This window comes from Oryza glaberrima, chromosome 10 (genome assembly GCF_000147395.1).
Source record: "Oryza glaberrima chromosome 10, OglaRS2, whole genome shotgun sequence".
In the NCBI taxonomy this organism is placed as follows: domain Eukaryota; kingdom Viridiplantae; phylum Streptophyta; class Magnoliopsida; order Poales; family Poaceae; genus Oryza; species Oryza glaberrima.
Window position 1 is genome coordinate 26,393 of NC_068335.1, and position 70,920 is coordinate 97,312.

The 70,920-nt window shown below is 40.9% G+C and overlaps 6 protein-coding genes and 1 pseudogene across 7 annotated transcripts; 2 read left to right on the forward strand and 5 right to left on the reverse strand.

The window, feature by feature from the left end:
- Positions 1 to 1,912: 1,912 nt before the first annotated feature.
- LOC127753171 (protein TIC 62, chloroplastic) lies at positions 1,913 to 14,352 on the reverse strand. Its single transcript, XM_052278638.1, has 11 exons — positions 13,990 to 14,352; positions 13,782 to 13,854; positions 13,631 to 13,670; positions 13,366 to 13,548; positions 13,152 to 13,233; positions 12,899 to 12,971; positions 11,775 to 12,017; positions 11,115 to 11,206; positions 2,636 to 2,821; positions 2,311 to 2,508; positions 1,913 to 2,226 (listed from the first exon to the last, which is right to left on the reverse strand). The coding sequence occupies exons 1-11, from the start codon at positions 14,256 to 14,258 to the stop codon at positions 2,172 to 2,174; spliced, it is 1,494 nt and encodes a 497-aa protein (XP_052134598.1). The 5' UTR covers positions 14,259 to 14,352; the 3' UTR covers positions 1,913 to 2,171.
- Positions 14,353 to 22,918: 8,566 nt separating this feature from the next.
- Positions 22,919 to 28,996, forward strand: LOC127753290 (U-box domain-containing protein 33-like). 2 transcript variants are annotated; one of them, XM_052278771.1, is made up of 9 exons: positions 22,919 to 23,395; positions 23,543 to 23,661; positions 23,776 to 23,885; positions 25,938 to 26,376; positions 26,472 to 26,594; positions 26,766 to 27,067; positions 27,140 to 27,311; positions 27,690 to 28,361; positions 28,476 to 28,996. In XM_052278771.1, exons 1-9 carry the CDS (start codon positions 23,125 to 23,127, stop codon positions 28,629 to 28,631), a joined length of 2,364 nt encoding a protein of 787 aa, XP_052134731.1. In that variant the 5' UTR covers positions 22,919 to 23,124; the 3' UTR covers positions 28,632 to 28,996. The 2 variants fall into 2 exon arrangements, with proteins under 2 accessions (XP_052134731.1, XP_052134730.1); XM_052278770.1 differs by having other exon boundaries at positions 26,766 to 27,311.
- A 7,996-nt stretch (positions 28,997 to 36,992) lies between these two features.
- On the reverse strand, positions 36,993 to 38,275 carry LOC127786148 (probable pyridoxal 5'-phosphate synthase subunit PDX1.2). The gene has a single exon (XM_052313479.1). The coding sequence runs from the start codon at positions 38,182 to 38,184 to the stop codon at positions 37,243 to 37,245; it is 942 nt and encodes a 313-aa protein (XP_052169439.1). The 5' UTR covers positions 38,185 to 38,275; the 3' UTR covers positions 36,993 to 37,242.
- Positions 38,276 to 40,650: 2,375 nt separating this feature from the next.
- Positions 40,651 to 42,424, reverse strand: LOC127752578 (uncharacterized; annotated as a pseudogene).
- Positions 42,425 to 47,499: 5,075 nt separating this feature from the next.
- On the forward strand, positions 47,500 to 50,125 carry LOC127753337 (G-type lectin S-receptor-like serine/threonine-protein kinase At1g34300). Its single transcript, XM_052278817.1, has one exon. The coding sequence runs from the start codon at positions 47,605 to 47,607 to the stop codon at positions 50,038 to 50,040; it is 2,436 nt and encodes an 811-aa protein (XP_052134777.1). The 5' UTR covers positions 47,500 to 47,604; the 3' UTR covers positions 50,041 to 50,125.
- A 2,914-nt stretch (positions 50,126 to 53,039) lies between these two features.
- On the reverse strand, positions 53,040 to 56,086 carry LOC127785747 (serine carboxypeptidase-like 15). Its single transcript, XM_052313148.1, has 8 exons — positions 55,289 to 56,086; positions 55,111 to 55,212; positions 54,935 to 55,018; positions 54,680 to 54,835; positions 54,369 to 54,440; positions 54,013 to 54,245; positions 53,862 to 53,907; positions 53,040 to 53,550 (listed from the first exon to the last, which is right to left on the reverse strand). The coding sequence occupies exons 1-8, from the start codon at positions 55,952 to 55,954 to the stop codon at positions 53,467 to 53,469; spliced, it is 1,443 nt and encodes a 480-aa protein (XP_052169108.1). The 5' UTR covers positions 55,955 to 56,086; the 3' UTR covers positions 53,040 to 53,466.
- Positions 56,087 to 62,860: 6,774 nt separating this feature from the next.
- Positions 62,861 to 69,038, reverse strand: LOC127753181 (serine carboxypeptidase-like 2). Its single transcript, XM_052278647.1, has 3 exons — positions 68,689 to 69,038; positions 64,072 to 64,148; positions 62,861 to 63,979 (listed from the first exon to the last, which is right to left on the reverse strand). Exons 1-3 carry the CDS (start codon positions 69,017 to 69,019, stop codon positions 62,972 to 62,974), a joined length of 1,416 nt encoding a protein of 471 aa, XP_052134607.1. The 5' UTR covers positions 69,020 to 69,038; the 3' UTR covers positions 62,861 to 62,971.
- Positions 69,039 to 70,920: the final 1,882 nt, after the last annotated feature.

The following is a 70,920-nucleotide window of genomic DNA, read 5'->3' on the forward strand; positions in this document are numbered from 1 at the left end:
TCCTTGGACTATAAAAGGGAGGGACAAGCTACGGATGAAGGGTTGGATTCTTTAGATCAGTACATTTCACATTGTTGCCTGGAAAGGCCTCCCTTGTACTTAGCTAATCTTGGGAAGACAACGAAACCAACACAGGAGTAGGGTATTACACCTCCGGGTGGCCTGAACCTGTATAAATTCATGTATCTTTTGCTCAGCGGGGAGCTCGGGCCCCGTAGATCCGATCTTGCCTAGATACCTTCCTATGCCTTGCACCACAAACCCCTGGTCCAATCTTCACACCCGGGGAGGGGTCTCCACTCCCCGCTGTCCGAGGAATCGCTCCCGCGAAGAGCGTTGTAGCTAAACTATGACTGGAAATGTATATCTGAATTTGATGCATGGAAGAAGAAAGCCTTTTGGTTCCTGAAATTTGGTACTCCCTCTATCCTAATTTGATCAGCACGTAAGGTTCTTGAGATCTTCCCAAAATGATCATCCTCTAACAAACACATCTTTATTTATTTGTGCAAAGAGTAAATGAGCATCATTGAATACGCCGCATGCAACCAACCAAGATTAATTTCTATTGGTCAACTACATGCAATATTTAAAACTTGATGTAATCCATGGGATATGAAACAACGTAGTACAACATCTCCAACAGCCTCTCCCATTGACTCTCCAAGTTAAATTTTGGCTATTCTACCCAAAAAACATGCTCCAACAGCCTCTCCAACTCACTGGCCGCCAAACCCTCCTCCTCACTGTCTAAATTTGGCTGGCCAATGGTGGGCCCCACACTGACAGTCTCCTCCATACCCCCCCTCTCTCTCTCGCATCCGTCTCTTTCCCACCCCTCGAGCACAGGCAACCAGGCGAGGAGCACGGGGAGGAGCACTGCTATGGCAGGCGAGGACGGTGCCCGCCCCGCCGCTCGCCGCAGCCTGCCGTAGCGTCATCCTCTGCCCGCCCTGCCGCCGCAGCCGTCGGCCTCCGCTCGCTACAGCCCGCCGCCTCCGCTCACCGCAGCCGTTACCCCGCCTCCGCCCGCCCCGCCACTCGCTGCAACCTATCACCTCGCAGCCTGACGGCGGTGTCGAGGTGGGAGAAGGGAGACAAGGCGGCGTGAAGGGAGTGGTGGCGCTAGCAAGATAGGAAATGAGGCGGCAGTGGGGCCGGCTTCCCCTTTCGCCGTCGCCGTAGTCTTCGTCATCCCTCGCCGTCGCCGTCGACTCGCATGTGCACGGATTTGCCGCCGCCTGCTTATCCCCTTTCGTCGTCGTCGTCTACTTGCTGCACGAGCCCACCTCGCGCACACGGATTTCTCCCACCCCCTTCCCCCTTGCCGCCTCTGTTGCCTTTGCCTCGCGTGCGCACAGTTCCGCCTTCGCCATCGCTGAAGAGGCGCTCGGTGATACCTACGGGAGATAGAGGAAGGAGGGGAGAGCAAGAAGAAGCAGCGACTGACATGTGGGGACCCACTGTGATAGACTTAAAATAGAGTGGGTAGATGGAGAGGCTGTTGGAGCGAGTAAGTAGTTTGACTAGCCAAATCAGATGGAGAGTTGGCTATATGGTGTTTGGAGAGTCCGATTTGGAGAGGCTATTGGAGATGCTCTTATAACTGATGAGAATTAATTACATAATGATAAAGGTTTAGTTGTCCATGATCTTTGTGTTCTTTGCTTATGTGATGTTTAAAATGGGATGGATGGAGTATTTATGGTTAAGACCTACTCACTCTTGCCCAAATTGATCATCATATAATGAAAACCAAATTTTCTCAATTTGATCGTCATATAACTGTATGGACAAGGATTTCATCGGAGTACAATTAAATTAATACAGCATGAGAAAATATGTGTATGCTAAGGGTGTAATTGTGCATTGTGTTTTAAATTGATGCATGCATTGTGGGATAATGTGTGCATATTGTGCATGTCATATTGATTGATGCCGTTTAAATTATTCCTGGGCCTTGGTGCACAAACATTGTAAGACTTAGAGAGAATTAATTTGTTGACTTCCAATTCCAATACTACTCTTTGTTTTTTTTGAATTTGGACATGAAAAATACAAGTCGCTTTTCCTGGATGAAGGTAATTAACTAGTAGTGGATAACTGGATCTTGAGTGATGATTGGCCAAGGCAAAAAACGAATATAGCCTTATATGCTAACTATCTTGCTTCTATAGTTTGGGGGTAGATGGGGTTGGCGAGCTTGGAGGCTTGAGTTCCTCGTACCTTGAATAATGCATTCACAAAAAGATCGAATTAGTACAAGAATGGACAAGCATGTATATACATATATAGTCGTACAGTACGTACCTTGTGTATGGTGAAAGAGGCCTCTGCTGCTGATTCAGTTGATCGCCGGTGATGGGAGTGCCGTTGGCGCTGGAGTCCAACGCCGCCGATGAAGCTGCTGCTGCAGGAGGTGTATCAGGAGAAGCAGAAACAGAAGCCGATGAAGCTGCTGATGGCGGCGTCGGTGACGGCGAGCTGGGTGGCTTCAGCTCCTCATATCTTAGAACAAATCATTACATCCACGGTGCACCGTGCATTCAACAAATTAATTAACCAATTCATTAATAGACAACACCAAAAATGAAATGGCATCAATTAATCAATTAGTCTTAAGTATATATAGTACCTAGTGTACGGTGAAAGAGGCCTCTGCTGCTGCTTCGGTTGATCCACGCTGATGGGGGTGCCGGTGGCGCTGGAGTTCAACGTTGACGATGAACCTGCCGCAGCGGTATCTGTAGAAGTAGGAGCAGGAGCTGCTGCTGATGGTGGGCACGGCGATGGCGAGCTTGGAGGCTTCAGGTCCACAAATCTGTAGCCATGCCAGACCGGCCAAAATCATCAGCACAAAGCTATATATTGCCAACAGGTAATCTGAAGTTATGGCAAAATCAGTACAAAGCTAATGAGTTAGGATTTCGATATTGAAGCGATCGAACGTTTTCTCTGTGAACAGTGGAGAGAGAGTATAATATAATTAATATATCTATCTATCTATTAGCACCCCAATCTACCTATTATTATATACTTAAAAATCCATTAAACTTCCTAAAAACGCTCTCAAGCCGTCACATGGTACTCCTCCAAACACTCTCAAACTGTCATGTGGCAACTAAAGAATCTAACCATTGATTTTCATTTAAATCGGTGGACTCATTAGTATCAACCATTAGATCAATCTTAAAAAATAAATTCCTTAAACCCTGCCTCCTGTAGGTATCCTATCTTACTAAGTTATCCCCCACTAACTTCTTAAGTTTAACATGCAAAGATATCACATCATCATCCACTAATCCACTAATTAACAAGATGCCACATCATCATCCACTAACAATCATCACATTTAAACATCATGTAAACATGCTATATCTTTATAGTTTTTATAATTTAAGAGCTCTTCAAATACAAACATGTTAAATTATCATCCAACATAATTCACATAATGTTTCAAAGTATATCTTTATTATGTTTTATGATATCCTATATACTTATATATAGTTCATCCTTACTTGTTAGTACTTAAATGATTAATCTATGGTACAATTATCTTTCTCCTTTTTTCCTCTAATTAAGTCATATTACATCAATTGTTTTTAGTCTTTAGATGATTAATCTACGGTCCAAACTATCTTCCTACTTTTCTTCTTCTATAAAGTCATTCTACCTTACTTTTTACGTTTGAATCACCATTCTACATACTATTTAAATTTAAATTATCATAAACCACATTAATTTACTTAATCTAATATTATCCAGCTATTTTACACATTATTTTTTTTATTGTTATCATACTAAATTCCCGCAGCAAATGTATGAGTCTGTACGTACCGCCTCCTGACTACCTCCCGTACATGCCCAACTCTCTCCAAGCAAATCATGCATCGTTTTTTATGCTAGCTAGATAGCCACACAGTTGTGAATGATCTATATGCGTACATATGCACACCAAAAATCCATAAATGATCTTACAATTAGAGAAGAAAATTAAGAAACGGTAGGAATTATTAGGGAAAGAAGTGTGAAGAAACTACCAAACTTGTAAATTGTAATCAATGCTTAATTCAGTATTCATTGCAATCATGTGACTGTGTGAGACATTTATAATCACAAGCTACTATGACAAATTTATAGTAAATAATTTAATTTAGCATTTTACTCCCTCTGAAGTTTTGAAAAAGGTTAGGTAACTTTCATATCTTTTACTATCAATAACTCAAATAATATTTAATTTAGAGTTATTAGAACAATATATATATAAATTTATCTTACAGCGAACTATAATAAAAAGAGAAAAAATAATTTATTGTATATATTATATATTTTAGATATCATATCATTGTCCAAAATGTGGACTGGAAGGGGTAGATGTCTTGCTCGGTATATGTGCAAATGGTAGCATCGTGTGAACCAATTAGAGCATAGATTGTCTCTATTGATGAGTTATAGGTTAAACATATCCTTCCATAAAATTTATGGCATAAATGTTTGAGGCGCTTGCATGCATCCGTGCATCATCGACTTGGTGTGAACAGAGATCACATGTGCAATCAAAATCTATAAACTCAATGGATGCTTGGTCCTAGCTAAGGGCCTTTTGTTTAGATTTATAAGCCAATTTATTATGAGCCAAAAAGTTTAAACCTAAACAAACAAGCAATTATTTTGGTTTTTTTAAAGCCATAAGCCAAACTTATACTATTAAATCAAAAGCTTAGTTGGAGAAACTTTTTTTAGCTTATGTAAGACAGATGTATGACTCCACCGTTAAACTTAGATCTTTAAATCCACTAATTATAAATCATATATAAGCTAAAACTTTAACTTAAAACTTGAAACCAATAAGCCTAATCCTATATTTAGAGGCCATAAGAGGGTTGATGGTATGATTGATGATAGAAAATGTTAAGTAATCTAGCTAGGGCACTTAGCCTGTTTTTCCTTTGCTGGACTTCAAGTCAAAAAACGGCTAACATAATTTGTATGCACACTTTTAAACACCTTGATAAGATCCATTTGAATGGTTGTAGTCTAGCTTCACAATTAAATTAATAGTTTTTACATCCATATATTGACTAGGGTTAATTGGATCATACCGCTACAAATATGTTATTTTAGATAAATGTCACTACTATTCACGATATCGGCTACATGCCAGTGAAATTGGGGAAAATTGGAACGGTGCCACTCCATCATGTTTTCCGTCAGACCCCTAGACGTGGGGAGCACATATCACTTCCATCTTCCTCCATCCTCCCTCTTCTTTCTTCCCTATCTCTTCCTCCATGCACCCCCGCAACTACTACGAGGACAACGACGATGATGGCGGTCGCAGCTCCCGAGCCCTCCTGCATGGATGGGGTCGAGGATGGCAGCTCCCAAGCCTCCTGTCGCGGATGGCATCGAGGACCGCGGCGGTGGTTGTGGCGGCTCCCGAGGCCTCCCACCGCAGAGATAGTCGATGATGGTGGTTGCGATAGTGGTGGTCGACGATGGTGGTGGAGAGAGAGGAAGGGGGAAAGAGAAGAAAGGGGAGTGAGGTGAAGATGGAACTGACAGCTAGCTAGGTCCAATGTGCAGTTAGGGCTAACGGAAATTTTTGACGGAAAACATGATGGAGTGGCACTATTCCAATTTCCCCATGTTTCAGTGCCATGAGCCGATATTGTGAATAGTAATGGTATTTATCTAAAATGGCATATTTTTAGTGGCATGATCCAATTATATGTTCTTACATGTAAAATAATATGTGCTTACAATTATGTCATTAGTTTAAATATCTACCTCATTTACATCATTTACACGTGATCCAAACAACCTTAGAAATTTCTAAAAATCTTCGTATATATTATGAAATCAAATATACAACTTTACAAATATTCAAAACTAAATTAATCCACATATGTGCAATTCAAAACTAAATTAATCCACATATGTGCAAACAAACGAAACAAACCGAACAAATCCATCTATAAATGGCGGCACTCTTCATACATATACTCTCTCATAGCATTAGTTAATTGTGTTTAATAAGATGAATAGTCTAAAAAATCAATGGTGTTATATATTAAAAAACAGAGAAAATACTATATATACAAAAAAAAAGAAATAGTATTTAAAGTTTAGAAACTCTATTATTCCACTACAATAAATTCTCATAAATTCAGGACTGTACGATTTCAAGTATTTCTACTTTACAATTTATATGTTAGAAGGGTAATTAGAAGAAAATCATAACCACTATGAAAACAATCCCAAATAAATTATTGACAGAAACAGGTTTAGAGTAGAATCAAAGAATATTTCAAGAAAAAAAATCATCCGCATGCAAACATTCATAATAATAGTTCAAACAAAATTATATTAAAAGTCAGACAATGTTTCACCCTAAATATGTTTTGTAAAAAACATTTTTTTCAACTATTAATTGCAACTAGGAAGATAGCCCGTGCATTCGTGCGGACATGTATATTATTGATTGTGTTTGAAAAATTTATATAGGCGGAATATCAACCCATTGTAAGATGCCATATTTCAAAAGTATTATTTCTCTATGAATTTTCTTCATTGGTATTGCTTAGATAATTTTTCCAAACTATTTGTTAGCATTTAAAATATATAACATTTGATAAACGTGTCTAACAAACTAAGTGTAAATGCACTTAAAACTAAGGTGTTTTATCTTGTTTAATTAAATTCATAGGGGCTTTTTTTAAACCCTAAAGAACTATTATTGTTAATAATGTGTATTATTTGTAAGCTAGTCCTACTTAGTTGGTTCAGATTGACCCAAGTTGTTACATACATGCATATAAATTAACAAAGAGATGTCGTATACCTCCTTCCTTGTGATATTTGCGGTATATACTTTCTCTTTTTCAAAGAAAATACCTTGTTAACATGAATCCAAAAAATTAAATTTAATAGTAAGAAATATAACTTTTCAACAAACTATATACAACAACCTTAGCGTGGCTTATATATGCAATAGTATATCGAGAAACTAAGCATTTACAAATTGTTATAAAAATGGGACATGCAATAGTTGGTCCAATTTTAGTAAAAATTAAGCACAAATGCTTTTACGAACTTATTAAATTTTCTCCAAATAGTTCAATTTAGTCCTTATTGACATTTTTTGTTTCCTATTTTTTTTATACCAGTTCAAAATTTAGGCGTTATGGATCTTCATATCGTTGGTTTAATTGTGAATACAACAATAGTTAGATTAGAAATCAGATGAGTATCTTAAAAATTATGCATATTTTAATATTTTTTATTATTGCAAACTATAAAAGGACAGGGAGGAGACATGTAGTATTGTATTGTGTCCATGTGTGGGGGAGGCTGAAGCGGAGGGGTGGTTTTTTTCTCTAAATGATATTATGTGAAAACCGATGATCCAAATTTTTTCTCACAATTTCTAATATCTTTTTTCTAATTTTTAAGACATAACACAAGACAGATGATTTTTTCTTTACAATATCTATGATTTTATTTTTGTTTAAGACGGAACACGTGACATTTTAAGTGCGCTACAGAGCATGTACTTGTGATAATGTTATGTTCTTTTTGCTATTTGGTTACCATGCAAAAGGATAGGTGTCTATGTTCAAATGACGTGTTTTTATTTTATGCAGAAATAAGTGGTAATGTGGATCTTAAATTATTTACTTAACTATAAATAAAACAATAATTCACAAAATAAAAATAGGATATCACTTAAGAATTATAATCATTTTTCTTTCTAAATATTGATAGCTTTTATTAATTAGTTAAAAATTAGAACACGGAGGAATTGAATGAGAGAGGAGAGGAAGAGAGAGCCGAAGGGGAGAATGTACGCATGCAGATAATTATATTTTTTTCATGGGTAATAGTATCTTAGTTGCTATTACTTTATTAAATAAAAATAGAATAAAAGTTTACTCATCTATTCTTATGGTATATTCATATTCATAGTAGATATTCAAAATATGAACACTACAAATCTAATAATATTATTTTGACTTATTATAATGTTAGAATTTGGGAGTAATTTTTCATTATTACTCAGAGTTAGGTTAATTCAAATTTTATTACTATAGGTCTAATTTAATCATTATAAAGTTATGTAGGATGATAAAATCTAAATCACTATCTTTTTATAATTTTAAATTGTTTGAATGGCACACAGAATTCAGAAAATACACCCCCCGAAAGTGACATAATTCTTTTCAAAGTTAAATTACACTGGATATGAGTCTTTGAACCTAAAATAATCTAAAGACATAAGTGGATCAAATATTATATGTATGATTTAGATGATATAAAATATCAGTTGTATGGTTTAGATGTTATAGTTGCTTATTTCCAGCCATAACTTATGATTTCTAACTAATATACTTTGGGAACATTACTCATAGTTATCATTTTACTTTAATGATTATAGATCTAATTTGACTATTATGAAGTTGTTTACGATAATGGAATCTATATTGTTATTATTATTATATTTTATTTTTTTAATAATTGCTTGATGGCACTCAAAAATCAAAAAGTATAACCCAAAATGACATTCAAAGTTGAATTATAGTGAAGTTTGGTCTTCAAGTCTAAATTTATTCATAAATAATTTAAAGATGTAAGTAGATAAAAATTAGTTTTATGATTTATATGTTATAGTTGCTCAATTATTTAACACAAAATTTTTGGTCTATCTATGTATCGCTCGACAGATTTTTCTACTAAAATCATACAAATGCAACTAAGGTAGAAATATAATGTAATTATAGTGTAACTGATATGTAATTATAACGTAACTTTTACGTAAATGGTGTGTAACTTTATATATATATATATATATATATATATATATATATATATATATATATATATATATATATATATATATATATATATATGTATGTAAGTAGTATGCTAGTCTCACAAAAGAACAGCAGAAGCCACTCGCATAGTCATATAGCAGCTAGTAAATAGAGAATATGCATCTTCTATCTCTCAAACGATAGCCAACCAATCACGGGTAGTGAACGAATAAATATGTGCATACAACACAGGGAAAAGGAAAGAGGACACGCAAAGAAACTGTGCGGCTAATAACGAAGCACGGAAATCATCAATGAATCGGACGGTAAAAAATACCGAGTGATTTTTAGTCAAAAAAAAACTGTAAATAAATATTTAGCAAAATCGCAAAATTTTTGGTTTTCTAACTAATACTCCCTACATTTCAACTTATAAGATGTTTTGACTTTAGTCAAAGTCAAACTGCTTTAAATTTAATCAAGTTTATAGAAAAGAATAGTAATATTTTCGAACCAAGATAAATTTATTATAAAATATATTTAATTATTAATTTAAGAAAACTAATTTGGTAATGTAAATATTACTATATTTGTCTATAAACTTTGTCAAATTTAAAGCAGTTTAATTTTAACCAAAGTCAAAACATCTTATAACCTGAAACGGAGAGAGGAAGGCATAAAAATAAGAGAAGGATTAGATAAAAAAGGGACGTGACTATGACAAAATCATCGCTAGTTAGGCATAATATCCAGCGACCTCACTTTAGTTGCTACTACTAGACTCAATAGTGCATGCTTTTCTTTTTCTTCTTATAGAATTTTCTCTCAAATTACTTATCTAAGCCATAATTCGATTATACCGTTGTGTTATTGTAATTAAATCTTTACAATAAGATTTTACATGATTATATTCTGAAAAAAAATATCTATATTGTAAATTAATTTTAATATATATGTAGGTTACGTTTATCATATATATAAATTACTTTTAGATTTAACCTCTTTAATAACTTATATATTTTAAATCACATATTGTTTTCAAGATCTATTTGCATCATTGTACTCTATATAAAACATGTGAGAAAACAAGATGCACGTTGAATATATTCAAACAATTTATTAATTTAAAAGATATTCATTGAAATTGTAGAAATAACTTAGCTATCTAACAGGAGTAACTCTCTGTAGTAGGAGTAATTACATTTGTGACTGAGTTGAAATGAAACAGTAAGTAGAGTAAATTCACAAGTAAAGTGTAGAGAATATTTTTAAGTAAATGCATTTATGAAAGTAAATTTAATAAAGTCTAAAAATAAATTTAATAAATTCTAAAAGTAATTTACATCAATCATAAAAATAACTTAGCACAAAATGGAAATAAGTTGTTACAACATTAGAAGTAAATTTGCTGTAGAGAGAAAAATATGGTCTATGTAAAAATTAAATTTAAAGTCCATAAATTATTGAATTAACTTAAAACAATAATAAAAATAATCAATTTAGAGTATTATGAATGTATAAGAAGTAATTTAGTCAAATCTAAAAGTAATTTATATATATGATAAAAGTAACTTACGTATATAATAAAATTAATTTACAAACATAAATATTTTTTCATCGTAATGTAATCGTGTAAGATCTTTGATGTAAAGATTTAATTGCAACGAATACGATGGTATAATCTAATTGTTGATCGGATAAGTAATTTGTGAGAAAACTTTATAAGAAGAGAGAAAAAAGACATGCATGTCTAATAGCAAAAAAGCCATGCATGTATAGTAGTACTTCCCTCACACATGTGTCACTGGTTAAGCCTAACTTCTCAGTTTATATTTTGTGATAAAAAAGAGGAGGAACCAAGGATTTGAGGGAACATGGGGAGACGTACGTACAGGAATGTAGGTACCTACATGCCAGGTGGACCCGGGTTAGGAGATGTTTTTTTTCTCAAAGATAAATCTAATGGTTGTAATAATAGGTCCACCAGATTTAATAAAAATCAATGGTTAGATGTTTTTTTCAGAATTTTAAAGAATTTTTTAATTTTTAAAGTGCCACGTGGCGATTTAGGAGCGTTTGTAGAAATTTAATGGACTTATATAATAGAAGATAGATAATAGATAATAGATAATAGATAGATAGATAGATAGATAGATATTTTGTTTCAGTCCTGATTATGAGCATGCTCTTGGCAACCATCTCTAAAAGGGAAAAAGTTTCTACACTAGTTTTTTTATAGAAAAAATAGGATTAATTTAGGGAGTAGAATGTACTGTATATGTAGGTGCACGTTATACTTACGCCGTGTAGGGTGAGAGTGGTCGTTGGCTTTGCTGGATCGGTTTTGGAGGGGTCTCTCCCTGCTGAACTACCTCAGGTTCGGGCGGAGGTTGCTGCACATATGGGTATACATATGCCATCAATTTAACACATTATTTCATATGTATATAATAAAAATATTATAAGTCGGTTTAATTTTTTTAAGTTAAACTTACTTGAGTTAACTAAATTTTTTTTTTAAAAAATAGCAACATCAACTTAGGATTATTATTTTCATCAACTCCAAACTTTAACTTGCTTTTTTTTTGTTAGCACGTTTTTTAAACTGTTTAATGGTGTTTTTTTGCAAAAAAAATTATATATAAAAGTTGTTTAAAAAAATTAAATAAATCTATTTTTCAAGTTTATAATTATTTACTTACTTAATGATATACTAATAATCTTTCTCGTTTTGCGTGCATTGAAAAATCTCTCTCAAATCTAAGCGAAAAAATGCAGCCTTAGTTTCGTCGAAACTAACATTAAATTATATTCCGATAATATATGATTTTTTATCGAAAATGTTGCTATATTTTTCTAATAAAGTTGATTGAGCTTAAAATAAAAAATATTGACTGTGAAAAATATCAAATTATAATATGAAATGGAGAAATTAAATGCTAATAATAGGCATGGGTATACCCGCTTTGAAGGTATGTTGGCGAGCTGATCCTCCGTGGGCTGCAATGGCGCGGTGGTCTCTGCGATCGCTTCGACCACCTTGCAGTAGGCCGTTCTTCTGTTGCTGGCGATGCACGCGATGAGCTCCGCCACCTGAAGGTTGGAAACGAGTCCACCGACGTAGGTGTCCTCAACTGCCACCACCAGGTTGTGCGTCTCCTTGAAAGCGTCCGTTGGCCTCTCCATGCCACCAGGTCGGACGATCTGATGAGAAATTATATAGTAATTAATTAGATCTATGCTATTAAAATTTTACTGGTTTTGAAATATACCATTAATATTTACGTATTTATAACGATGCCACTAAGATACGTATTTTGTATTTATTGGACGAAATTACCCTCATCTTCTACCCCCTCTTCTCGTTGCTTCTTGCTCCGCCACTGCTGCTGCGGCCACTCGCCGCCGCGCCGCTGCTCGCTGCTGCTGTCATCACCGCCGCTCCTTGCTGCTGCCGCCGCTTGCCGCCGGGCCGCTCCGCCAAGTCCATCCTCCAGCTCGAACACGACTACCCCTGGGACGACGACCCCAAGTCCATCCGCCGCCGCGTCTTTCAGCAGTGTGTGAGGTGGGGAATTGGGAGCAGTTGAACGCCGGGGATGGTGACACTGTCATGGTGCGTGGCTGGTTTCAAGAGGCCGGCAAGATTGACGGTGAAGAGGCCGCTTGTCGTCGCGCCGCTGCCTGCTGCTGCCGTCGCCGCCACCGCTCGCCGCCGCCCGCCGCACCGCCGCTCCTGCCACCGCCACTTGCCGCCGGGCGGTCCACCGCTGCCGTCGAACAGGAAGAAGAAGGGAAAAGAAGTGGAGGAAGGAAGAAGGGCAATTTTGTTTAATCTTTTTTTAAATGTATCTAAGTGGTAAATAGTGGCATATATCAAATATGTATAAAATTATAATGGTATGGTTCAAAATACTTGAATACTAATAGTATATTTTAAAACCAACATATTTTTAATAGCATGGATCTAATTAACCCATTAATTAATTGCATATATATAGTGTATATATACCTGACAATACACCTAAACTCATTGGTAGAGGCTGAAGATGCAAACCATTTTTATTATCTTAAAGAAAGCGTACCGTGTAAGGAAGGCCGCTGCCGATGAGCGCTTCTTCAGCTCGCCTTTTCCAGCACAGAACCCCCCAAAACAAGCTGTAACCATGCGTGCATATGCATCATAAATTTCATTTCGTTTTTGTACGTCCTAAAGGGCTGGGCTGTCTACATATATATGCATACATATCGATCTCTTTTTTTCTTCCTCAAACTAAAACAGGGCCAATAATTATATCGAACAAGGAAATTAATTAATTACACATCGATCTAGCTTACTTGAGAAGAAAAGCAGGGAAGCCAATCCTGTTTGTGCCCAGGGATGTAACCAGGATGAAGTGCTCAACCTTTGCAGCAGTTGCTGGCGCACGTACGTCAATGATGTACGTAGTTAATGAGTTTCAATTATTAATTGTTTCTGCTTATAGAGTAATATTAATGATGAACAAATTAAAGCTAATTAAGCTAGCTAGAGTATATTATATATACATACCAGCCTGCACGAGGTTGTTGGTGGCCATGTAGTCGATACGGTAGGGGCCCGTTACATCCAGGATGTCCTTCTCGCTGGCGCCGATGGAGCACACCACAATCGCCGCGTTGCCAATGGCCGACACGATGTCTGACTGCGCCTGCTTCTCCAGGTCGCATTCTACGATCTCGAGCCTTTCTGCGGCTGGTCTAGAGATTATTGATCCAGTTCAGACACAAACAGTTAACCGGAAACTCGAATTAATTTATCTATGCCGACGACTCACGCGAAGTTGCATCGTCATCGACTTTCAGTTGCTCAACACTCTGAAATTGAAATGTCGATCGTATGTATGGTCAAGATGTATAAATGAAAAGTACTGTACTCCTACATTTACATAGGTGTAGCTGGTAGCAAGATTCATGGATTATTGTTACCTGCACAAGGGACGATGCTCTCTGTGCACTTCTAACGCCGGCGCGGACACGGAAGCCAAGCTTGATGAACTCCCTGCAAGCGCATACAAGCGTACGTGTCTCTGCTGTAATTAACATACTGGAGTATATTTTTCCAGGGACAGATCGATCGAGGGATGACTGGCTAGCCGGCCTGGAGGACGAACGGATCGAGGAGGAGGAGGTGTACCTTACAGCTCGGGATCCCACCTTTCCGGTGGCTCCCGCGATGAAGACGAGGTCATTCTCTTTCGTCGACTTGGGCTCCGGCGTGGCTGCGGCTGCGGCTGCGGCGTAAACACGAGCAGAAGGGGCATGCCGGAGGGAGGAGATGGAGCGAGCAGAGCAGCCGCCTCCTCTGCGCAGGTGCCGCGTTGATCGGTAGGGACATGCTGCCATGCAACATCCAGCGTAACTCGGCGGCGACAGTGAGATGGTGGCCTTCGCTGCTTGCTCCATGATTAGTAAGCCCTCAGCCCGCGACCTAGCTAGCTGCTAATGGTTCGTTCATGGATTCATCACTCTCCCTTTCCAACACAGCTCCAGCCTGCGGCTACGTTGGGTTAGCTGCCGATCATGATGTGCTATCCGACGTGGCGTAGTCGTGTCCACGCTCCGAGATAACGTAGGGCCCGCTCCTCATCTGCTGCTACTTCTCACAGACCACCTGCGCTGCAGCTCATGCTTGTGCATCTTTACATAAGAGCAGGTACACTAGAAACTATAAACCAGCTATAAACATATTTTAAAAAAATAAAGAAAGAGATAGAGTAGCAACAGGCTACAGATTTATAGCCAGCTGTAGTACGAACTCCAAAACATAATATGCGTATGATAGGTAGGACTAGGTATTAATAATACAGTAAGCAACTATATCTATCTACCTTCTATTATATACTAAAAGTCCATTAAACTTCTTACAAACGCTCTAACGCTGCCATGTGGCACTCCTATAAACGTTCTTAAGCCGTCACATGGCACTATCTAATCTCACCGTTGATTTTCACTTAAATTGGTGGACCCGTCCTAACCGTACCGTTGATTTTCGCTTAATTTGTGGACCCATTATTTTACACCATTAGATTAAATTTATTATTAAAAAATAATAACTTCCTCCGACCGTATATATGATACAAACATGACTGCTGTCCCCTACGTAGGTACGTACGTATGATTGGAAACAAAAATTTGAGTACGTACATTACTGTTTAAAACGAAGCTTTCCTTCTGCTGCCCGGAGGAAAAAAATTAACGGTCCATTTTATTTTTTATAATATAAAAATAAAATATATTACTTCACAAATATAAATATGTAGTAAAATTAAGATATATAATAAAAAAATATAAAATATCCAATCAACATTCTTTAAACCATCTTTTAATTTTGTAAAAGAAAATATACTCCCACCATCCCACAATATAAGGCGCGCACGTATTTTAAGACTAACACTTTGTATAATATAAAATAAATTTTATTTGTTAAAAATATATCATTAGATTGAAATTTAAATTTACTTTCATATGGTTATAATTTTGTTACTATTAACCTTATAGTATATGAAAAATTATAAGCTAAAACTTAGTTTTGATGACCATGCCAACTTTCACCATGATTTATATTATGGGATAGAGAGAGTATCTAATTTATGATCCTGTTGTATTTTTTAAATCTATTATATAAAAAAAATCCATTATACTTTCTACAAATGTTCTACTAAATAGAGAAATCGAAAAAATTTTCACCATTAGATCTATCAACCCATCCATAAATCCAATCCCACCCCTAACCCACCACCTCCTTGGCATCCTCTCCCCATCATCACCTACTTAACATACGTGCGTCCGTCCCTCCCTCTGTCTCCTATCTCCTATCATCGATTACTCTTTCCATCTTTTAGTTTCTACCCAGCAAAATTTAAGATTAAATAAAATCAAACATTATATAACTAACATATTATATTATAAGTTTAAGATTAAATAAAATCAAACATTAAATAACTAACAGCTTATAATCTATCTATCTATTATAAACTAAAAGTTTATTAAACCTTCTACAAACGCCACCAATCCGTCACGCGGTATTCCATAAACGCACCTACATCACTACATGACACACCAATGAATTAGAGAAAATCATAGATATTCTAAGAAAAATGTATTTATTTTTAGTTAAATTGACCGACCCAATATTTTAGACCATTAGATTATCATACTTTAAAAAATAAAAAAGTAATATATCCTTCCTAATCCCCAGCCGCGTAAGAGATAAAATATGTATGTTCGTAAAGTTCATATGGAAAACATACGATAGAAAATACGTATGCACTACAAACACTCCTAAATCGTCACTCGACACTTTAATAAATAAATTAGAGATATAAAGAAATTCCAAGAAAAAAAGAAAACATCCGACCTTAAATTTTTAATTAATACAGTGAACCTATTATTTTTCACCATTAGATCCATCTTTAAACAAAATCCAACAACCCATCCATAAATCCCATCCCACCCCTACCCCACCACCTCCTAGGCACCCTCTCTCCATCATCACCTATCATCACCTACGTAACATTGGTACGTCAGTCCCTCCATCTATCTCCTATCATTTGTTATATATACTTTCCATCTTTTAATTTTCTACCAGGCAAAGTTTAATATTAATTAAAATCAAACATTAGATAACTAACATATTATAATCCATGTATCTATTATATACTAAAAGTTTATTAAACTTTCTACAAACGCTACGTATCCATCACGTGGTACTCTGCAAACATTCCTACATCATAACATGACACTCTAATTAATTAGAGAAAATTATAGATATTTATTTTTACTTACGTTGATGGACCCAATATTTTAGACCATTAGATTATCATGCTTAAAAAAACTAAAAAAGTGATCTCTACTCCCTAATCTCCATCCACGTATGCAGAAAAAAAATGCATGCTTTCGTAAAGTTCACGGGGAAAATGTATGATAGAAAATAAGTATGTACGTAAAGTACACCACGTACGTACAGTTCACGGGGGAAAAACGTTATAGCCCAAAACCCAAAACAAACTTACCTAAAACCCAAAACAAACTTACCTACGTATAGTATGATAGGAAAAAATATACAGTACAAACAACATACGTAGTGGAAACCTGAAAATCATCATTGGATCAAAAATGAACGCATGAGATTTGTCCACATCACTACATATTTTCGCAAGTATGATTGCAAAAGAAATATGGAATTAGGATATTCCATGTAAGAGAAAGATAAAAATATATTACTTCCTTCTTTTTTAATAATGTTTGAACATTCATTTTATTAAAAATATTAAACAAAATGTATAAATATCTTATCATTATTGTATTCATGTTAGGTTGCGTATAACCTCTTACCCACTGTACATAAAATATTTATGGATGGACAGCCTCTCAAACTACATCAATCATATTAGGCTATATAGAATTTAATGGAGCTTCATGTCCCACCCAATTCATCCTCTAATAAATCATGATAATATATTTGCATTTAGAAAAAAACCTTACTTTTACTTTACCTTACTTTTACTTTCGGTGACATGTTTTCTAAAGAAAATTAGTCTGCCTTCTTTTCAAATGATGAAGAAGATTATAAATAGTTACTTATAAATATCACTTAAATAAGATGTAATATAAAGCTAATAGGTTATAAAATTATAAAAACAATTAATGCCAATGAAAACAATGGAAAAATTGTGGCATATGTTCTCCGGTTAATATTTCACTCTTATAAGTGTCTCAAACATAGTGTACGACGCATGCCCGCGCATTCGCGCGGGCTACTTTCCTAGTTGTATGAATTGGCTATTACATTGGCTATAGATGATTTGAAGCTAGCAGTTGGCTATACTATTAAACTTGCTCTAACCCGGTGGTGTTCTTTTGTAGCTAAAAGATACGGATTTTTTCCTCGATTTCCATTAGCGTGTTTTTCAAACGTTAATTTAAAATATCAAATAAATCTAATTTTTTAAATTTGTAATAATTAAAAATCAATTAATCACATGTTAATAATTTTATCATTTTGCGTACCCTAGCTTTATCTTCGTCGTAGTTAAATTCAAACGGAACAACGTGTACGTCTGCTGCCCAAACAATTAGTACGGGCTGGTTTCGCTGTAGCCTAGGGTTTAGGCACAACTCAATTAGGCCTTGTTTAGCCGGGGAAAAATTTTAGGTTTGGTTGTCAAATCAGATATATTGATACACATTTAAAGTATTAAATATAGTCTAATAACAAAACAAATTACATTAATTACATATTTCGCCAGGAAACTACGAGACAAATTTATTAAGCCTAATTAATCTGTCATTAGCAAATATTTACTGTAGCACCATATTATCAAATCATGGCACAATTAGGACTAAAAGATTTATCTCACAATTTACACGCAATCTGTGTAATTGGTTTTTTTCCTACATTTAATACTTCATGCATGTGTCCAAACATTCGATGTTAAAGCGTGAAAATTTTTGTTTTCGGAAATAAACATGGCCTTACCAAACTCCTCCCAAGGTCAAAGTTTTTGCTTGGAGACGCTCTGCCTAAAATTGCTGTAGTTGCAATCAACCTGAGACAGATTTCCATCTTTTCTTTGGTTGTTTCTTTAGCAGACTAACCTGGAGAATTTCTGAAGCAAATCTTTCTACTGAGTACTGACATTTTCTCTGATAATGTTTCCCTGGCTCACATCATTGCTTACATTTCCTCAAATGGTTCTAATAAAATTGATCTCCATAAATCTTTGATTATCTTGTGTGGCAGCTTTGGAAGGCCAAGAATGATCTGAAATTTCAGGGCATCTTAAAAGGAGCCGACCCAAGTGTGTTTTGCGGCAGAAGCTATGATAAATTCATATATACTCTTTTCTCTATAAATCATAATTTGCAGGTGGAGCCTCAGGAGGAGGTATATAAAAGAAGAATGGAGACTATTCCGGAGGGCAATAAATATTATATAGATGCAGCTTGGGAGAATCAATTCACAAAGATTGGTATTTTCTTCCACATGCCGACAACACACAAATGCTCTTTTTATTAAAGCCACAAGTGAGGTGGCTCAATCTTCTTTGCTGGCAGAATTGGCAGCATTGCAACTTGCTATGGAGATTGCCAAATTCTTCAACTTTGCAGGTACTAGTTTTTTAACTGATAATTCAGTAATAGCGGATACGATCAAGAAAAGAGACTTCAGCAATGAACCAGGCCATTGACCTTTATGGAGCCAAATTCAAAGAGACATTCCTGAAAATTTGCTTCAGGTGGCATGGAAATCTAGAACAAGTCTTCTGTCAAATCCTGTTATTAGCTGTCAAAATATTTCTCATATTGCTTACCCTACTAGACTCTCTCTTCTATCAATTGTAAAATAACTCATGTTCTATGTTTCTACTAATAATATTTCCTGGTTTTCAAATATATATATATATATATATATATATATATATATGTATGTATGTATGTATGTATGTATGTATGTATGTATGCCAAAATCTGGACTATCTATACCTAATTAAAAAATACTTAAGGCTTCCGCCTTTTTTTCCTTCCGTCGCCCCCCTCCTCCCACCCGGTGCCCCCATTTCTCCCCCTCCCCCAAATTCGTCCGCTCCCCCCTCCCTCCCTTGCCCCCCTCCTCCCACCCGGCGCCCCCATCTCTCCCCCTCCCCCAAATCCGTCCGCTCCCCCCTCCCTCCCTTGCCCCTCCTCCTTCCCGCCTCTCTCCCTCCCTCTTGGCGCCCCCATCTCTCCCTCTCCCCCGCAGCCCCTCTTTTCCTGGCGTTGCCCCTCCTCTCCCGCCTCCCTCCTTCCCTCCTGGCACACCCCCACATCTCTTCCTCGCTACACATGCTCCCCCTCCCCCTCGACATCTCTTCTCCCTAGCGTCCCTCCTCTCCCCTGCATTCCCTATCTCTTACGCATTTAAGAAAAACAGAACCTCCTCGTTCGGGAGCACGTTTTGAAGTACTCACTCGGTCGTGTTTACCACAAGAGATCACCGTTGTTGTTTCTCTCTATCAGGACCATGTTGTTGTCGACCTCATTCCCATTGTTCTGGTTTTCTTCGTTGCCAACCGCCACCATCTATGGATGAGTCATATTGTCAAACACACTCGACCACCTTACTCACCACCGTTTGATCACTAGAGCACCGTCGTCCATCTCCCCTTCTCTTTTGTTTATTGTGTTGGTTAGGGAAGACGATAGATAATATTAGTCAGTTTCTCCTGCTTGTTCAAGGAAAACATAATCCTCTCGTTTAGGAACGAGTTTTGACACACTCACCTGGTCGTGTTCACCACTAGAGCTCATCATTGTCATTTCTCAATCTATCACGGGACTACCTCGTTGCCCCCCTACATCCCTCTTGTTCCGGTTTTTTCATTGCCAACCTCCACCATTTATGAACGAGTCACATCGTGGGATACGTACTACCACTTTCCTTACTGTCGTTTGGTCGCCGGAGCACCGACGCTCACCTTCCCTCCTCTTTTGTTTCTCGCCTTGAGCTAGGGAAAACAATGAACAACGTCTGTTGGGCATTATTCCTTCTTAGTCTACCCAACCATGCTCCTGGACCACTCACATCATATTAAGACAAATGGAGTATGAATAGAACATGAAAAATTCTATTTTATATCAATGAAAGAAGCACCCGTTCAGAATTAATGAATCAGATTTTCATACGTGGGCTAAAATAAGTTTTTTTTCAATTTCTAACTAATTTAAGTTGTTTTTTCATTTATATTATTAGATTTAGCACTATTTGATCCACTAAAAATTATTGTAACATATAGTTTTCTCTATATTAAATTATTTATAGCTAAATTTGAAAATAGGATTAAGTTATATAATTTTCCTGATATTGAATTATCGTTCCTGGCAAAGTTATTTATAGTTTCATGTTGTTATTTATACGTTTATATTTCCTTCATCATTTATGCCCAACTAAGCTTTTAGGGGTACATAGGGGATTTTCTCCTAAGCTTGACCGGAGCCACCACCACAATGAATCTTGGAGAGTGTGGTAGAGGAGGACACTAGCGGACGCGAAGATCTCATAGAGGTGGAGATCTTGGTCGAGGCTGCAGAGGTATATATCCCCTAGGAGGTTGAGCTCGCAGTGATAACAGAGGGTAAGTAATGAGAGAGAGTAGGGCAAGGGAGAGCGGGAGGATGACGACATACAGGGCCACTATTTTATTAATCTTTTCACCGACTAGATTGTCATGTAGGTGCACATAAGTGAAAACTCTCCCAGCTTGGATATTAGGGAGGATAAAGTGGATAATTATAATAGTTGAGGAGTGTTTCCTATCCCGAATTTATAGTTGAGGGGTAAATTTTAGACAAACCTGATAGTTGAGAAGTGAATAATTTTAAGTATATGTACTTTTCTCTTTCCACCACCCAAGGAGATTGAATTGTCGCCATCAAACATTAATTCGATCAAGTTCTGTATGATCGGTGATGAGTTGATGGGTAACCTCTGGATTAGGATTCCAATTTTACATGCTTCTCTAAGGAAGGATTCTAATTTGGCATCTTCTCTAAGGAGATTATTCCTTGCCACTAAACTTCTCCCAAGTATTATCTATGGTTAATTTAATCGGTGCCACTACAAATTCCACAATTTAAAGATCTACCATTACTATTCACCTATTTGGAACATTACTATTCACTTATTTGGATCATACCATTACAATTCTCTCTTACATACATATATCATTTTCTACACCCTGGACACCATTGTATCCAAATGCAAGCTATTGTATTTCAAATTGCCCAAAATACCCATTCTACATCTCTTCTCTCCCACCTCGCTGACATTTGGGCCCCACACATCATCCCCTACCTCTTTCTTTCTCTCGTTATCTCTCTCGTGGTCTCTCCTTTTCCATATGCCTGAGGAAACATGGCATCGTGGAGGACTAGGTGGCTAGAGGGGGAGGGGTCTCACCGCCTTGAAGATACCAACATTGGGTTGTGTGCATCTGAACAGGTTGTCATGGGGGACCTTTTCTCGTTGGAGGTGGAGGACGGGCTTGGAGTGTGCAAAGTGGAACTAGGCTGGTGGAGGGCAGCGACAGTGGGTTTAGGTTTTAGGTTCAGTGTTGGACAATGATGACGCCATGGAAGCATAAGAGGGTGGAGGAGATGTTGTCCAAGAACCTGGTGGCGGAGCTATGCCTCTCCAAGCTCTACTCCATCGTGCCAAAGATTAGCAAAGTTTCCTTTTCCTTCTTCACTTGCAAGATTGCCTCTGATGAAAGTGATTGTGTTGCAAGTAGATGGAAAGATGAAGATAAGGGCTAGGGGCATTTGGGTAGGGGCGGGGGAAGAGGAAGATAAGGTTTACTTTTGGCAGAACTATGCCTCTTTAAGCTATACAGTATGCAAAAAGATACTAGTCCAAGAACATCCTAGCCGTATATAATGGCCAGTCCAAATTTTACAAAATACAAGTGGCACCGAGCTAGTTTGATGAACATTCGCGTTCTCGCAACGAGTACGCACGGCTTATAGCACAAACTGATGAAGATGAACAAACTAGCTAAAAACTAGACAAAAAGTAGATGCGAAATCGAAAGAGCGATTCAATTGGTTAATTGTGTTGAAGTCTATTGTTGCCTCGATTGAACCAGTCATGAATCTTATAAAGAGGTTGATCTTGTCTTCTATAAAACCCTTTCATGGATTATTCGTGATAGAAACCAATTAGAATTCGAAAAACTTAACCTAAATAAGAAAACCTGAGACTGGTTAAAATTGGATTTAGAGTTGGAGTCAGTCGGTTTGACCAGCCACATGCTGCTGATTAGACCAACCCTATGGCGACGGTTAGATCAGTCTCGTGTTGGCAATTCAGATCTTTTTTAAAATCGATCATAGTTTTCTATTTCGTGTGTAGATGTTAAATTTAGGGTCAAGAACTTTACTCCACCAGTAGATTGGTTGGGTTGGGGTTGGGTTTGCAACTTTGCATAGCGTCGCATAAAGAAAAAAAAGATCGATCAGGATTAAAAAGGGAAAATAGAGGAAGAAATGACTCATCTGAATCTGAGAGTCGTGTCAGAGTGGAGAGGAAAGAGCAGGAGTTGACCATGAACTAGTCAACGGCAAGCACTGTGGATGCTGTGGAATATCCATGTGTTTATGCCATTTGCATGCCTTGCCGGCGCGCAAGTCTTTGACATGCTGCAATTAATTGAGGAGGAAAGCTCCCATTAGCAATTGCAATCCCCACCGAGAAAATTGACCCAAATTGCCCAGCCAATCGATCCATCCATCCATGGAGATACTTAGCCCGTCGCCGCCGCCCAGCCCCGGCCCCGCCTCCGCCTCCGCCTCCGGCTCCGGCTCCGCCATGGATTCCTTCATCCACAGAGGTGCCGGTTGGCATTTCCCCCGCCGTGACAACGTCGACGCGCGGGTCCATGTCGCCGTCGGGAGGTCGCCGGAGAAGACGTTGGGCCTGCTGCGATGGGCCTTCCGCCGCTTCGCCTGCGCCCAAGTCGTCCTCGTGCACGTCCACCAACCTTCTCCGCTCATCCCTACCCTCTGTACGATTCTAGTGTTTCAATTCCTTCTTTCTTTCTTTCTTTCTTGGAGTATTTATTTATTTATGAGTTAATTTCTCGATTCTTCCTTCTCCGCCGCTCACGGCTCACCCATCACATCTTCTTCTTCTTCTTCTTCTTCTTCTTCAGTAGGCAAGATTCCTGCCGCTCAAGCCACCGAAGAGCTCGTGCTGTCGCATCGCAAATCCGAGAAGGACGAAATGAACAAGATCCTCCTCACCTACCTCACTTTCTGTCACAGGGCACAGGTAAGTGCTACTCACCTTCTTCTCCAACCTTTTTTTTTATCTAGGAGAAACATCACAGATTCAATTTTTATGGGTGTGCGACGCTAATTAATCGGGCTTTTGCTCTGGCCACAGGTTCAGGCAAGTCTTCTTGTCACGGAGAATGAACAAATCCATGATGGTATTATCACTTTGGTCAAAGATCATGGGATTACAAAGCTTGTCATGGGTTCTACACCTGATACGTATGTACTACTTCAATTTTCATCAATTGCGTGCTAACAAAACACCCTTCTTGATAGTGCCATCTCTATAAAACAATTCAAACTCTCTGTTCTACACAAGGAATTCTACTGTTAGTTCAAACATATCGCTGCTAAAATTCGTGTATCCTGTTCTTACAAACCTGCTTCAAACCAGCCGTTTTCAGTCCCCACATGCTGTCATGTTATGCATTCTTTATTAATGGTCACGGGCATATGGCTAACAGCAGGTCCTACTACCATGATTTGAAGTTTCATCTTTGGCCCCTAGCTGATGGTCCAATCAGTGGCGGCACCAAGAGTTTTGTGAAGCCAAGGCGGGTCTAACTGAAACTATTACACTCAAAACATGTTCATTTTCCATATATCACCATTAAAATTTTCTACCATTTTTTTTCTATAGAAATGTGACCCAAAATACTTGTAAATATGTTTATGGATGAAAGGATACTATGATGAGAACGTCCAAGCTTAATTCGATGATTCACTAATACGCTGAAATATAAATTTACTAGGTAAAAGCTTTTATCAATATCAATGGAACATGGAAGAAAATAACAAATACTATTCATATTCAGAGAAACGTACCCACTAATACACCTATATTGTGTCTACATGGACATGTTCAATACAAGTAAATGTCCGTGTGATTTGATAACGACAGTGAGTCTAGTACTTGTGGGGGCAGGCAGGCCATAGGCAGCTGAGGCCCAAGGCCCAATCGCCTCCTGCAGCATGGCTTGCCGTATTTAATTAATAACATGCAAATCTTTCCCAGGAATTAATCTGTTTCAGCCAAGGATTAGCGCTAGATAATATGGGTTCATCGCTGTGAAGCCTGGGCATCCGCCCCTGCTGCCCGGGAGGTGAATCCGCCTCTGGGTCCAATTACGTTGTTACTAATACCCGTTCTAACTTGCTGTTCTTGTGGTTGTCATGTGTATTCTTCATCAAAATTTCAATACTGAACAAAGCAGCTATCAGTATTGGAAAACTAGGTAGTCTAGTCCCCAAGTATCTACTTCAAGCTAGAAAAGTTCAGCCCAAGAACATAACAGAAATTGGAAATAATACTAATAACTCAAATTAATCTAATACTCTCTTTATCAACTTATGGAGCATGAAGGAAAACAAGAAACAAAAAAACTTGATCTCAGGTGCTCGATAGACTAGATATTTTTTGTGTGTATTCTACACCCTTCATTGCTCGTAACCATTCTTAGTAACAATTTCCAGCACTGGCATCTTCCAACAACACCTCGATGGTTTTGAAACTTTGATCTCCCAACTTGATGTTAACATTGTCTGCCCCACCTTGATGTAGCACCAAAATCTTGCAACCAACATCAACTGGACAATGCACCACATGCTCCTCACCTAGGATTGCAATTTCGGATCGAAATTTTGGTAATTCCGGACCCCCCCCCCCCCCCGCGGCAAGTGATTATATCGGCCGTTTTTTTTTGTTTTTCTCAAATTTCTGTGAATTTGGTCAAAATTTAATCAAATTCAGTTAAATTATGCTAAAATTTCAAAAAAAATCGGTCCAAAAAGTGCCAAAAATCCTGATTTTCAGGAATTTCCGTAGAACCAAAATGAGCGAAATTTCGGATGAAATCAAAATTGAAAACCCTGTCCTCAACCACCTTATGTCAAGTATTCCCGTGCTCACTCACCTAGATCCATCATTATTTGTTTAACCATGCCTCATGAATCCACATAATTTCAGTAAAAAGTGAGCAAACTTGAATACAATTAAACCCATTGTCAATTACATGTCACATCAACTTGTTGATATGAGTATCATCTAACGTAATCTTACAATTTTGTTCGGAATGTATGGTTATAATGATCCCAAGAAATAGATCATCTAACTGTAATGATATGTATGCAGATGGTTCCGTAGTGTTTGTGGGATCCTATGATATGTACTAAGATATTGACATCCCATAGTGACCACTATATTCCCTTTCTTTTGTTTTATTTCGGGGTGGGTGTCCCTGAAAATTTGAACTCTCTCTACCTGTAATGCAGTTGCTTCAAGTTGAAAGCGAGCTATGGCAAAGCATCTTTTATGGCAAGGAATGCCCCATCATTTTGTGAAATCTGGTTTGTTTGGAGAGGAAGACACATTTGGACCAGAGAAGCAGCTGCAGCCATTGGCAACAATATCTCAGTTTACAATGAAGATGATGTTATGATCAGGAAAAGAATCAGGTTCAGCTCTACTAGTAACAATGCTGAATCCATACTTGATGAAGGATACATTTCATACGAGGCACAAACACCTGCTGATCGTTATGAAATCACCATTTCAGATAATGGTCAACCGAATGATTATGAATCTCTTGTTGATGCCAACCATTTCTGCAATATTATTGTACCAAATTTGCAACATGCACAGTCTGCATTTAACTCAACATTCCAGCCTGGTTCTTCTGTAGACATGGAATCATTAGTGTTATATCCTCAGGTGCTCTCCTGCTACATTGACATGTTCATTGATAATTTTGTAATTAAAGGATGATCCTTTTTTTCAATTTAAATACTGATGGTATTATCTGTCAGGAAATCTTGGATAAAAATTTCAAGCAAGTCATTCTAGAAGCAGAGAGATCAAGGAAGGATGCTTTTGTTGAGCTTCTCAAGCGCAAAGATACAGAGTCAAGAGTAGCCGGTGTTATTGCCAGGGTATGCAAACCATTTATCCTATCTTGTATTTTAAACTGCACGGTTCCTCTGCAGTATAACATTATTGGGAAACCAAACGGAAGTTTTAGATTCTTTAACATTGATTTTGAATAATGTGGTGAAAATTACATATGCATTCCTTTGTTGATCTGGCTTGTGCTTCTTGAGCAGGCAAAAGCTTCTGAGTTCGCTCAAAAACAAGAAATGAAAATGCGGGAGGAACTTGAAGCTTTGTTGACAGCCACAAAAAAGCAGCATGAAGATCTTGCAGAAAATAAAGAAAAGGCTACAGAAGGGTTGGACTCTTCGATGAGAAAACTAGCCATCCTAGATGCACGTGCTAAAAGCATAGCTTTTCGGATGAATGAAGCTGTGGCAGAGCTGAAATTGATTCAATCTTCCATAGGAACACTCAATCAGGAAATTCCCAAAAGAGAGAAGCTAGAACTTGTACATACTGACCAGGTTGAAAGGTGTGCATATAACCACATTATGTTACCAAATTGCAGTTCAACTGTTTGTGCTGATGACTTGTACAACTTTAGAGAATTGACTTTGTCAGATATTAAAGCTGCAACATGCAAGTTCTCAGACAGCTTAAAAGTACAGCCACGAGGTCTTGGATGTGTTTATAAAGGAGAGATTATGAACAGAAGTGTAATGATTTATAAGTTGCACTCGTGTATCATTCAGAGTTCGATGCAGTTCCAGCAAGAGGTACTCTCTGTTACCCTGTTTATCATGCTGGTTGATATATTAGTGATACATAGCTCAATGAAACTGCTAAAAGTTATTTTGCAGCTCCACATATCACTTGAAACTCTATGGGGCTTGTTGAATTATGTAGGATTTGTTTTTTTTCTTCTATTTATCTAGATAGATTACTTGTTGTGTCATTTGTCATAATAAAAACCAAAAATTATCTCTTTGCACTATGACCAAGCAGGAGATGATGTGGGCCAATCGTTCCTAGTATATGCTTGCTTGTCTTGTTTATCACATAACTTATCGTGCTAAGTGTTTATAAAAACCTAGGAGCATATAGCAATAGCAGTTATTTAGCAGAAGGTAGTTATTTCACATTGTTTTTGGCAGGTCCACCTCATTAGCAAGGTGAGGCACCCTCACCTGGTGACTTTGATTGGGGCATGCCCGGATGCATTGTGTCTTGTCTATGAATACGTGCCAAACGGGAGCCTTCACGACCGCCTTTGGAGCAAGTGCGGCATTCCTCAGTTGCCATGGAAAATCCGTGCACGTATTGTTGCTGAAATCTCAAGTGCTCTATTCTTCTTGCATTCCTGTAAACCTCAGATGATTGTCCACGGTGACTTGAAGCTTGAAAACATCCTTTTAGATGCCAACCTGCACTGCAAGATAGCTGATTGTGGTATTTCTCAATTATTCATGGAAGATGCCAAGGACGCAGACCCGGAATACCGGAGAAGCAAACCATTGACACCCAAATCTGACATATACTCCTTTGGGATTGTGATACTCCAGTTACTAACTGGGAAGCAGGCTGCAGGCCTTCCCAGCGAAGTAAGGCGTGCAATGTCCAGTGGAAAGCTATGGTCATTGTTAGATCCAACAGCTGGAGAGTGGCCTCTGGAGGTGGCTCGAAGGTTAGCAGAGTTGGGGCTCAAGTGCAGTGAGGCAGCAAGTCCAGAGCTGCTGACTCCAGAAACTGTGCGAGATCTGGAACAGCTCCACCTGATGAGGGATAATAGACAAGTGCCCTCCTTCTTCCTGTGCCCGATCCTCAAGGCAAGAACGAAACCTAAGAACATCGATAGGGCAGAAGCCCATAAGTAACCCAAAATATCTACTAATAATAATGCGGTAGTAATGTGTTTTTTTTTTTCATTCTAATTTGTGCAGGAAGTGATGCATGATCCCCAGGTGGGGGCGGACGGGTTGACGTACGAAGGGCGCGCCATTTCCGAGTTGATGGACAATGGCCCTCCAATCACCCCCAACCACGCCCTTCGTTTTGCCATCCATGACTGGCTCTCTCAGAGATCAACTCCTTTCTGATTTTCCCCAAGGATCTGGATTTTGTATGTACACATTGTTTATTTCATAGTCAGTCTGTTTGTTAGTAGCACATGCATGATGTAACGAAATAATAATAGAGTAAATATTTCAAGTTTCATGTATCGAGCAAATGTCACTGTACATATAGAGTGAGTTAGGAGCTATGTTCAGGGCAGTCGGAGTATCTTGCTAGTTGCCCGTTTGGTCTAAGTAGCAGTTGTCATGGGGTTGACAAACTACCCCCTCCGTTTCTTTACTTATGTAAGATGCTTTGATTTTTTTATCAGTTAAAGTTCAATCAAATTTATAGAAAACATAGTTACATTTTTAACACAACAAATATATTCAATGTTAGATTAACAAGACATTTTGGTGTTGTTGATGTTACTAATTTTTTCTATAAATGTTGATTACTGTATGTTACTGAATGAAAACATATCTGACAAGTGCATGCACAACAATCTTTCCCAAATCAGGGATATATGAAAAGAAAAACAATAGAAACCACGCCCAACATAATGAAAGTCATATTTGGAGATCATACCTGAGGTCTGGTCTGGTAGGATCCTAAGAGTACTTTAATTATGAGTTTTATTATGGCAATGTTCGTTTTTGTCTAGACTGGCCATTGCCTAAAACGTCGCAGATAAATTAAATTGTATTTTCCTAAGATGATGTCCGGGTTAAACGAAAAGGAAATGTGTGCTCGCATGAGAGCTTTTCTGATAATCTTCCACGGTCAACATGGAGATGTGGACTGAGTACGTCTTGAAAATCTTTAACTGCTCTTATGCACTGGTTGATAATTTCTTTGTGGTCTCATCTCATTGACCTTTGTGCACACTACGTCACTAAAAACGTCATTGATCGTTACCTTGTGTCTTCTTGAGAAGATGAAACAAGGTAACGACGTTCAGTGACTTTCCAAGGGATCAGTGAACTGGAGGGTTAGAGCAAGTTTAATAGTATAGCCAATTACAGGCTCCAAATTATCTATAGTCAATTTAATGCTGATTTATACAATAGTTACCTATAAACGTATACTACACAAGTCATAGTTGGTCCCACCTGTCATTTACATATGCATCTTGAAGTCTGTGCCGTAACTGGCTACAAATTTGTAGCCCGCTACTCTTCTCTCCTGTTTTATATTCTCAAAATATGTTTATAGCTGTCTTATAGTCTGCTATTGTACTGCTCTTAAGGCAAGATAAGTTCTTGATCTCGGCCACAGTGCCAATTCAAAACAAGTGATCCACCAATGTTGTAAGACAGAGCCGATGTATAAAGCACAAAGACTTCATCAATGTTGTAAGCAAGAGCCGATGTATAAAGCACAAAGATAATATGCACACCTTATATAATGTGTGTGAATTTTTATTATAAATATTTATGTACAGGTGAATTTTCATTAAAATATTTTTTTCACTATATTCTAAACTAAAATTAAACTTATTTTGTGTCCTTTGAAAGCTAGTTTATTTTCTGATAATTACCTTTGCAATATATAAATTCTAAAACAAAATATTGTATCGAAATGAGATTCCTCTGAAAAATCTTAGAGTATTTTGACTCCCCAGAAGGATATTTTACAACCCCAAAACAAATCCAATAATATTAAAATTTGATTCTATTCTATTATTTATATATATATATATTCATTCTAAAAGTCCTTGTAAATTGTTTGATTTTTTCTATTTTGAATGGGTTTTAAATACATCAACATTTGTTCAATTTTCAATTTATTTCAAGTCCATTTTTTAATTCTTTTTGAAGATTTCTATTCTATGAATCATCCATGAAATGCTTTGATATTTGCAATACGTTCTAACTTTTCTCTCATGAAATATTGAAGTAATGGTCATTGTGTTTTTAGCTAATTATCACTAAACTGGATTGTCTTATAACAAATATACATTTCTAGATTGTTCCACATCAAAGAATTTACAATGTACGTTAGCAAGTTTTAAAAAGAAAGGATATGGTCTTTAATTCCTATATGGAATCGACTTGATATATTACTAAGGTTGTTTCATTGTTAAGATTTCTAGATGCAACCCATATGCTTATCGGTATGATGTTTAACAGACCACACCTTTATTTTCAATATGTTGTCTATAATGCTACATGAGTACATGTTATTATTAAGAAAATGATATATCACTTACATTTTTTCTCTAATTTATTAGTGACTTCATGGATCATATGTGTAATTTGGATGCTTGATCATCTTTCTCAAGAACATTTATTTATCTCCTAAAAAGATCATTTTAAAAGTATCAAGAACAATTTGTATAGGTACATAGCGCCAATATGCATGTTAAGAGAAATTAATTAGGTTGGTAGAAAGTCGTTAAATGCCTAATGTGATATAAGTAATAGATGGAGGTATGTTTCTGTTATTTTCCCATATAGATAATTTTAATTTTAATTATCAAGGAGATAAAACATAGAGAGAAAAGAATGACACACGTTGCACACGGGCAGGGAGGGAGGGAGGTTTGGGATGTTTTTTTTCTAAATAACTAATCTAACGACCTAAAATAATGTGTCAGATGCATCATATACCACAAAGGGGAGGAGAAGGAGGGAGGGAGGGAGGACTTGGGTGTTCTTTTTAAGAAAAAATAGATTGAAAATAACGTGTCCAATTTAAGTCAAAACCAATGGTTGGAATTTTTTTCCCGAAATTTTTAAGATTTTTCTCTAATTTAAGAGGAGAGGGAGGGGCGAGCAGGAGGCCGCCGCTACTCCTCACCAGACCTCCTCCTCGCCGCTATGGAGGTCCCAAGCTCAGGGGCCAGATCAGGCCCCCACGCCTCCTTGTCCGCCTCACGGGACAGGACTAGGGTTCATGAAATACGGTTAGATTCCAAAAAAAAAACCAATGTTCGGACGTTGCTCAAATGTTGTTGCTGTCTAGAAATTCGATAAGTTTCGTCCTAATTTAAATTTCAATAGATAAATAATAAAAAATCCTATAAATAGTATGATACTGGTAGGACCTATTGGGATATAACTTTTTTTTAAAAAAAATATGAATTCCACGCATTTTCATAGGACATGAGAGGAGAGGGAGGGGCGAGTAGGACGGAGGAGGAAGACGCGGCCGTCTCCGCCGTCACGCTGGGGAGGCACAGCCCCCAGTCCTCCATCGTGCCAGTGACCGCTGCTGCGCCGGTGAGACACGGCCCCGCTGTGCCATTGGCCGCCGCCGCCATGTCAAGGTCTCGAGGAGCTGCTGACCCGCTGCTGCGCTGGGGAGATATGCCTAACGCTAGCAGTGGCGTGCGTGGGCTGATGCAGCCGCTGGGCAGGCCCGCACCACTTACCCACTTAGGCCTAACCACTTAGGAGTAAGTGGGCTGATGCGGCAAGCCCACCACGTCCGGCGGCGCCACCACAACCCACATCGAGGCAGCATCAGAAAGAGGAGGGGAACGAACAAGTTCGTCGCTGTTGCGGCTTGAACCCTAGCCGCTACCGCCATGGATTTGATGACGCCTCCTCCACCGCCTCCTCCTCCGCCGCCTTCGCCGCCATCTCCACCTCCGCCGTCGTTCCTAGTGATCTTGCAGACTTCCTCCAGCACCGCCGCTTCCAATGCGCCCTCCAAGGGACCTTCGTGGTCATCGCCGGTCATGGGCTCATGGCGGCGCACTCATCGTTGCTCATCGCACCCACTCCGCCTGTTTTGTCAATTTCTGTGGGTGGTGCTAGACCAGCTTCTGCTTCAATCCTGTCGACCTCTACGCATGTGAGTTCTTGAATTTTTTTTCCCTGATGTGGATGCAGTGAAAGGGAGATGCAGATGCAGTGAATCTGAGTAGGATGAATCCAGAAAGCAAGGATGTAATTTTCAGATTCAAACCATATTTAATTTTGTAAGGATGTACGCATCACTTCACTAAAAAAAGAAGATTATTTAGCTCCTGCTTGTTTGTGATTAGTTGCTTTCGTGACATAACAATGTGCAGTTTTGATGGCTTGCCTTTACATACATGCTTGATGGTCACCTGGGATGTAAATATGTGATATGCCTGTTTGAGAAACATCATTGAATCTTGTACATTAATCTTATACCTTTCTGACTTTGTTTTGAGTTATATGAATAGACTGTTCTATTTGTTGTTCGATTCCTGTTCAGCATTATTATGTATAAACTCGTTACTTACACACTGCTTTTTTTTCACACATGAAAACAAGTTAAAAAATAATTTACATGTAACTGCTACTTCTTTTTTTTTTTTGACTGTGTAACTACTTCTTTTGGCGCTCACTTTGAACACACAAGATTAGCCTTGCATAACTAAGTTTCAGCACTAAAATAATTATCTGTTTTGTTCATGAGTTTCAGAGCCCCCTAGATTTTAAGCTATGTCAATTATATAATGCAGTCGCTTGGCTGTCAAATTCCTTTTTATGATAGAAGACAGTTTGGAGATGTGCATATGACTGTGCTTACATTTTGCTTAGACGGGAGCACATCTTTACTGACAGACAAATGGTGATGTATTCACACCTTTACTAACAGACACATGGTGGTGTATTTCTTTCTTTGCGTTAAGTGGATTATATTTTCATGGAATTAGATGTTACGCAATTCTGTCAGTATATGCAGGGGTTCCTGAGAAGTTCCTGGAGAAAGTCTGAACATTGAGGTTCTGTGCTGAATGCAGCCTCCAAATTGTCTGAATATTGATTTATTTTATATTCTTTGCCAGCGTAAGAAAATTATATTCTTTGCCATGAATTGCCCACATTTTTTTACCAAGTTTTGGTTATACCATTCTAAACTTCCTATGCAGAACTCAATTCTGTAGAAATTGCAGGTTGTTTTCTCTCTTTGGTGCCTGCAGATTCTTCTGATTCTTTATGGTTAGCAGGTTGCTTGCTAATATCCTAGGATCTTGTTTTTTTGCTGGCCATATTTTCAACTGAACTAGTGCAAGCAACATGCATCCTTTGTTCTTTCAAATATTCACGAAGTAGTGCTTCCTGATGAAAAACTCATATATAATCATGATTTGTCAATATCCAGAATCTGAAGATTTGCAAGCTTCAACACCATCAGGCATTGAAGTAGAGCAGCTGCAATGAACAGTCTTGTGTTATTGATACAATCGTTAGTTTGATCTTTATTAGGATATTCATAATGTCCTATTATTCCACTCATATTAATATTGTAAATTCAGTGAGCAATGCAACGGTTCTGTGACTTCTGTCATTCTGTTTGCCATCTTCAAAATCTTGGAGGAAATTTCGTTGTTTAGGATTGAGTGCTTAGTCTGAATTCTTCTCAAACATTTCTTGTAATTGATGCCACTGTGGTTTACTACTACTTACAAACACTAGCACACAAATAGTAAGCTGATTATCTGATCATGTATGTTCTTTTAATCTAGGCAAAGTAGAACCAGCGGGCAGGCGGACAAGGCCGCCAGAAGTTTGCGGGCTTACATGCGGGCTGCTCGGCACCACTAACTTGTTGCGGGCATAGCGGCCGCGGGGCGGGCACGCCGCAGCCGCGCCACTGCCAGCCTTAGATATGCCGGCGGGAGAGAGACTAGAGAAGAATGATAGTGTGAAGGAAACAAGGGAGTGCCGGACTTAAAAAACCTGGCGGTCCAAGCGCTCAGCACGGCTCGGCTCAGCTCCGATGAGGTGTCAGTTTTTTATAAAACCAACGCTTTTATCTCATGCACAGGTGTTGGTTTGTTAAAATATTCGGCACTTTTATTATTGGTGCTGGTTCCCATTAAAAACCATCACCTTTGAGGCACATTGATGAAAATGGCAACCCGTGGGCGTGTGGTCGGACGGGATAAACAGTATAGCATTTCTATAACTAGCTGGGTGGCCCGCGCAACTGCGCGGCTAGCACCTAAACACAATTATAAATTTTTCGGTATAATTTTGCTTAAAATTTATTAAATAGCTATCTTGTTGTCGTAAGACTTTAAAAGACCAAATCTTATCACCTCCGTATTTCTAACTATATATTAAAATTTATTAAATAGCTATCTTGTTATCATAAAACTTTGAAAGACCAAATCTTATCATCTCCGTATTTCCAACTATATAGTTCTTAAAAGTCAGACCAGCTGCTACCTCTTACTTCTGTCATATTCTTCTTTATTTGCTTGCTCGATCTACCACTATTTCTATTCATTCTCCTTGAAACCTTTAAAAATTGGATCTTATAGTTTCGTTTTTATAATTTCTAGAAGTCCCGTCAAACGCTGTCATTATGCTCTTCTACGGCCCGTCCACTGTCTTTTCTCTTTATTGTCATTGGAATTTTAAAAATCGAACATAATTACCGTTCGGGTTCATTTTTTTAAAAATCGAACATAATCGAACATAGAAGTCCCACCAAACCATCAGGGGCTTTGCTATTATACTCCTTTATGGCTCGTCCGCTGCCTCCCTTCTTTATTGTCATTGAGATTTTAAAATCGACCATGATTATCATTGTTTTTTTTTACTTTTTAGAAGTTACGAACCTTAAAAATTGGTAGTTTTTAGAGCTTATTGTCTTATTGGGTTTCATTTTTTATAGTTTTTAGAAGTCCCATCAAACGATGCAACTATACTCCTCTAAGGCCCATCTGCCGCCTACTCTTTATTGTCATTAGGATTCTAAAAATCGAACAAAACTATCGTTAGAATTTACTTTTTATTTTCTAGAAGTCCCGCCAACCGTTGGCAGCTCTGTATCTATACTCATATACACCCCGCCTGCTGCTTCTACTTTTTATTGTCATTCAAAATTTAAAAATCGAATATGGTTATCAATGGGGTTTATTTTTTTACTTTCTATAAGTCCCGGCAACCGCCTTGCCTATTTGCTTCACGGCCTGCCTGTTGTCCCTCCTTTTAATCGTCATTAGGATTCGATTTGGTGTTTTATTAACAGTTTTTATATGTCGTATTAACTGCCACCACTCTACTCCTTTGTAGGCCTGCTACTTAATTTATCTCGTCAAATATTTTAGATGGTCTTGTACATGCATAGATCATACTGGCGAAGATATTGTACCTTAAATTTTATTTGCCATGTCTTATAAAATACGAATATGCTCAGGCCAGGGCGACCGACGGGGGTGGAGCAGGGTCGAGCGCTCCCCCCCTCCCCGTGCGCACGTTCCCCTGGCCCCACCACGTGTCTCAAAAAAATATTTCACTTAGTGTACTCATAATATTTCACTATATATAGATCTAATATTACAGTGAATTAAAATATTATTTTGCAACAAATCACCCACATATTTTGGAAACCCTCTATTAAGGAAAGTCGTTTTATTTTTTTGTTCCACTAAAAATGTTTCACCTAGTGTACTCACAATGTTTCACTACGTATAAATCTAATGTTGCAGTAAACGAAACTTCTTTTCAACAAATCACCCACATATTTTGAAAATTCTCTATTAAGGGAATTCGTTTTTTTGTTCCACAAAAAATGTTCCACCAAGTGTACTCACAATGTTTCACTATGTATAGATCTAATGTTGCAGTGAACTGAAACATTCTTCCGCTATTTGCTAAAATATTATTTTTATATAAGGTGAAATAACGCCCGATTTAATAATAAGCTAAAAAAATTTCGTTGGAATATATCCATGTGTGGTCTTGTTTTGAATATTTAATTGCAACGAATTTAATGGTGTAATCGGATCATAATTTGGATAAATAATTTAAGAGAAAAAATAGTTTAAAGTGGTTTTGCACGCATGCATGGCTCTGACGTTATGCTGACGTTAGCGTCCGATTTTTTCACGCTTGGATGGGGCGCCCGATCGGTAGTCTCGTCCTATAAAATAATGTATATCTATGTTGATTTCTTCGTAGCACACTTGCTTTGCTTCTAGATCGATTGTGGGCTATCTCCGCCCAATGTCTCTGCTATCTTGGCATGTGCATACGGCATGACATGCATGCAGTGTTCTCCCTCTTTACTATCAATGGCCAATGGCCATGTATGTATGGCACGTATATTTTCCAGCCACATATGAAACGTGGATCACTATAGTTCAATTTGCACTCTAATTACCATCTAAACATAGATTAATGTAATTTGTCTGATTATTGTCCATAAGACCATAGCATCCATACTCAGACAACCTGTCCGACTCCTAATCAATCAACATGTCCGACTTCTATTCATTCAACATGTCCGACTCCCATATTTCCTATTAGATCAAAGTTGCTTTCTATTTAGACTCAATATTGTCATGAATAATCTACACCACTAAAATCTAGTACAACTACGATCTAACGGTGTAAATATTTATCCTTTTATCTGATTAATGTGGGAATTTCTAACCCCCACAGCGAACGTGGTGCATTCTTTCAAGGCTGTTTTAATAATACAATAGATAGATAGATAGATAGATGTGCATGGTCCTTTAGTGATGTTAGGGGCATATTAATTACAGCCGTTTACATTGTGGAGAGGAGGGAGTATATAGTACTGTATATACACTATGTTTGTTGTTTGTTTTCAATATATGACAACCATCGATCACAGATATGGCAGTAATTATGAGGAAGGAATTGGTGGCAGTGGTGGCAGGGGACGGAAAGGAAGGATGGCACTCTACGTTGCTAGCTAGTCGGAGCGGGCGGCGAAGCGCTCGACATGCATCTTGGGGTCGGAGAGGTTGATGCCAACCATGGCCTCGCCGAGCCCACTGCTGACCTCCGCCAGAATCTTGGGATCGCTGTAGTGGGTGACAGCCTGCACGATGGCACGGGCGCGCAGCGCGGGGTCGCCGCTCTTGAAGATGCCGGAGCCGACGAAGACGCCGTCGCAGCCGAGCTGCATCATGAGGGCAGCGTCGGCGGGGGTGGCCACCCCACCTGCCGCGAACTGCACGACGGGGAGACGCCCCAGCTGCTTGGTCTGCATGACCAGGTCGTAGGGCGCCGCGATGCGCTTGGCGTAGGAGAAGACCTCGTCGTCGTCCATGCTGCGGAGCGCGCGGATGTCGCCCATCACGGAGCGCACGTGGCGGACGGCCTCCACGACGTTGCCCGTGCCGGCCTCGCCCTTGGTGCGGATCATGGCGGCGCCCTCCCGGATGCGGCGGAGCGCCTCGCCGAGGTCGCGACAGCCGCACACGAAGGGGACGCGGAAGTTGTTCTTGTTGATGTGGTGGGCGTCGTCGGCGAGGGTGAGCACCTCGCTCTCGTCCACGTAGTCCACGCCGATGGCCTCCAGGATCTGGGCCTCCACCAAGTGCCCGATGCGGGCCTTGGCCATGACCGGGATGGTGACGGAGCGCTTGATGTCGCGGATGAGGCCAGGGTCGGACATGCGGGCGACGCCGCCCTGGGCGCGGATGTCGGCGGGGACGCGCTCCAGCGCCATCACAGCGCAGGCGCCGGCCTCCTCGGCGATGCGCGCCTGTTCGGGGGTGACCACGTCCATGATGACGCCGCCCCGCAGCATCTGGGCGAGGCCCACCTTGACGGAGAAGCTACCGGACTTGTGCGAGAGGCCATTGGCGCCGCCGTAGAGCGCCACGACATCGGTGCCGTCGGAGGCCATGGGCGTCAGTGTTTGTGTTTGTGTGGCAATAACAACTCAACGATAGATCGATCCAGCTCCGCCTCTTCTTAATTACTAGCTAGCTTCTTCCTCAGCAACTTATATATATATACCGATCCGATGGACAATACTAACAAGAAGCAAGCAGAGCCACACACACACACGAATGAAAGTGTGCGTGTGCGTGTGCGTGTGCGTGTGCGTGTTCGTGTGACTGGGACGACGGCTACGTTCCTCACGTTCCTACTACTAGCTAGTACGTCTACTTGTTAGATGGACATGTATGTGTGTCATCGATAGGGGAAAAAGCAGGAATATGGATGGGCTGCGCTTGGCTCAGCTGCCTCCACCAATGCTCGCTCCCTCCTTCCCTCCCTGCTGCATCATATCGCACGCATCCACAGCCACGCTAGCAGATTCCATCCCATGCACATCACAACAACAACCATCCCAATCTTAGCGTCGTCACTTCATATATCACAAAGCCAACTATCTTTGGGCCTTCCCTTCTACTTGCACAATCAAATCGGGCCCAATTCTTGCTACAGAGTATTACACAGGAATAAGTTCACTTTAGGTCCGCCATTTGAACGTTGAGTTTCTTAAAACGTATTACCAGATATAACGCGTCCATCAACTTACAATACCAAAAGATGCACGAAGATCTAAGCACTAGTGCACTACTATGCCCGGTTTCAACTAATGTGATGAGGTTGAATCGATTGAGTCAGCGTGAAACCCACGTGGACCTAACACGTCAGCTGCCTAGTGTTATGTTCTCAATTCATCCTCAAAAAATCAACACCACAAGGAGAAGCACCAATAACCGATCCAGAGAGTACTGCTCAAGTATTGAATACAATTAAGGGGAACAAGCAAGTAGATTAGGAAGAGAAGTAGAGAACGGGAAATCAAAGAACATAGTTGGATAGAGAAGAAATCAGCATGAAGGAGGAAGAGGTCGGAGTAGGGAGAAGTAGGCTGCAGCCTTCAATCTGTTTATCATCGATGCCTCTTCCTGGTAGCACTTGCATTAATTCCTTTATTTTTGCCAGGACGGCCGAAGGATGAGCCGCCAAATTTTATTAAGAAGAAAGAGGGTACTATAACTTTTACACGATCGACATTATACTGTCGAGAGGGACGCTAGCCGGGACCTGCGCCCCCGAAGAGAAAGGAAAAACCGCAGAGTACGACTGTTCCACTATGACGCCTCTTTTAAATTCTGCACTTGTTACAAATCTAACCTACTTAAAAAATCTGTAATTTTCTGTTCGTCGGATCTAGGTTTCGTCCGCCTCGTCCCGCCATCAAATCAATTCCGCCAGCGCACAACAATTTTGGTCCGGACTTGGTGTTGCGCGCCTCTCTTGCTAATCCCATGCCAACCCCGCGCCCCAGATCCGCCCCCCTCACCCCAGAAACAATGCCCACCCATAATGTACAGATCGTTGCTCAGCTCAAGTAGTGCATCGCTCATCCTCATTCACGTCGCATGCTCTCTTTCATCTATCGTGATCGACCTCCTCCGCCAGCCACTGCGACCTTAGTCGTGCGGTGCCGCTCCTCATCCCGTCATCTGCCCCTTGCCCTTGCATATAGGCCGCCTACTCCTTCCCCATCGTGCGGGCCTTCCCGCCTACGATTTCCTCGCTTCCCACCTCATAGAAAGCCCTCAACCATGCAGTTCTCCGCCGAAAGTGGCAAAAATGGGACCTCCTCATTCTGCTACCACATCCTTCTTCATATTCTCCGGAAAGTCAGAAAGTCATCCGTAACTGCCATGTACCTACCGCTTCAAGCTCTACGGTGCTACGGATGAGAGAAAGAAGAAGGGAGGAAGAAGAAGGGAGAGAAGAGAGACCGACATGTGGGCCTCACATGAGGTGGTTGCCATAGCTGCGCGGCATCACAAATATCCCCATCCCTATTTTCCTGAGGCATCATTCTTCTTCCCCGAGCAGCAGCAGAACGACGCAAATTTTTCTTCGTGAATGCAAGTGCATGGAGAAGAATCCTCGCAAAAGAAAAGTGTGTGGAAAAGAAGAACAGTAACTTTTGGGCGTTATTGGGCCGAAAGGAAATATGGGACCTATGGGCCGACTTGTGTAGTGTCCCTAGGGAATAAGTTCATTTGAGGTCCCTTAACTTGTCGACGAATCTGATTTTCGTCCTTCAACCGCAAAACCAGATATAACGGGTCCCTCAACTGTCAAAACCAGTGCAGATGAGGTCCTTGGTGGTTTGGACGGCGGTTTTGGCTGATGTGGCACCTATGTGACTAATTTGACTAGATCTTCGTCCCATGTGACATTGACGTAGCGCTTACATAATAATTCGATTTGAAAAATAATAGTCATGGACCCACACGTTAGTTACAAAAAGATAGTAATTTAAAATAATGGGGCCACATGTCATTCTTGCTCCCCTCCTCATCTTCCTCCGCTCTTCCAATCTCCCCTCTCTTCATTTTGTCTTGTTCCTGCTCTTCTTGATGATGGTTGTTATGCAGGAATTCAGAGACGAAGAATTAGTGCCCTGCAGCTGCTGATTATGATGATGATGATGAGCAATTGTGGATTTAGGGCTGGATATTTGTAGCAGCATGCTAGGAGATATGCATAGGCCGAAAGTGTTCTCAGGATAATTGTATCACCTTGATGTAATTGACTGAGTTCAATAAAAACTTCCATTATCTAAAAAGGAGACTCTGCTGCTGCTACTACCGTTGACGGTAAAAGAGTAGGCGGCTCGCAGATGCTGCCGATTGGTGGTTGAATCGGGTCGATGTCGTCGTCGCACTGCCGGAGGGGAGCACGGTCATAGCAATGCACGTTCATGTGCCTACCAAGCGCCTGCTAACCGGAACTCCCACCGGCAGAAGCTGCACATGTAGGAGCACGGCAGCCACACGCAGCCACCGAGGTGTTCCGCTGCGTCCTGTGAGAACACCTGCTCCTCCCACGACGGCTCGACCCCTCCGCCACTGGCATGAGCTACCGGCCAGCTGGATCTAACGCCGGCGTCACTGCCTGCGTCCCACAGATCCCAGCAGTGCTTGGCCATGCGCTCCATCGCGACAGCATCAATGGCCAGGCCTCCCCTCTCCCCTCCTATGGGTAAAAAGCCACCGATGGATGGAGAGGTCCTTGCTGTTGCTCTCTAGCGACAGAAGAAGAACATGAGGAGCATGTGAGTGGGGAGTGAGTGGCGCTGGATTTGGGGGCGAGGCTGCAAGCGGCGGCGAGATGTGGCGGTGGAGTTGGTACCTAGGATTGGAGTAACGGGGGAGAGGACGAAGCGGAGGAGGAGAGCTCATGCGCGATCTCAGCGCGGACGACAGCTAGGCACCGCCGTGCTTGTCGCCGGGAGGATGGAGGATGGAGGCAGAGGATTGGAAGAGAGGGGAAGAGGGTGAGGTGTAGGAGGTGGGTCTCACTATTTTTTATTCTGACATGTGCGTCCGTATATTTTGTTTTATTTCCAAATTTTTATTTTGTTCCTTTTATTTTTTTTATCAAATAGCCACGTAAGCGCCACGTCAATACCACGTGTGATGAAGACATGGTTAAAGACGCCACGTTAGTCAAAACTAGAGACAATAATGTCGAGGAATCTCGTTTGCACGGTTTTGTAAGTTGAGTGATGAGTTGTATCTGGTTTTTCGAATAAGGACAAAAACCAAACTAGGCGACGATTTAAGAGATCTAAAGTGAACTTCCTGTCGCTGGAGGCTGCCCTCTTCCTATTTTTCCAATCCTCTTCACATCGGGGAAAGTTCCGTGTGGTTAGACCTAACTGCTCGATGCTTCAAATGAGATCTGGGAGCGGCCGGTAGCCCTGGCGTCGGGCTGGGACCGGGAGGCTCAATGCCTCGTCAAGGCTTGAAAAATTAGAAAACAAAATTGCCAAAAATCAAAAGAAAAATCAATGCTTAATTAGAAAGTACCTAGAAAAAATGTCCATGTGTTGCAACGGGTAAAAACATTTTTAAGATTATACTCTTTGTTCTGAGGAAAAACTCATTTCCTTTTCAGTCCCAGTCTAACCTGTTACCTCCGTCTATTTGGCTTGCCTCTCTTTGGCTAGCCTACAAGTAAAGCCGTAAGCCTAGCTCACCTAATCGACAGTTGTCTTCAATCTCTGGAAGACAATCTCCTGTCCAAACGATCCTAGAACCGATCCTCCCCATCAATATGTGACTGTCGTCTTCAATCTCTGGAAGACAGATCCTCCCCATCAATATGCGACTGCCGTCTTCAATCTCTAGAAAGATATTTTCGTCACCATACAATGTTAGAACCGATCCTCCCCAGATTGAATTTTTCTCGATCTCCCAAAATTGATTGTGGACTTCTGATACACTCGTACTATTTTCATTTTTATCAAAATCGAAACGAATCCATAAAATTCAGGATAAAAATGAACTTTTAATGGAGATTAGACGGTGACTTTTAATTGGAGATTAGATCTGGTAAATTAAAGCGGAATTGAAAGAAACAATAGTGGGGAAAATAATGAGGGAGTAGCGAAGAATCTTTTTTCAGTTAATTGGAGGAGGGAATGTATGGGGAGGAACCTAAACCCTGAACCCAGATTAACGTGGCAGCGACGCTAGGGGTTAGATAAAAAACGAACGAAAAAAGAGCGGATGAAAATGAGGCAGAAAAAAAGCCGGATGGAAAAAAGAAACGAAGAAATAAAAAAAAAGGGACAGAAAAAAAAGAGGCGGACAAAAAACACGAAAAAAAGAATAGGAAAAAAAAGAAAACAGCGAAAAAACGAAGCGAAAAATCACGGGAAAAACTGAATCGGAAAAAAAAACAGACGGAAATTTTTTTATGGAAACCTTACGTATTTTTAGTTAGACTATAAAAAATACCCATGCGTTGCAACGGGTGAAGGTTATTTAAATCTTATTATTGTTATACGGTTTAGTTAATATGAAATTTACTGTGAGAATTCGCTTGAATATGTATTTTTCTATAAAATCATGAACTGCAATTAGGAGTCCAATCATCTCAAGTTAGTATATGAGTTTTTTTAAAGAGATTTCTTATACGACTCCTTATGTATTTCCCAAAGCGAACAATCTTGAAACCTGACTCAAATAGATATCCGTATTTCCAAAAGTGAACGAACTTAAAAACTGACTCTTACACGGATAACGTATCAAGGTACCGGTAAAAACATCTTCAATTTTTATAATAGTAGAGATATAGATTTGGCTTTCTTTTATTCTAACTTATCGTCCAACTACTAATTACTAACTACGTGCATATGTGTCTTGAAATCTTTGATTGCTCTGTTATATAACTGTGGGCTACAATTGTTAGGGCCCACTAATTCTATGGCTCTTTGTACCATTGCTACAAAACATCAAATAGATGTTAGCACAGTAGATACCGAAAGTGCTAAAACCGGCACCTATAAGCATTTTCCCACCTCTACGGTCCGAAAACATAAAAAACCGACACCTTTAAGTGATTATAGGTGTCGATTCTTAAAAAAAAACCATCTATACTAAAGGTGTCGGTTTTTTAAAGTAAAACGACACCATTAATTAATTATAGATGTCGGTTTTTTAAAGAAATGACACCTATATTAATTAAAGGGGCTGGTTTTCATAAAAACCGGCACCTTTAGAATTGAGCCGAGCCGAGCCAGAGGAGATATTTCTTTTCCTGATGGGGCCCACATATTTCTCCTAATGACATATTTGAGTGGATTAATAGGAAAGATTAAAATTGATTTCATCCGTAACAACGCTTTTGTGTGGTGGAAAAACTGAAAATAGTCATTATTAGCCTTTCTTTATTAATTATCTCGATCCATCGGCTTACCTTTTTCTTCTGTGTATCCTTACGCTGCCGTGGTCGATTGATTGGTTATACTTCGATGCATGCTACAAATTATATTTACCCGTGCGTTGTAAGAAAAACTCTTAATCATCTTTTTTTGGGCCATATACAAGAAATGATGTTTTTAGGGCCCATTTTGTTCGCGAAAAGAATATTTTTGTGTCACATTGGATGTTTGACCGGATATTAGAAGGGGTTTTTAGACACGATTGAAAAAACTAATTTCATAACTCGTCTGGAAACCGCGAGACAAATCTTTTTAGCCTAATTAATCCGTCATTAGCATATGTGGGTTACTGTAGCACTTATGGCTAATTATGGACTAATTAGGCTAAAAAAATTCGTCTCACGATTTCCCCTCTAACTATGCAATTAGTTTTTTAATCTATATTTAATGCTCCATGCATGTGTCCAAGATTCGTTGTGATATTTTTAGGAAACTAAGCCAGGCCTTATCTGTTGAGTTGGACTTCCTCTTCGTTTTTTTCACGCAATTCGATTTAGGCTCATTTGGTCTGCTCTCTATTTTTATCTATCTATTATATTATTAAAACAGCCTTGAAAGGAGGCACTAAGTTTGCTGTGCGGGCTAGAAATTTCCACGTTAATTGGAGAAAAAGAAAAGAAGAGTCCAAGTAAAAATATAATCTAAAAATAGCTGAAATTCGGAATTAAAAGTAAGCAATATTGAAAAAAGAGTCCAAATAGGAAAGTAATATGAGATTAATCAAAATTTGGAATAAAAATAAAATAAAATCTGAAATTAGCAAACCTTGAAAGGAGGCACCACGTTCGCTGTGGAGGCTAGAAATTCCAACATTTATTCGAGAAAAAGAAAAGAAGAGTCCAAGTAGAAATATAATCTAAAAGTAGCTGAGATTCGAAATTAAAAGTAAGCAATATTGAATAAAAAGTCTAAATAGGAAAGTAATACGAGATTAATCAAAATTAGCAATAAAAATAAAATAAAATCCGAAATTAGAAAAAAAAAGAGTCCAAGTAGGAATACAATTTAAAAATAACTGAAATTCGGAATTAAAAAAGAAATATTGAAAGAAGAGTACATAAAAGAATCCAATACGAGATTAATTAAAATTCGAAATAAAAATAAAAAAATCAAAATTAGAAAAAAGGAAAAGAAAAAAAGAGTTCAAGTAGGAGTACAATTTAAAATTAGCTGAAATTCGGAATTAAATATAAGCAATATTAAAATAAGAGTATGTATAAGAACCCAATAGTAGATTAATTAAAATTCGGAATAAAAAAATAAAATGAAATCCGAATCTAGGCAAATTAAAAAGAGAGTTAAAGTAGGAATACAATTTTAAAACAACTTAAATTAAAAATAAAAAATAAAAATATCAAAAGAACACAATATGTAAATAAACTAAATTCTGAAATGAGAAAAAGAAAAAAAATATTTCAACTAGGGATACAATTTATAACTAACTAAAATTAGTGATAAAAAATAAAGATTATTGAAAGAAAAGACCATCTGTAATTAAGTAGCAAGCCTATACAGGAGGAGAGTGGTGGCGGTTGATGGGACATCTAAAAACTATTAATAAAACACCAAATAGAAATTCCAAATGACGATTAAAAGGAAGGACGATGGACAGGTCATGAAGCAATCGGTCAAGGCGGTTGGCGGGACTTCTAGAAAGTAAAAAAAAATAAACCCCAATGATAATCATATTTTATTTTTAAAATCTCAATTAAAATATGAGGCAGCGGGCGGGTCGTATAGGAGTACAACGGCAGAGCCACCGATAGTTGGTGGGTCTTCTTGAAAGTAAAATATAAATTCCAACAATAGTTATGTTCGATTTTTATAATCCTAATGATAATAAAGAGTATGCGGCGAACGGGTCGTAGAAGAGTATAGTGGTAGCGTTTGATGGGATTTTTTAAAGGTTCGGGCTTCTAAAAATTGTAAAAAAAAAAGAAACCCAACGAGACAAAAAACTGTAAAAACTATAAGGTCCATTTTTAAAGGTTTGGGCTTCTAAAAAGTAAAAAAAAACTAATGATAATCATGTTTAATTTTAAAATCTCAATGATATTAAAGAAGGGCGGCAACGGGTGAATCGTAGGGGAGGACAATAACAAAGTCGCTGACGTTTTGGCGGAACTTATAGAAAGTAAAAAAATGAACGTAAATGACTATTAAAATAGCAATGACAATAAAGAGAAGATGCAGTGGACGGTCGTAGAGGAGTATAATGGCAGCGTTTGACGGAACTTCTAGAAATTATAAAAAAGAAGCCCAACATGACAATAAACTCTAAAAACTATAAGTTTTTATATCCAAATTTTAAAGGTTTCAAGGAGAATGAATAGAAACAGTGGCTGATCGAGCAAGTAAATAAATAATAATATAACAGAAGTAAGGGGTAGTAACTGGTGTGATTTTTAAAAACTATAAAATTAGAAACACAAGTATGCTAAGTTTTGGTCTTTCAAAATCTTAAGACAATAAGACAACCATTTAATAAATTTTAAGTAAAATCATATTAAAAATATATAATTTTATATATGTGCTAGCAGCGCAATTGCGCGGCCCACCCATCTAGTTTCTCTGAGCGTATGCTGTCTAATCTTCCTATCCCAAACATTCAGAATTGTTGGGATTTTATTTCACCGGTAAATTTGGGTAACCGTAAAATGTAAGCGTACATGTAGTATTAACAAAGGGGAAATGATTGAGATCACGCAAGCAGGCAGGAAACAGCGGTCAGGTTGGCTGCTTAGCAATGCTGACTGGTCCGATCAAAGTCAACGGTTTTGTGTCCAAGTCTAAATCTAGCTTCCTGCAGCATTGTCCTCATCGCCACCACCAGACCACGCACAGCACAGCACAGCACAGCACACATACTAGTACTATATGACAAATCCACGGAGAGCATCTCTCTCAATAATGTAACCACCAAACCGGAGTAGCGAGTGGCAATTATTTTGCAGTAAAAATGGAGAGTGACAGAGGTTTAAGTTAGTTATAGTAGCATGAATTTGGAAGCAAGTCAGACGGATGGACGAAAGCATGCAGATGCAGTTAATATATTACTATATCGCTGTTTACCTGTATTACAAATGTTTAGTAGTACTCCAGTAATTATACTCCCTCCGTTTCAAAATATTTAACACCGTTGACTTTTTAGTACGTGTTTGACTATTCGTTTTATTCAAAAAAATTTAAGTAATTATTTATTCTTTTCGTATCATTTGATTCATTGCTAAATATACTTTTATGCATACATATAGTTAAACATATGTTAAAAAGTTAACGGTGTCAAATATCTTGAAACGGAGGGAGTATTTGAGAAAGCGTTAATATTGATTGTGATTAGCCGCCGTGGGCAACAGGAAAGGCACATGGATTTGGCGCGCGATTGAAGAAGAAATTCCAGTCCACAGTCAAGGCAATGAATATTCAATTTACATGATGGGCAAATTGGCTACAGTGTTGTTGACTGGACTCGAGGTGAGGAGAGTCGTCGGTTCGATCCCAAATCCAAAAGCAAGAAATCCAATTCCCTTCCCCAATCCAGCAATCACAACCATGGCGGCCGCTGTCCTCCTCCTCCTCCTCCTACCGGCCCTCGCCGCCGCCCAGGCCCAGGCCCAGCAGATGCGGACCTTCTCCGCCAACGACACCAATTGGAGCCCCGCCGAGAGCAACCGCACCCTCGTCTCCAACAACGGGGACTTCGCCGCCGGATTCCGGCCCTCCCCCTCCTCCCCAGCCAAGTTCTGGTTCGCCGTCTGGGTGAGCGCCAACGCCAACGAGTCCAGGCCGGTCGTCATATGGTACGCCCTCAACAACGACCACTCCGCCGTGGAGGGCGACGCCAATTCCGTGCTCTCCATCGACGCGGCGGGGAAGCTGTCGTGGAGCGACAACGGCAACAGCACCACCCTTTGGTCCCGCAATTCCAACTCCACGAGTGCCCCTTTGTCTCTGAACGACTCGGGGAGCCTCGACCACGGCGCCTGGTCCAGCTTCGAGGAGCCGACGGACACGCTGATGGCGTCGCAGGCCATCCCCAGCAACGGCACCACCACCACCACCAGCATCACCCTGCAGTCCCAGAACGGCAGATTCCAGCTGGTCAACGCCCTCACCCTGCAGCACGGCTCCTCCGCCTACGCCAACATCACCGGCAACACCGCCCTGCGCAACCTCACCGCCGACGGCACGCTGCAACTCGCTGGTGGCAATCCCTCCCAGCTCATCGCCTCCGACCAGGGCTCCACTCGCCGCCTGCGCCGCCTCACCCTCGACGACGACGGCAACCTGCGCCTCTACAGCCTGCAGTCCAAGAAAGGGCAGTGGCGGGTGGTATGGCAGCTGGTGCAGGAGCTCTGCACCATCCGGGGCGCCTGCCAAGGGGAGGCCAACATCTGCGTCCCCCAAGGCGCCGACAACACCACCTGCGTCTGCCCGCCGGGGTACCGCCCGCAGGGCCTGGGCTGCGCCCCCAAGCTTAACTACAGCGGCAAGGGCAACGACGACAAGTTCGTGCGGATGGATTTCGTTTCCTTCTCCGGTGGCGCCGACACCGGAGTGTCCGTCCCCGGCAAGTACATGACCAGCCTGACGCCGCAGAACCTGGCGGACTGCCAGAGCAAGTGCCGGGCCAACGCCTCTTGCGTGGCCTTCGGCTACAAGTTGGGCGGGGACCGGACGTGCCTGCACTACACGCGGCTGGTGGACGGCTACTGGTCGCCGGCGACGGAGATGTCGACCTACCTGCGGGTGGTGGAGTCGAACAACGACCCGAACAACTTCACGGGGATGACGACGATGATCGACACGGTGTGCCCGGTGCGGCTGGCGCTGCCGGTGCCGCCGAAGCAGGGGCGGACGACGATCCGGAACATCGCCATCATCACGGCGCTGTTCGCGGTGGAGCTGCTGGCGGGGGTGCTGTCGTTCTGGGCGTTCCTGCGCAAGTACTCGCAGTACAGGGAGATGGCGCGGACGCTGGGGCTGGAGTACCTCCCCGCCGGCGGGCCGCGGCGGTTCTCGTACGCGGAGCTGAAGGCGGCGACCAAGGAGTTCTCGGACTTGGTGGGGCGCGGGGCGTACGGGAAGGTGTACCGCGGGGAGCTGCCGGACCGGCGGGCGGTGGCGGTGAAGCAGCTGCACGGGGTGGGCGGGGGAGAGGCGGAGTTCTGGGCGGAGGTGACCATCATCGCGCGGATGCACCACCTCAACCTGGTGCGGATGTGGGGGTTCTGCGCGGACAAGGAGCAGAGGATGCTGGTGTACGAGTACGTGCCAAACGGATCGCTGGACAAGTACCTGTTCGCTCCAGGCACCGGCACCCAAGGAGACGAAGAAGAGAGCAACAAGCGGCCTCTGCTTGACCTGCACACCCGCTACCGCATCGCTCTGGGCGTGGCGCGCGCCATCGCGTACCTTCACGAGGAGTGCCTCGAGTGGGTTCTGCACTGCGACATCAAGCCTGAGAACATCCTTCTGGAGGACGACTTCTGCCCCAAGGTGTCCGACTTCGGGCTGTCCAAGCTCACCAGCAAGAAGGAGAAGGTGACCATGTCCCGCATCCGTGGCACCCGCGGGTACATGGCCCCCGAGTGGGTCATCCACCGCGAGCCCATCACCGCCAAGGCCGACGTCTACAGCTTCGGCATGGTTCTGCTTGAGATCGTCTCCGGCCGCCGCAACTACGGCTTCCGCCAGGACTCCGTCGGCAGCGAGGACTGGTACTTCCCCAAGTGGGCCTTCGAGAAGGTCTACGTCGAGCGCCGCATCGACGACATCATCGACCCTCGCATCGTCCAGGCCGAGGCCTACGACGACGACCCCGCCAGCCTCGCCACCGTCGAGCGCATGGTCAAGACGGCCATGTGGTGCCTTCAGGACCGCGCCGACATGAGGCCCTCCATGGGCAAGGTCGCCAAGATGCTCGAGGGCACCGTCGAGATCACCGAGCCCGTCAAGCCCACCATCTTCTGCGTCCAGGACGACTGATCTCTCCTAGGAGTACTCCACTTCTTGCCACGAGAGACACACAAATTATCTTTCTTATTTATTATACTAGTACTAGTTCAGATCAGATCAGAGCAGAGCACTGCATATCCTGCGTTGTCTGATTTGCCTGCTGGGCTCACGACAGCAACTGAGCAAGGCAAATGTACATGATGAGTGGATTACGCTTCAAAATGATACGCACCATCAAATTCGTCGGCATCTCTCTCGTAGGCTCAGCGCAGATATCATGACATATATTTACTTTTTTTTTATTAGTAAATTTCATAAAACTACATATACTTTTGACTAAATTACCACAACACTACATATTTAAGGTCATATATCATATAACTACATATTTAGCAACAAATTTATTACAAAACTACATATTTTAGAATAAAATTATCACAAAACTATAAATTTTAGGATTTAAATCCTTTGCACTAATGTAATGTTTGAGTTATAAATATCCAAGTTTTGTGATTAAATTGACATTAAACCTATATGTTTGTGATAACTTTATTACTAAATCTGTAGTTTTGTGATATTTTACCTTAAATCTGTAGTTTTGTGATAAAATTAGTGTTAAATCTGTAGTTTTGTGATACATCTTGTTAAATCTGTAGTTTTGCGATAATTTAATCAAAGTATTTGTAATTTTGTAAAATTTACTCTTTTTTCTAGGATTTTGCCCCTTTGCTTTAAAATAGGAAAACCGGGTTTTGACCCGTCGTTCGCCAAACAGGTTTTACGTTTGCGTAGACGAAGCCGCAGTAATCGACGAGGAGCCGTTCAAACTTCAAAGTCCCTACGCTCCCCTCATTTAGCATGTTGATCATATTTTTATAAACTAGTATGTTGAGCTGCGCAGACTGTGTGGCTAGAATCATTATATTTTCTCTCATATAATAACATACATGTTTTCTCAATGTATTATTCAAATATATTAAAATGACAACATAATTTTAAATTTTGTATTAACTTTATGAAACTACTAATGTGTAATTTTCATATTGTATTTTATATACGTGTTAGTTATTAATTATTTTTAATATCAAATTTTAGTTATTTGTAAATTATATTCGACTCTAGACTCGTCTTTCAATATTTCTTTTTTGAATTCCAAATTTTCGTTATTTGTCAATTGTATTTCTATATAGACTCTAGGCTCTTCTTCCTATATTATTTATTTTTAATTCTGAATTTTTATTATTTCTAATTGTATTTCTATGTGAACTCTAAACTCATCTTTCAATATTCTTTAATTTTTAATTTCGAATTTCAGTTATTTCTAAATTGTATTCCTATATTGACTTTAGACTCTTCTTCCCATGTTTTCTTTTAATTTCGAATTTTGGTTATTTGCAAATTGTAGTTTTATATGAACTCTAAACTCTACGTTAATTTTATTATGTTTATTTGGAATTTGAGTTAGTTTTAAATTTCTATATGGACTCTATACTCTACTTCTAATATTCCTTATCTTTAATTCCGAATTTCTATTATTTCTTATTGGCTTTCTACATGGACTCTATACTCTACTTTTAATATTCCTCATTTTTAGTTCCGAATTTCTATTATTTCTTAATTGTATTTCTATATGGACTCTATACTCTACTTCTAATATTCCTTATTTTTAATTCCGAATTTCCATTATTTCTTAATTGTATTTCTATATGGACTCTAGTCTTCTCTTCCAATATTCCTTCGAATTTCAATTATTTCTAAATTGTATTTCTATATGAACTCTATTTTTCTTTTTCTCCGATTAATATGAGAATTTCTAGACCGTGAGAGCGAACGTGGAGGCTGCTTTTTCTATTCCTTTAATAAGTTAATAGATGTATTGATTGCAAATAAAGTTGCATGCTACTTCATCCGTTTCATATTATAAGACTTTCTAGGATTTCCCACATCATATATATGCTAATGAATCTAGACATATATGTGTGTCTAGATTCATTAGCATATATATGAATATAGGCAATGCTAGAAAGTCTTATAACATGCAACGGAGGGAGTAGTTATAAAGTTCGTACCTAAACTTGATTCTGAGCCACCTTAAAATTATTATTCATATTCCTTGCTGTCTTAGTCTATTTATTATTACATGGTCAATTATTAACATAACTTAGTATTGCTTGTTTAGACAATTTTACACTCCATGTTTGGTATATGGATGTGAATGTGTTGGTCAGTCGATGTGAGTGATTGTTGGAAGACGGGTGGAGACATGAGCATCACCTGCAACATAAGACTTTTGCAAATACCAAAAACTTAATAAAACAAAATAATTTCGACTGGGATGACATGGATAGAATATGTGTGGTTCTATGAAACAACAAGCCACCGATTGTAGTAAGTAAAGGACCGAGTCAAGAAGCTACGCAGGAAACAATCAGAGTATGATTCCATTGCTTGAGTGGGTATAGACCTGATGCATTAGGTAACCCGAGTGGGGCAGCACCTGTCATGGTAGTTCTGCAGTTGTTACTGTTTGTGATGGAAGATGTGTTGGATTGATCAAATGCCATGACAAAAATCTAAAAGGCACCTAAGTATATATATTGTGTAATCCTCCTAGTACCTCGAAATACCAGGAGTCCTTGCAGTGGGTGTCGCAATGCAAGGGTGACTGAAAAACAGGGCTGTGACAAGTCTCATGTGTTGTGTGCGTCACGGAGTGCGGGATTAAAAACGTACATCCCTTGCAATGTGAGTAAACAAATATATTCGAATAGTCATGCTCGCGATTAAGCGTCGGGACTTGTATTACTCTTGAATAGCCTTATAAATTTTAATCTTGCTTTGAATAGTGTTGGGAGGGATTGTGTGACCTTGCCCAATGTGCGGGAAGGTTGGAATGGTGAAGAATGCGGAAAACTGGATGCAAGGGTAAACCGGATGAAGTGAAGCTTTGGGAAGGTGGATGAACCCTCGTTGATAATCGAGGATTTCAACTTAACATTGTTTTCAGTTAAAACTGCTAAGTCAAAGGATTGTAAAATGAATTATGAAATCTAGCTTTATACAAATAAGTACGGATGATTCAGAGAATAATATCGTAAAACACATTGGATTTCCGGTGTACAAAACGGGGGGCCACACTGACGGCGTAATAAAATGTTACATGTCTATTTACATTGACGTGCAGGAGTATGCTCTTCGATCCATCATTTGCACTGTATTGAACCATGTTTTGTTCTCACTCTCCAGATCTTACACATGGGACAAATCTTCATGCACTTCGTGAAGAAACAGACATATATAATACACGCGCGAGTAGAGTCTCCGCCGCAACCCAAGAGAAAAGCATTCAACCGTGATGGGGAAAAAAATGTCGCCACAATTTTAGCAAAATCATAAATTTCTTGTGATGTAATATCTCCATCCTGGAATTTTCTCTTACACATATATGCACCATCGTCAAAGAGGATTGCCAGAAACCCACCTTGCAAGCATAGCAAGGCATTGCTTTGGCATGTATTCTGGAGCAGTATGTCCACCACCCTACACAAATTAACACCAAAATACTCTTTTTAGTTACTGAGGGCCTGTTCACTTTGATGTCATTTTCAACCATATCATTTTTTTTGGTAAAGTTATAAAAAAAATATCTACGTTTAGTTTGTTGTCAAATTTGGTCAATACATAAGAAATTCTGCTAAAATTTTAGCAATATTGCCATCTTACCAGAATTTTAGCATTGCCAAAACTTGATAATATTTATTTTGGCTACAATCTAAACAGACCCTAGATCATGCGTACCAAGATATTAATGTGTTGCATCCCTTGAAGGAAGCTAAAACGCTGGCACATACCTTGACAGTTGCGAATGTGAGGTTATTGGAGTATGACCTTGTATATCTGCACATAAGACAGACGGATAATATATCTGGTCAGAGACAGACACAGTACTCGCACACGTACTCAATTAATTTGATGGTATCGATGAATACTGTGTGTCCTCACCCTGCAACTTGTCCATCCACAAACCATGGTCTCCACTCATCCACGACAGAGAAATTCAGAGATCTAATCCAGGCTTGCGTGCCGATGAAAGGGATAATCATGTCATGATCACCACTGTAAATTAGGCTTCTGTAGCCTCTAGTTGTCAAATCCAGATGGTATCTTACTGAACTTTTGATGTCATAACTGTACAGAATGTCGTAGTTGCATCTTTGCCACGAAGGAACTGTTCCCTGCATTGCAGAATGAATACAGTGGATCATTGCATTGTGTTGTGTTATGCTGTGTGACAGAATGATCGAACCTGCATGCAAATTACTGTTCAATTGAATGATGATGAAGAGATGTGTATATACCTGGTGAATTCCAAGGGCCTCTCTTACTGTATCATTGTTGGCCCATATTCTGGACATTGTATATTCTGCCGTCTGCATGACATGAAGAAATACCAAATGGTAAGATTTGGTCGGCTAACCAATACTACCCACTAACATATACTCTCACAGTCCCATATTACAAGATATTTTGAGTGTATATTATGGGACGGAGGATATATTTTAATTAGATAGGATATATTAGTACAAGGCTGTTCAGATTTTTTTGGGACGGGAGGGGTAGCTAGTACTCGAAGAAGATTTGATAAAGAAAATAATTAGGGTCCACTGACTCTGCATTCTGAAGAAATCTCAGACAAGTGAAAGTCTTGGAGTTGGAGTATCTGCCGTACTCCTGAAGTGAATGGCTTATCGATGCGCGGATTATGCGGGCTTGCAAAAGTGCAGTAAGGCTCCAGAATGTGATTTCCGTATATGTCCTTGACACACTGCACAATTAATTCAAGAGACAGACCATTGATTATTAGTGGTCAGCATCACTGAAACTGAACAACAAAGCAGAGCAAGTAATCCTACTAAGTACATGCCTCATCTATGGCATCAAGAGTATTTGTGCACTGAACGCTTTGCTGCTGGGTGTTGTGCTTGACACTGCAGCTCTTCTTGTATGCCTAGAAATCATACATGATTATATACGTACGTAGTATATAGTAAGATGCTGGTAAAAATCCGTCGTGAAGTAGGATATATGGATGCCAATTACCTGATACAGTTGGTCAGATATGAGACCCATCCCATGGGCAAATGGAATTTTGGATGGAGCATCGAAGTTGTGATCAGTGACTGGATTGCCCAAAAGGTAGCCCTGAAGATGACGATGTGGCAGGGTATCAGTTTCAGTAAGTTGTACTCCTATTTGTATCTTTAAAAGTAGCTAGTACCTTGAGATTGAGAGATGGTTTGGGTGATGAAGTGGCGATTCCGAAGGTGACAGCCGGCACAATCATCCCAGAGTAGGAGTCGCCGGCGATGTATAGAGGATTGGAGAGGAAATCGGGGTGCACCTCCTGAAACCAGTTGTTGAGGAAGACGAGAATGTGGTGGACAGCAATGGTATCGCCGGTGCGGAATCCGGCGTCGGTGTCAGCGTAGGAAAAGCCAGTTCCGACAGGGGAGTCGAGGAAGATGACGTTGGTACGTTTGGTCCACGACTCCGGCTTGTACAAGAGCCTTGGCAGTTGTCCATGTCCATGGCCATGGACATCGAAGGTGAGGGGTCCGACCTCGTAGACGAGGCCGGAGAAGGCCGAGCAGCCTGGCCCGCCGGTGAGCCAGAGCAGGAGGGGATCGTCGGCCGGGCTGCTCTCCGAGCGGATGAAGTAGTAGAAGAGGCGCACGCCGGCGATGCGGTCCACCTCCACGTACCCGGTCTCCAGCTCGAAGGGGAGCGCCCCATCGAACCCCGGGAGATGCCTCACCACTCTCCTGCTGCTGCTGCTGCTGCTATTGCTTCTCTCTCTCGCAGACAGGCAGCTGCAGGTGACCAGGAGAAGAAGAAGCAGCAGCAGCCGCCGCCGTGTTACCGCCGCCTCCGTACATAGATGCATCGAGAAGTAGATAGCTTCACCTATTTCTTGTCCTTGTCCTTCATCCCTCACGTTTTTGTTTGTGAGATGATCGATCCCTTCATTTTGGAGAGCGAATATGATTGATTGCCTAGCTAGCTTACCTGTCTGTCCTCTTCGCTCAGCAGTACAATATCTAGTAATCTTCTATTCTTCTTTTTCCATGCTGCTCCTGCCTCCTTAATTACTTGTCTTCCACTTGCTAATTATTGTTGCATCGTTGACCCAAATCAGATTGATATGGCGGCTTGTTTGGTAACGTGATGAAAAGGGATTAGAAGTTTATAAGAGAGAATTAATGATGAGATTAAGATGGGAATTCGATTTTTAATAACAATACATTGTTTGGTAGAGGTGATGAAAATTGATAGGGAGTTTAGTTGGAGATTATATCATTAATAAAAACGGATGGCTGAGATTTGCTTAGACAAAATAGAGGAGGAATTCCCTCCCAATTACCTGCCCCTACCCAAGTATTGAAAAAGAGGGAGTTCCTTCCTCAATTCCTCATCCCCATCCCACCAAAATTCCCATGTCTCCCAACCAAACAAAACACTTAATAGTCTCATCCCTCAAAACTCCGAATCCCTTCTAAAAACTCCCTCCAACCAAACAGGCCGTGGGTAGATGGATGGGATGTGTACGATCACGAGGGCATTATTATTTTTTTCGGTTTTGCTATTTAACTTTTTATCAATTTTTTAAGGTACAAAATTAATAAAAATTCTGAATCTCAGAAATTTATTTGTCTTTTCCTCCCTTGCATGTTTCTAAAAGAAACGAGAAAAAGCGTATATATCCTTGACTTGGTGGAAGTGGGAACGTGACGTAGCATCGTTGGATGCCACTAATTAATTAAGCTCGCCCAGCACAGTAGACGCCGCAGCCCGCACTCTTATAATTAAAGGGCTGTTCAGACAGTCAAAATAAATCTTATTAAATTTGAATAAAACCAAAATTTTAGTAAGTTAGTAATATTACCAAAATTTTGACAGGATTTTTTTTATATATTTACCAAATTTAGCAACAAACTAAACGTAGATATTTTTTATAACTTTTCAGGAAAAATGGTCAAAGTAGCATATTGAAGACCGTATCGAAGTCTAAAAATATTTATTTAACTCTTTTTTAAAAAAATCATTTAAACAATATAGCGTATAATATATTGATTTATATTTTTCATATAGTAGATAATATATTTTTTTGAAACCGAGCAGATAATATTTTTCCTTGTCATATGCATATTGGTTAGTTCTCACTCCGTACTCATAAAGGAAGTCGTTTAGGACAATGTTTAAGTCAAACCTTGGGAATATAAATCATGAATAACTCTCAAGTTGTTGAGTTTGAAAATGTAAAAGTTATATAAATAGATTTGTCTTGAAAAATACTTTCATAAAAATATACATATATCACTTTTCAATAAATATTTTTATAAAAACAAGAAGTTAAAGTTGTGTTTTGAAGACCATGTTAAAAACGACTTAGGGTAATCAGTGAAAGCTAGTGGCTCTGCTTTTGCTGCAACCCAATAGCTCTGGGTATGGGGTTAGACCAGCTGGGCTTGTGCTCGGTTGGAGCAGGTTAAGGCATAGGTAGGTTAGTATTTAGGTCATGTTGTTAATGTTTGAAGTAAAAAAAGCACAAAATAAGTTCTCTCATGCTAGTTCAGATTGTTGTTATATTCTTCTTCTTCTGCTGCTTGAAATTGATGGTCTGCTGAGATTTGTATTTCTCTTTGTTCTTGTTTTGGGCCTTGTGCACAACATTGGCATTAGACTGCCCATCATTGCCCTTAGACGCGACGTCTTTTTCCTGAGTTTTCTCCTCAACATCAAGAGACGCTATAAATCCCTCAACGGAGTATTCCTGTCTCTTGTGTTTAAGTGCAGTACCAAAACTTCTCTAAGATGGAGGTAGTTTATCAATAATGCACCCGGCCACAATTTTATCGAGTAAGACACACTTAAGGAGTTCGAGTTCCTTAGCCATGGCATGTATTTCATGAGCCTGCTCAAGTACAAAACGTTTGTCAACCATCCTGTAGTCATGGAACTGCTCCATAACGTACAGATCATTGCTAGCATCAATAGCACCGAATTTGGCAGTGCATCCCACAACTCCTTAGCGTCAGTCATGTGCATATACACCTCGACTAGACGATCGCTAAGAACACTACGAATCCATCCCACAAAGAGAGTAGTGGTCTTCTCGAATTCTTTCTGCTTTTCAGCAATGAGAACTCCTTCAGGTTTGCCATTATTAATCTAGAAGCATTTCATAGCCATCAACCACAGAGTAACCCTGATCTTCCATCTCTTGAAGTGTACACCGATGAATTTATCCGGCCTTAGAGCATGGGAAAAACTAGTCATAGTAAAACCACAATGCCTATAATAAGGTTTTTGGATTGGTGAAAATATTAGCACATAATTATTTCATTTATTCCATAAATAAATCATGACATTGCAAATGACATAATCACATCATACGATCTACACATGTAAACTAGACAGTAAAGCATGAACAGATCGAATATGCGGAATATGTTGAATGCATACCGAGGGTTTTGGAAAACTGGCTGCTCAGCAGGAAGGACTCAGGGTACCGTGCATTGACGATGGCGCGCAACACGCCAGCGAAGAGGAAGATGAGCCGTTATGGACAAACAGGGAGCAGTCGCGCAAAGCATTTCCTAAAAACCTTATTACCGCCTTCTCCCAGTGCAAGACATCGAAGGCGAAGGTTCCGGAGACCTGCTCTCCCGATTGCCGGTGCACGTCAGCGAGCAGGATGGAGTAGACTATGAGCGATGGCGCAGTACAGAGGAGGAGGCAAACCCTAGATTGATTTCACGTATATTGCATGGAGGCAGCCGCTCAACTTATATAGAAATATTAGGACGCTTGATCAGGGCACCTACACAATCTCCACTCCGCGTAACCGAACCGGATAAGTCTCGTGTAACTTATCCGGACTCCACGTCGTTTCACGCATCGGATTATTCGGAGGGTTTCCAAAAAACGAATTCGAAATTTCTGCAGCAAAACAAAACTGCGAAAGGAGATCGTATCTGCGCAAGGGTGAGGAACCAATTTTGGGGACCATTCGACGCGTACGTTGTGCACGGGTGCCGCCATGCAAGGCCAGGCGAGCGAGCGCGTGTGTGTTCCCCCTGTTCTCTCCACCTCACATGCCTCAAGTGGCTAGGCGAGTATCCTCTCTTATAAGGAGGTCTTCCTCTTCTAGAATATGCAAGGTGGTACTAAAGTCCCCGTGCATGCCATTCCAGGTGAGCTTTTGTGATTTTCCAAAGAATTAATCTTCGAATGGGTTAAGACCCATCTATTAATTCCAATAATTCCCCACCGAATCTCAAAATCCTACTGAGATTTGCCTTTTTCCAATGTACTGTTTATATACGAGCTGTTGATGGAGACCGATTAAGGTTGAACATCCACCTAGAACTTCAAGCTACACTTACTCACAACTTGAACAATGGACTACGCCTTGAATTGCAAGTCTTGTGCAAGCAAGTTTCACACAGAGTCTTATCTGGTACTAGACCGTCAGTAGACTGCTCCTCGGGTAGAGTGTATAAGTCATACTCATTGGTCTCTTAGTAAGCTTCCTAGAAGATTCACCTAAAATATCAAGAGTACAACCAATAGTCAAGCTCACAAAGGTGTGTTCTTTTAAGAATGCTCTACAGGATAGCATCTTTGCTAATTAAAGCTAATAGAACTCATTAAGGCATATAGCCAACCTGCCTTGCAGCTCATGAGAGTACATGCATCTTCACTTAAAGAGGATTTAGATTGGTACTCTCCTCCAGTTAACTAATGGCTTGTTCTTCACAGGTTCTAATTCACGGGATCTCCGATCATATAGATTGGGTTACCGCCATAGTATAACTCAAATGGGTTTCAAACCCATCTCCTTCGATGCATTGTCTATCACATTTCGTGATAGTTACTTCGTAGATGGATCTGCCAGGTTTCTAGCTATTTCAGTGTAATTCAATGTTATAACCCCGGAGTTTCTCAAATTCCTGACAGACTACAATTGTCTTTTCACATGTTTAGACGATTTCATGTTATCCTTATAACTGTTCACTTTCACAATTACCGTTTGATTGTCATAGTTCATAAGAATAGCTGGCACGGTTTTTCAACCACAGACAGATCAATTAATACATCACTTTTTCAACCATAGGCAGATCCATCAATAGATCACGCAACCATTCTACCTCAACAGTAGCAGTATCTAGTGCTGTCAGCTCTGCTTCCATGGTTGACCTCGTCAAAATAGTCTGTTTGCAAGACCACCATGAAACAACAGCACTAGCTTTTTTGAAGACATATCCACTAGTGGTTTTGATCCCATCCACATTAGAGATCCAATTAGAATCACTGTATCCCTTAAGTATCGCAGGATACCCAGTATATTGAAACCCCAATTGTAAAATCCCTCCCTACAAGAAACATAGTATATTGAAGCCCCAATTGTAATAGCCCTTCCTCCAGAACCACGTAGTCAGTTCATCCGACAGATATACCACTCCACTTACACTTGCGTTCTCGCTTCGTGTAAAAGGGTTAACCTGAGAGTAACATGGTTGGAGGGAAGATGCCTTATAAATTGGTTTCAACCTTGCTAAATTCATGGACCACACAGGCCAAATCCTAATTGGACCAGGATGTCACATACACCCTCCCTCAAAGGACCCGACGTCCCCATGGCCCAACTTACCCATGTAGCTACACAGGTATATAGGCAAATGTCCAGGAACACACCCCCTCTTTAGCACATGTCTGTATGTCTAGTGCCGGCGCCATACGCCATGCCATGTGCCTCACACAGAGCCCACAGGTGCCATGCTTCATATGCCCACACATTGACCCGTACGTGTAACCGCGTGGGTCAGCTCTGATACCATTTGTAACAGTCCTCCCTACAGAACCGCATAGCCAGCCCATCCGACGGGCAAGCCCACTTACACATATGCCACGCCCAGAAATTCCCGAATAGAATTCCAAGTAGGATGTGCATTAAACCCCTGTCCAGGACCAGCCAGGGTACACAAACGACAAAGTTGATATACAGATCCACGTCTTACACACATATAAAAGTCTTACATAAATGCAACGGAAAATAAAAGCGAGCTTATTCTAGATCTTGATGCTAAAAGCGGGGCGACACCATTCCACAGGCATCCTTGATGGAACGGACAAAGCCTGCTCCTCCGAGTAGCCACCATCTGACGCATACTCCAACTATGGGATGGGAGACAGAGCAAGACTGACTACTACCCACTGTACTCAGGAAGTCATACCGAAAGAGAGAGTATGATGCAGGATATAACCAAGGAGAGCTAGAGGGGTTCATTTGCATAAAGCTAGCATTTAAAAGCAGAAGTTGAAAGCAGTAAAACTTTTGTAGTTAATTAAGCAATATTAATCATCACTGTCCAACGCTACACCACGTTGCGATAAGGCCCAACCAACCACCTAAATTAAACCAGTTCCATTAAGTCAAATTATTATAGACGAGTCTAATCATGGTGAATCTGTTTGATCGCCCATAACCGCGGGCACGATTATTTATGATCAGAGTAAAACTATTCGAATAGTCGTGTCCGCGGTTATGGCGATCAACCAGAATAGATCTCATCTAAGGGTCAAGGGGGAGCCGCCCCCCGCGGTTTTCAGGGCAGCGCCCTAAAAAGGTCACGGGATACATAGATCTTATCTACGATTCGCCATGTGAAAACCTTAACAGCGTAATCAAATTATGCTGAAACCAAGTCAATCTCATTGGCTCGTCTTTTCTTATTGGCGTGCGGTTCCAATGGACATCGGACTATCCGATGAACACAATCGCGCTCGGCCATGGTGAGTACCAGGTATTCTAGTGAAGTCACCAGCACATATACCGATTGATCTCATCAACCCATGTGCCTATCGGTCCATTTCATGTTCCGATCATCTAAAAACTCATCTACTACATAATAGATCTCATACTACGTCCGCATATCACTCCCTCCGTCCCAGAAAGAAGCGACACCTAGAAGGCCAAGGCAAAATTAGCACAAGTAGCTAAAGACCCAAATACCCTTATAAAGTACTACCATTAATTGACAGTTATGTAAAATCAAACCAAGATTCTCTGCAAAGTAGTACTAGTACTCTGGAGTAGTACTAGCATCCAGCAAGTGTGAACAAGTGTGAACGCAGTTGTCTTTATTTTTTTCTCACCCATCGATGCTAATTAATGAGCCGATTGAGCAGTCACTTCGTAATCAGCAGCGGTTGAATGCTTCTTGTTTTTGTGTAGAAGTCGCCTTTTTACGGGACAAACTCTTCTCGCTACAAATCATCTCTTTTCAGGACGGAGAGAGTAGGTAGGTAGGAATAAGATTGACAAGGTACCAAGTGACCGCCAGGTCGCCACCGCTGTTACAGCCTAAAGATTATGTTCGATCTGCTTGGAACGAGCTCCTCCTCTTTTTATATCCTTTCTTGGTTTGTTTGAGAAAAAAATGAGGCTTGAGCTTGCAACCTGGTCTGGACCGAATCGTCCCTATAAGGCCCATTCAAGTTTTCAACAGTAAATTGGGGAGAAAATGAAACATGGAAAGTGGGTGCATGTTCTAGGGATTAAGAAGACGCGCGTCCATCACAATGAGTTTGGTTCCGTATGGAAATAGAATGGAATCAGACGCGTGAAGAGCTACACGTGCGTGAGGGACAAATCCAAGAAATTTGCCGTGCAGGAAAAAAAGGAGGGCCTCGTCACTCTCGAAATGGAAACCGAGTGGGAAAAGAACGACAGACCACACAAATGCTCCGAATTTTGTAAGTAAGTGTGTGTAGTATAGGCTAAGAAAAGAGAAAGATAAGACATGATAAAAGATAAGTAGATAAATTATGAAGGGGGTAAGATTTCCCATAAACGGACATATATACGCACGGTGATGAATTAGTATAGTAAAGTAATTCAGAGCTCGCCGGCCGGAGAGGTCCATCTGTCGAGCATGTCGAGGCACTCCTTGGGGCGGTACTCCGGGGCGGTGTGGCCACCGCCCTTGACGGTGGCGAAGGTGAGGTTGTGGTCGTAGACGGTGGTGAAGCCGGCAACCTGGCGGTTGGAGTACCACGGCCTCCAGGCGGTCACCACGTTGTAGCCCAGCGTCCGGATCCACTGCTGCGTGCCAACGAACGTCATGTCCAGGTCGTGGTCGCCGTTGTACACCAGCGCCCTGTAGCCGCGCTGCGTGAGGTCGGCGTGGTAGGGGATGGCGCTGTCCACGTCGTGCCGGAAGAGCGGCAGCGCCGTGCAGCGGCTCCAGGAGGCGATGGAGCCCTCGTGGATGCCCAGCGTGGCGCGCACCTCCGGGTCGTCCGCCCACAGGTACGACAGCCGGTAGCCGTTGTCCCTGCACTCCACGGGGAGGCCCAGGCGCAGGCGCTGGTCCATCGTCGTCTCAGGCATCGCGCGCCCGCGCAGCGCGAATCCGCATATGGGCTCCAGGATGTGCACCGGGTTGATGGCGAAGGTTGCCATGCTGATGGCCTGCAGCGCGTTGGCGCAGTCGGCGTTGGTCGGGGTGGACACGTAGTCGCCACGGCAGCTGCTCCGCGCGGCCTCGTACATCTCGTCGGAGATGAGCCCCATGCCGTGCATGAAGGGCACCTTGCCCCCACTGTCGTACTTGACGTCCGTGGCAGCGTTGCCCACCAGGTAGCCCTTGAGGTTCAGCCGCGCCCGGGCGTCGTCGTCGTTGGCGATCTGGAGCGCCGTCACTGGGACGGTGTAGCCGGAGTAGGAGTCGCCGCCGATGTAGAGAGGGTTCGAGGCGAACTCTGGGTGATCGCCCAGCCATTTGGTGAGGAACACCACCAGCTGCTGTCCCGTCTGTGTGAGGGTGACGTTGTACCCTTGTTCCTCACGGGCGTAGGAGAACCCCGTCCCCACCGGCGCGTCCAGAAATATCACGTTGCTCACCTAACATCAAACATATATCACTCTTCATTATTCATGCAATTTATTTTTTTCAGGCAAAATATATTCCACATACTTGATTCATTAGCTAGTACCTTGGTCCAGGAATCTTGGAAGTAGAACAATTGAGGGAACCCTTCCGTGTACCCAGCTACGTCAAACTTGAGAGGGCCTGTATATATGCACGTGTACTCATTACCTTTGAAAATCATTTTCCTAACAAAAAAAATTATACTCCTATTAATTATATAACCGACAGGATCACGAGCTAATTTCAGCAACCATCTGTGGTAGGCATATATACGCACTGGCCTTTTTGTCTGGCTAGCTAATTGAAATCCTTTTCACTAATTCACTTGTAAAAGCAATTCTTTTTTTCACGAACCGGCACATGATTGTGCCAATTTCATTGAATATAGCAGAAAAAATATACAGGCTATAATAAGGAAAAAGTTAAACAAAAACACACCACCACCCCGTGCTAACAATTCCAAATACACTCCTGGAAAAAAGAACTAGGACGAAGCCAGCGCCGATATGCAGGACCGATTGCTGCTAGTCTACATGGGCTGGAAATGCGCCACCGAACACCTTCTCCAAAACAAAACATCATCAGCGGGCTCCCAGTCATCCTCATGGAGAAGGGTTGGAGAGGGAAAGGGCGAGACAAAAGAAGATCCGCTTGTTCCTCACACCTACCCGGTGATGACAACTGAGAAAACATTGAAAACCAAACTGAGAGAAGTCCGCGTCAACAGGAAGACGAGATCTTGAGGATGATGCCTCCAACGAGGTCATGATGCTGAAAATACCACTATCATCTCTCAAAAGGGCTTCATTTTCACCCGAATAATCTTACCAGGGGAGGAGGCGTTAGCTCGAAAATGCCCTAAAGGGGGGAACAACCCTAGACGTCGTGGTTGTTGGCCCAGAGAACTCCAAGCATGGCTTTTGCCTGTAGATCCCTCTCCAAATTTGTCACCAGCAACCTAGCACTCCACCACTCAAGCGGTCTCCGCCACGCTAGCAATCCTTTGCCGGCCAGCCACATTCAACGTTACCAGTTCTGCCAACCACCTCGTCATGGTGTCGGCCTCCTCCTCGGCCATGGCCTTGTGCACCACCGGCCTTCACCTCATGCTCCCATCACGCATCGCCGATCTCCTCGCGCGCCCCCTGCCACCTCCTCACAGCACCAACAACCGCCTTGCTTTGCTATCTTCCCGGCCATGGCCACACGTGTCGTGGGTCTGCGTGCTGCCAGCCTCCTCCTCACGAGTCGCTGGCCACCTCCTCACGCTTTGTCAGCCTCCTCGTTGTGTGCTTGCTGCACTGGCCACCTGCAGGCGCTACCACCCAGGCCTCGCCCTTGTAAGTCGTGCCTCCATCCTTGCGCAATCTAGTTTCTCCTCTCCTCCTTGCTGGTTCGTCGTGCATCCTCCCCATCACCGACTGCTGGGGCGGCAGATCAGAAGAGGACTAGAGCCGAGACCCAACGATGCCGGTTTGGCCGCTGATACCGTCGCTGACAGCCTTCCCTGCGATCTTGGCAGTGCCTCGGACTATCGCAACCGTGAGAAGAATAAGAGAGCTTGCCGCCGTTATCCTTGTGCCCCCTCTCCCGGCTTTGCCCACGATAGCTCAGGCAGCGGTGGCGAGGCGGAGGGGACGACAGCTAGGGATGGCGATAGTGCTGGTTGCCGCTTGTGCTATCCTAGCTGGGGCCGAGCGATCACGTATGAGCTCTGAGTGACCCTGCAAAAGCATTAATTTCATTTTATCTTCCCTAGATCTGCATTTTCCAAAGGATTCATTAATTGTTGGATTTAGTCTTAGACAGAGTACTTACTAGTGTTATCACACTAGTGCGTCATGCATTAAGGCCATTCCCAACCCAGAAATTATTAAGTAGTTCCCATACTTGCCATGTCATATAGACACTGTGTGTAGAAACTATATATTCAATGAATGGTGTCTTCAAATTAAATTATCATATAATCACCTCTCTTCTCTCTCTTTTTATCCACCTATCACCAAGACCGGCCGATCGGTCTAAGTCAGTATAGCAGGCCACTCAATGGAGAGGTGTTGTTCATGTTTCGAGAGTGGCCAAGTTCATAGTATGAAATTAATATTATACCATATACCTTCGTTCTAAAATATAGCAACATTTAAATCTAGACATAGTATAATATAAAACTAAAAATAGCTCAGCTAAGACAAGCCCATGTAATCAATTATTGTTATATATGTAATGCTTTTGGAGCAATTATATTAGTACTTAAGAACCATGCATAGTACATATGGGTGGTAATAGGTCTAAGGCACATAGGTTCTTTCATAACCTTACCTAAGCCCTTTAATATTTTAAAGTCAAAAGTGAATAAAATTTTATTCCACCCGTTTTAAACCAACCCTCGAATTTTATATTGTAAAATGCTATATCGCTTTACCGCTCGTAATTATATATGTATAGTCCATAAGCTGAAATGAACGTAGACAAATAGTTGTGATGTATTAGCAGCTAGCCCAGCTAGCTAATGGCTTCTGCTCTACTTTATTTTGAGCAATTGGAAAGTTAAATGAGGCTTAGTCAATTCAATTTAGGCTGTGTTTAGTTGGTGGAAAAAGTGGGAAGTTTGAAGAAAGTTGGTAATTTGAAAAAAATTAAAAGTTTATGTGTGTAGAAAAGTTTTTGATGTGATGGGAAGTTGGAAGTTGGAAGTTGGTGGAGGGGAACTAAACACGGCCTTAATTTCAGGATGTTCCCAATCTTGGGCACATTCAGGAAAACCAAATCCCTTCTTGAATGTCATTGACAAGCTACTCTAACTTCTGGTATATTTCCTTCACCTAAAAAATGTTTATAGCCAGAAATCGATTCTGTTTAGGACACAGAGACTCATATATAGGAATTAATTATTTTATTGGGCCAGGGTGGGTAGGGGGAATATATTAAGGCTGTGTTCTTCCCTCACCTTTCCTAACTCATCTCTATCGTGTTCCGCGCACGCTTTTCAAACTGCTAAACGATATGTTTTTTTTTTAAAAATGTTTCTATACAAAAGTTGCTTTAAAAACCATACCAATCCATTTTTCAAAAAAATAATTAATCATAAGAAAATACATCGCTCCGTTTTGCGTGCGCGGGAGGTGAGTTCCCAACCTCACCTCCTGAACACAGCCTAATTGGGAATGCTCCAACTTTTATAGAAGTGTATAGGAGTGTGAATACTAAGGTTGTGTTCAATGTTCCCTCGTTTTTCGTAAGTGCATTTTCTAAACGGTTAAACGATGTTTTTTTTAAAAAAATACTATAGGAAAATTTCTTTAAAAAACATATTAATTCACTTTTCAAGTTCTTTTAGCTAATACTTAATTAATCATGCACTAACAAATTACCTTGTTTCCGTGCATAAGAGATGAGTTCCGAAACTACTCGTTCGAGTGCAGCCTAAGGTGTACTTCCTCTGTTTCATATTATAAGTTACTTTAGTTTGTTCCATGTCAAATCTCTTCAAGTTTGACTAAGTGTATAGGAAAATAGGATAATATTACCAACACAAAATAATTATACTATAAAGTATTAAATATTGGATTTAATGAAACTTATTTGGTATTATAGATGTTGTCATATCTTTTTATTAAACTTGGTTAAACTTAAAGAGGGTTGACTTAGGATAAAAACAAAGTGAATTATAGTGTGAAAAGGAGGGAGTAGAATTTTTCTAAGAAGATAGGTCACTGGCAATACAGCAAGGGAATACCTACACGGCAAAATATCCACAATATTGTGAAAGACCTCTCAGAACGGATAGATATATACAGTGGAAGGAGTCTATTAACTTGGCAGGTTTCAACTTTAATTAATAGTGGAAGGAGCATTCAACAAATTTGAGGCCAAATAAAGACTTGACTCATCGTCAGTTTTTCTTCGGCAACCATCTATATACAATGTGCCATGCTTGTATGATGTGGACAGGGGAGATATTTCCAACGAAAGAAAAGCCGTTGTTGATAACGCCGCGAGCCCCAAGTTGTATTGAGAAGATCGATTAATTATATTATGTAGTATTATTCTAACTCAATTGCTTTGTCATTTCCGTAGACCAGCAATATTATATTGCAAGTTAATTTGAACTTTTGTAAACTACTATGTTGCATGGTGGCAGTACTGGCCGGCAGATATATATGTATATATAATTATGTAAAGGCCAAGTCTTACATATATACTTAATTAACCTTTTGCTGTTCGCAGATAAGCTTGTTAGATATATATAGTTGGATATATATATTAGTAGTTCTTTTATTACACTGAAGACATGCATGCCACCATAGGTACACACACCTGAGAAATTAACAGTCTCCTGAATAATACGTACGTATTTAGAGAGAGAAACGAAGACTAACGGCCAATACTTAGTCTCACTAAAATGAATATCCTAGCTAGTTGATATGTATGAAATATTCGTTGATAGTATATATTGGGATTGAATCCTAGTGCAAGGGTGGAATTAATTAATTATATGTACGGCGCTTCACCACCATGCATATACCGGGCGGGGTGCTTTAATCAATGATGCTTTGCATAGTTAATCGTACGTGTGACAAGCTAGCTAGCTAGAGTAGATTGATGAAAACTCCTATATCAGTGGTTAATTTATTGGGCGATCGAAAATGAATGAAGAAATAATTAAGATAGAGCTGGGTACCAATCTCGAAGAGGAGGCCGGAGAGGGCGGAGCAGCCGGGGCCGCCGGTGATCCAGAGGATGAGGGGGTCATCGGCGGGGCTGCGCTCCGACTGGATGAAGTAGTAGAAGAGCTCAACGGTATTGGTGTTGTCCACCTCCACATACCCCGTCTCCAGGTGGAACGGCAGCCTCCCTTGGAACCCCTTCACGTGTGTTATCACGTTCCTCGCCCGACTCGTCGTCGGCGCCGATGCCGCCCATGTTGCCGAAACCAGCAGCAGCAGCAGCAGCGTCGATGTGGCCCTGGTAGTCGCCATTGGTATCGACGATGAGCTAGCTAGCAAATGCATGAGCCAGGGCAGCAGGGGCCCCCTTTTCTTTCTTAAATAAAGGTCCTCCGTCCGTCCGTCCGTCCGTCCGTCTTTGTCTGGCTACCATGCTCTTGTCCATTTCTTAATTTAATTTATTTACTGTGCATGCCGCCCGGCCCTGTGGGACAATAATTAAATTAATTGATTTCTTCACGAATTTTATTAACGAGATCGATGGACTTGTTTACAAGCACTCCCCCCACACACAAAAAAAAATGCAGTCAAAAAAGCTTTACACTGGAGATGAAGAGAAGAGATCGAAAAAGGTAAAGGTAGCTAGTGACCCGGGGTGCATATATGCGGTCAGCGATTGCGTGAGCTACTCCGTCCGTTTCCTTTCCCTACTGCGCAAGAGTACCAGGCCAGCTCTCCAGCTGATCGATATCATATGAGAGGCTGCGACGCATTGCCGTCATCTAACTTCACCCTAGCTAAGCTGCACCACACGTACAAGTATCTACCTACCTACTGTAAGCTATTAGCTACTGTACAACTATATCTCCTCTCGATCGGGACACATACCCAGCATGCTTCTCAACTCTTTCCAAAATATAATAACTTTTAATATTAAAAATTTATCTTATAATATATATAACAGTTTCTTCGCTATTTAAATTTTTCATCTATTTTGTTTTCTCGAGCAATGAAAATCCTCTCTTATTTAATCTTATCTTCTTTCTTAATATCTGTACTTATACTTAATTAAAATATTTCATATTTTATTTTGGAACGAAGATTGTAAAAGTAAAACACGAGCACATTCAAATTCTCGCACGAGCTAGACATAGACAATTCAACAAGGAAGAAACACATATCGGTGAGTACCTACAACATGACAAAAGTCTAGCTAATAAAGTCATCTCGTAGCCGCTTGTTATTTCTGTGTCGGCTACTTCATCTCATTCGTCACGTTCTTTTGGCAGATAGCTAGCTAGCTATACTTTTGCTACTCACCTTAATTAATTGCTAGCTTATTAACTCTGTTAGGTGTGGAGACGGATCGATGCATCTGAATTCGATGCTGAATTTTTACATTTGTGTCCTTTTCAAAATCTTATTTTACAAATAGATCCCAAAAAACTTAACCTAACAATGGTCTTTTTTGGTTGCGCCGGAGGGGATAGCGCCGCCCTCCAACATGCACTACGATGAAAAAGCTTTTCGCTGGTGGCTATTTTATATTTTTGCTGTCGGCCAGTGCAGTCGCCAGTAAAAAAAACCCAGTGAAAATAGCGTATTTTCGCAAGCGGGAATTAGCCGCCAATGAAAATATATTTTCACTGGCGGCTATCTAAAGAGAACCGCCAGTGAAAATCACACCAGCAAATCCAAAATCCCCCACCCCAAATCTCAAATCCCCTACCCAAAAATCCCCCACCCCAAATCCAAAATCCTTGGACGCCCTAATCCATTCACAAATCACAAATTCATCACAAATCTCATAATCAATTGAACAAATTCATTCACAAACATTCCAAACCATTCACAAATCACAAATTAAACTCACATTCATTCACAAATCACAAAAAGTAAAAAAAATTGTCGTTGTCGCTGCACTCCACAACGGCCACCGCACCTATCGCTGCTAGCTGCCGCCGCCGCTGGGGTCATTGCTGCACTCCACCGCAGCCGCCGGACCCCGCCGCATGGAGCTCGATGTCGCCGCCACATGGAGTGGGGAGGAGCTCGTCGCAACAGCGGGGAGGAGCCCGTCACGGCTCTCCCGTGGCCGGATCGGCCGCCCGCGGCCCAGTAGTGATTATGTCGTCGTCGCAGCGGCCTCCCTACCCTATCAGGCTCCCCCGTCATCGTGGCAGCGGATCCGGCCACCCCCGTCGTGGTAGCGGTGGCTCCAGCCTCCCCCGTCATCGTGGCTACAG

What these genes read in the sequence shown, in the direction of transcription:
- LOC127753171 (XM_052278638.1), bottom strand. Translation starts at nt 14,258, where the DNA reads ATGGAGCAAGCAGCGAAGGCCACCATCTCACTGTCGCCGCCGAGTTAC. An exon ending in GAGCATCGTCCCTTGTGCAG is followed by an intron (nt 13,671 to 13,781) that starts GTAACAATAATC and finishes TTTCAATTTCAG; the next exon opens with AGTGTTGAGCAACTGAAAGT. An exon ending in CAACAACCTCGTGCAGGCTG is followed by an intron (nt 13,234 to 13,365) that starts GTATGTATATAT and finishes TACGTGCGCCAG; the next exon opens with CAACTGCTGCAAAGGTTGAG.
- LOC127753290 (XM_052278770.1), top strand. Translation starts at nt 23,125, where the DNA reads ATGGAGATACTTAGCCCGTCGCCGCCGCCCAGCCCCGGCCCCGCCTCC. An exon ending in ATGGGTTCTACACCTGATAC is followed by an intron (nt 23,886 to 25,937) that starts GTATGTACTACT and finishes CCTGTAATGCAG; the next exon opens with TTGCTTCAAGTTGAAAGCGA. An exon ending in CGATGCAGTTCCAGCAAGAG is followed by an intron (nt 27,312 to 27,689) that starts GTACTCTCTGTT and finishes TGTTTTTGGCAG; the next exon opens with GTCCACCTCATTAGCAAGGT.
- LOC127786148 (XM_052313479.1), bottom strand. Translation starts at nt 38,184, where the DNA reads ATGGCCTCCGACGGCACCGATGTCGTGGCGCTCTACGGCGGCGCCAAT.
- LOC127753337 (XM_052278817.1), top strand. Translation starts at nt 47,605, where the DNA reads ATGGCGGCCGCTGTCCTCCTCCTCCTCCTCCTACCGGCCCTCGCCGCC.
- LOC127785747 (XM_052313148.1), bottom strand. Translation starts at nt 55,954, where the DNA reads ATGCATCTATGTACGGAGGCGGCGGTAACACGGCGGCGGCTGCTGCTG. An exon ending in TATCTGACCAACTGTATCAG is followed by an intron (nt 55,019 to 55,110) that starts GTAATTGGCATC and finishes TATGATTTCTAG; the next exon opens with GCATACAAGAAGAGCTGCAG. An exon ending in CTCTTGATGCCATAGATGAG is followed by an intron (nt 54,836 to 54,934) that starts GCATGTACTTAG and finishes TTAATTGTGCAG; the next exon opens with TGTGTCAAGGACATATACGG.
- LOC127753181 (XM_052278647.1), bottom strand. Translation starts at nt 69,019, where the DNA reads ATGCATTTGCTAGCTAGCTCATCGTCGATACCAATGGCGACTACCAGG. An exon ending in CGGCCTCCTCTTCGAGATTG is followed by an intron (nt 64,149 to 68,688) that starts GTACCCAGCTCT and finishes GCATATATACAG; the next exon opens with GCCCTCTCAAGTTTGACGTA. An exon ending in TCCAAGATTCCTGGACCAAG is followed by an intron (nt 63,980 to 64,071) that starts GTACTAGCTAAT and finishes GTTTGATGTTAG; the next exon opens with GTGAGCAACGTGATATTTCT.